This window comes from Amblyomma mixtum, chromosome 5 (assembly GCF_055824585.1).
Source record: "Amblyomma mixtum isolate Tamu chromosome 5, ASM5582458v1, whole genome shotgun sequence".
Taxonomy (NCBI): domain Eukaryota; kingdom Metazoa; phylum Arthropoda; class Arachnida; order Ixodida; family Ixodidae; genus Amblyomma; species Amblyomma mixtum.
In genome coordinates, this window is record NC_143016.1 from 49792186 (window position 1) to 49864274 (window position 72089).

Sequence of the window (72089 nt, forward strand, 5' to 3'; positions counted from 1 at the left end):
GCTTAGAGTAATAGTTTTCTTTCGCTTTTTTTTTTCTAAAAACGTTCTCAGAGTGGGGGGCTTGTAGCGCCCTTACATGGACTGGCGCTTGAAGAGAAGAGGAGGTCCTCCACGTGCGCACGATGGAGCGCTTAAGGCACTCGTGCACAGTAAGTGTTGTTCGCTCGCCCGCAGCCGCTCATCGGATCTCAAGACACCTGCATTAAATGCGGGCCCGCGACTACTGTTCACATAGCCATACCTGCAATTAAACATTTCTTTTAACGCCCGCGAGCCAGCTGTAATCATAACTCTGCTGAATAATACCAGCAGCGTATGTGGTGCCTCAAACTTCAAAGTCACGCCATTAATGTACGTTATTTACTTAGCAGGATGACCTCTGACACATACTAAGCAAACGAACCTCGTTGTAATAAAGACGAAGGGGCCTCGCGATTTCTTCGTTGCGGTCGTTGCTTCGTTACAGCCGTAGGTGGCTTTGGCATCAAATGTTGCATGTGAACTGGCTTACGTGCCACTGTGAAGACCAAATACAACCTAGGTTGCGTTTATTATGCCGCCAGACGTATTTATTGACAGAGCCGCGTACAGGTGGAGCGGGCGCCCCTGACGAGACCAAATTTATTTGGAAAACCAAACATGTCAGCCTGGTAAACGCGCATTTATTTGTTTTTTCCCGGCCCGCACAGGTTTGAAGGCCCAGAAACTGGTGTCATGAAAGAATGATATCCCAGCTGACAGGGCGGGGCCTATTGAAGATATTTAGCCCGTTTTCTAAGTGCTTAAGCTGATACGAGGTGCTGTGAAACTGGCAACTTGTTCCTGGCTGAGGTGTTTTTGTCATCCGCTTTTTGTGTATGTACATGTTCCAAATCAAATTAACTGAAATTGAAATTGAACTGATTTTACCGAAAATACGGGTTTTCATTGGCCTCGTAATAACGCTCGAACGCGGTGGCCATTGCATTTCACTGACAGGAGCGTCTTGTATAGAAAGCGCAAATCAGGCGGAACGTTAACATAATGCTATCAGAAAACGGCTCAGAGTTACTGAGCAAATTATGGATCTTTTTGTGTCCCTCCAACCAAAACGCGGTCGCCGCGGCCAGGATGGCACACGGGCAGCCATTACGCTTAATCTTCTGGAGTTGTTGAAGAAAAGCAATACTCCCAGGGGGCAACACTTACAATACTAATTTATCTTCTATATAAACTATTCAAAATCGCGCACTTGGAATATTAACCTTCAATCTGTATAATATCAATGAAACGCAGCTATTTAATCACAGTCATCTTTTTACCGTTTCAGACCTTGAAAAATAAAATCTTGGCATTTTCTGGCTAGGCTCATAAAAAATCGGATTCCTGTGGCTCTCATTTTTAATCAATTTCTCAACAATGCGAGCAGAACGAGATTTGGGACAAATCTGACCTAATATTAACAGAAGTACGACTAATTACTGAAAACAAATAGTTCATTCTCATCGTCTTCTTTATCGAAGTCGCAGGCACCTGCCTTTAAACAGCAGAATATACACAGGTTTAACTCAGATCTCACGAATTTTCTAATATCGAGGTATAATATCAGGTAATTATTCTTGAGTCTTCAATCTGCTGTTATTGTGAGTCAGGAATTCATGTTTCTTTACATTTCCGTCAGCTTGTTCTCGTTTTTAATGTTCCTTTTTTAAGTATCTTTTTGTGTGTACTGTCACGTCATCTGTTAGTGCAATCCTGCCGACTAGGCGTAAGAAATGTGGGGGATTGGTGCTTTCTGTACCAGGCATCTAAAATCCGTTGTGTTATTTGTTAACGTTTCATGAATGCTCCATTTTGTTTTGTACATGTTCTTGCTCATTATTAACGGGAGGCCAGATACAGTCTCGGACTACGGGATCTCCACCTGAATACTTGTTCTATGTATTCATGTTCACGGTCTAAGTAAAAACAAATCTGATTCTGAATGATTACACAAGTTCAATCCCGGTCACCGCGCAATAATTGAAGTCAATATTGCGGTGCTGTTAAACGAGTGTAACAAATAAAAAGTGCTTGCACGTTTCTAAAAGAAACCTTGCTCACTCCATGCAATTTTTGGTGATGTTAACATAATTATTGGTTCTAAATTCTTCCTCCTACGTTCCTTTTGCACATGAGTGAAAGGCGCTGAAAATTTGAATACTTTTCGTGTTCTTTTTTTATTTTTTACTTTTATACTTTTCTTGTTGTCTCTTATTATTGTTGCTTGTTACTTATTCTTCGCTTACATAATATGTTTGTACTATTTTGCACCTAATAGTATAGTAATGCGGGTCATTACCCTCAAATCAGAATTTTTTTAGGCTAGCTGTTTTTTTTTGTTTCTTTCTCCTAACATATTGATATTTCCTTCGTGTGATGCCAGCTATTGTCACAAGTGAAGGAAAAGAAACGCCGTCATTTTGCTGCACAGTGCCACTTTTTGCGACTGCCCCATCCCTATTCTAATGAAGAACAAAGATTGCATGGAATATGAAACAGTAAAAGGTGCCATCGAAATTCGAAACAACCAGACTGCCAGATTTTTTTTTTTTGCCATCGCCACGCAAATCAATCGTTTTAAGTGCTTAGAAGTACAAGCTGAGGGTCGTGCTCCAGTCACTGCAGCCATTAGGGAGCTGCAGTGTGGGAAGACAGCAATTTCCGGGACATACGCACCGTGAAGTTTGCGTGGTAACTCTACATGCGTCATGTGCCGAACATGAATTTCTTTCGGTCTTTCTCGGTCGAGCAATTTTGTGCTGAAATCAAAAAACGTTGTTTTCCTGCTCAGGTCGAAAAACTGGGCAGCGAAACGATTGCCAGTATACCCTGCGTAATAATCGCATCTGTATTAATATGCAAACATCACGAGCATCCTCTTCAAGAATAGCGTGTCGGATACTGCACATTGGTTTTCCGACATGTAAATATGTGCAGGGCTTTTAGAATACAATACGTACTCAAAGCTACAAGTCAAGTAAGTCTGCTTTCATGCAATTACTATGTTATATGTTATGCATTCCTATCTTATGCATTCCTATGTTATGCAATTCTTATATTATAAGATGGGAGTTTTTTTGCTGTGAATTGCATAGATTTACATAACCGTTAGATTTCTTTCCTTAGTCACTCTCCTAAGATACTTAAAAATTGCTTCTGGTTAAGAGAACGTTCTAAAGCGTCACAAGGGGTTAGAACACGGAGCGCAATCATCAGCCAGCAGCAAAGGCACTCTGTACTTCGTCGCCGTGTCTCAATCAGAGGTCTCGTAGAAATTATGGAGCTTGTTTTATTTCTGTTAATAGTGCATCAAATGTGCTAAACGCTTTTTTGCGGAAGCCATGCACGCTACTCAAGTGTGGCGTTACAAAACAACTTTGTACCTAATGCACAGTGAGGTTGTGAAAAAAAATTAGAGCGCTCAGCGCGGCTACGAGCAGAATATCGTGCAGTAAAACTTACCTGGTTTAGCGTAAGTTTGCATTGTTTGGCGTTGTTGGCATATGTAGGATGTGTCACATGACTTATCACGTGTGCATGCAAACGATTGTTGATTACGGTGAAGGTAAAGCCAAGGCCATGTTACGACACGTCAAAAAATGCCAAGACAAGCCAGTGTGTGTATATATGCGGAATTGGTAATTCTCTACATTCATAGATCCGTGGGAGTCGTCATACAACAGCTGCCACAGTGTTGCAGTAGTTAAGTGATTTGCCAGTGCACTGCGATGGAAGTTTCCAAACCCAAGTTGCTCTTCCGGAACAACCACTCGCGCCCAACAATTAATTGAATTGCCACCTGCCGCCTCATCGATGTTCAGGTAAGTATCTACGTATACCCGAAATCTGCGAATTGCTGCTAGCAGTGCTACTCCACTAAGACTATTACGGACGATCAATCCGACTTATGCGGCGGTATGCGTTAGCCTTACAGTCCGCCTGTCGTTTGCTTCTCCTGTGCCCAGCTTCGGTGCTAGACGACCTATTTCCGTCTTTCAGTTTGCTCACACCATGGGTTTATTGTATTGGGAGGCTTCTCGAGGTGTCTGTGTGGTTTGTGGGTGGAGTTTCGCAAGGGATATGCATTTTTACCGGAGGAGGCGCTGATTTTGTTGTAGAGTACATCGACTGCGCTATCCTGCTCTCCACTACAGTGACTGGTAGAGGAAAAATGATGATGGAGTGGTTTGAGGCCTTCTGGAGGGGCGGGCTGGTGGTTGCTGTTCTTGAAGCATCTGGAGGTTTAATGAGAATGGGTTGTTTGTGGCTGGGTGGCAGAATCTGGAGGGTGGAGATGGGTGGAGGACAAAAGTGCGTGGATATTGGGCGGAGGCCTCCTGAAGGGTATAGCGCATAACACAAAACACAGACACATTTTACTAACCTCAGGACAGTAATCCTAACTAAAAAGAAAAATTACCATGCACTTACCATAAAAGCATTCGGCATGTCGGGCTTCAGCTTCTGCTCAGCTTTGCAGAAGGCAGTCGGGAGAGCTAGCAGCAAACAGGAGGCCGTGAATAGCATAGCTGACAAAAACAAATTACGTGCCAACGTACTTATGATTAGTCCGCATTACTTTAAGGTTCATTGAAATCCTCACATTCTGATTTGATTGGAATTTTGATTTGGTTTCACCTTTCATGTTTCCCTCGCCGGGCTCATGCAGGCATACAGAACAAAATTTACCGCTTCACTTAAATGTTCGATAAGGTTCCCTACATGTTTATTCTGTTTCGCTTCTATATAGCCAGAGTTATGAAGCTGATATATGAAATTGGCTGCCGATCATTGACACTGTCAGAGGCTTTTTCTTTTGTAGTATTGTTGGTAATATATGCTTCGTTTGCATTTCCCATCTGTGTTGTTTTCTAGTGACAGATTTATAAAAAAAAATTCAGGGAAGGAAATTCTGCTTTCGGTGTAGTGTGTCGTAATTATAGACCCTACCAAAGAGATACTTAGTCAGGTGAGCACTAGCGACAAGGTACATCTGTGCAATAAAGCGGAAGGAGAGAGAGACGGCATACGCTGGGCGTGTGCACAGCAGTATAGCTGGAAACGACGTACCAGCAGTATTTTTTCTTGTTATTTTTTCTGTATACTCAGTAAAGGCCGCGCATTTTTAACATAAATATTCGTCGAAAAAAATTTTCACTCGTAAAAACTGGCTAGAACCTCATCCTTTTTATATATGAATTTCATTGACTTTGAATTTTGGAACTTTGAATTCTGAACTGATACGTCCAGTCACTTCTATGTTTTTAGGCCAGCAATACTCTGGTTCTTGATAAAATGTACCGCAGATGCATTTGATACACCGTCTTTATGTATGAACCGTACAGACTAAGGCATACAAGATGTGTCTGCTTCTACCTTAGGATAGATGTTGCCACTATATAGCGAAGTATTCTGGGCTATCTCTTCGGAATTATCATGAGCTGTACATGTGTTATCATCATGGGTGTATTTTGTTGTGCAGCTGCGTATCCCCGGTTGCCCTGATATTCCACACTCTAGAATTATATGTCTTTACTACCTTCTCTAAAAGTCGGGAATCTGGTTCCTCCTCCTGTTCCCTGTTCACAACCTCTGCCTTTTCAGCCTTCCCTTTAAACTTTTTTATTTCCCCATTCTGGCTGGGGCATATTTCCTTTTAGGTTTTTCTTCAGTGTGAGTTGGCGCTCTTTGTTTGCAATTATCAAATACCCAATCGGTGCATTGGTTTTCGTCGGTGGCCCTCAGATGTTCTTTAAACAATTTTGCACTCTGTGCTACCTGCGCTTCAGAAGATGTCCTGCCTACGTCTGCCCATACCATCTGAAGAATCCGATGCTATTCTCTATTTCTAGGTTAATTTCTGGCCTCGGTTGAACTTCTGATGTCAGGTACAGAACCGCATTCCCAAAAGGAAGCCCTGGAGGTTATTATTTGTTCTAAGATAACTCTAAATACTTCATTCTTAGAGTGCCACCCTAATATCGGTTCGCGGTTTTTCATATTTTGCGCTACTTTATCCATACTCCGAGATAAGCAAATTGCTCCGGGCGGCCACGAGATAGCGAATGGAAGCAGAGAGTCCGCGAAAACCCAGTTCATCGTGCAAGGCATTGTGAGGAAAAGTTAGTAATTTACGCGTCTCTGACATGCAGGAAAAGAAATATTAAGGCGTACAGTCAGCAGTGCGTCCCTCCGGAGCAGATGCAACCCACACCCGGCGGGAGATCTAACAGCGGGTTCCACGGCAGCCAGTGTACTAAAACCTAGGCGTGAATATGCAGCACTATATGCCACCTCTGCTGAAGCAATGAGGAGTTAGAGGCAGGAAAGCCGCAGGATCAATAAAAGCCTTCAAAAGGAAAATTAGAGAGTGCTCATTTACGTATAACTGCGCGACCGTAACAGTCCAGCAAGTTTTTTTCTTTCATAGTGAAGAAGAGTAAGACTTTGTGAGCTTATAGGACTTGGGACATTTTGATAATACGCAAAAGCTTCGTTTCTATTGACTGGGGTTTTTCCCCCTGAAGACGCTTAGAACGCACACAAAGTGCATAACTAGGATAGCAAACTGTTCGTGCTCTTCATGAAGTTCCCACCGGTACAAAGATGCGCGACCGTTGTGCGACTGGACAAGCCGTGCGTACGGACTCCTCCTTAACAACGTTGCAGTATATACTGAGGAACAGAGTAATATAACTACTTAAAGCCAGTAGTCGGTCAGTTCAGCCACCGCACTCAGAAACAACCTTACCTGCAGCGTCCTCTCCAGCAAAAACGTTACAATGGTCTTTGTCGACAGTTTGGGGCACGCAGTCGTATGGTCTGCTCTCGCGAGTAAAAAAAATACCACTGTGCCGTGTATCATGCTTTCACAACTCGAGCAGCCACCTGTTCCAAGTCGTGGCAGTGTCCACATTGACCTCATCGAGATTAACAACATTTCATTTGCTGTACAATGCAGTTGAAATATTTATTTCATTACGGCACATGATGTTAGCTGGACATATGGAAATTCATGCTGTCTAAAGTCAATGCACTTTTATGAGTACACGATTCCGCGGCGCGTGGCTTGCGATGGCACCGTGAAACACTCGTTCGCTTCTTTGGCCGCGTCCGAGGCAGTGCTTGGAAGAACGCACACGGAAAAATAAAGATGACGATTTGCGCTACTGTGCAGCGGATTCAAAGCGTCAACGCCCAGAGGATCACATTGAGAAAGGTCACGGTGTCAACAAGAAACAACGCCATCAAAATCAGACCTGCGCGCTCGTTAAGGCGAAAGTGCAGGCAGTAAGATTCGGCCGAAAAATAATGGTGTCTCTTAGGAGTGTTCTTTCAAAGTATGCCGGCTCGTCTTTTCAATGGCACTCGCTGAAAAAAATTCAGCCATGCCTGTACACCTAACCTTCTCCTTCAACAGTATCATCGTTGGGAGGGGGATTTAATTGGCCCAGGTAGACTTGAAAATCCCAGTATCATTGATGGTCGTCTGAAGACGTTTTGTTGCAAGGGAATGGTACCGATGCATTGTAAGCATGCTTTCGAACGGAAAACATTGGCAAAAGAAAACGTGTAAGCCGACATCATCCGTAGTGCCTGAGCAGCTATGGCGTTCGGCAGTGGGGCAAGAGGTCATAAATTGGATCCTGGACGCGGCAGCCACACTTTGATAGTGGCGAAATTCCGGAAGCAGTATTGCACTAAATCTCTGCCTCGCATTAAAAGTAGCGAGGCGCAAGATAATATTCTTGAAGAATTTTCTGCAACATCCGTCAGACCCTCGTGCAGCTTTAGGAGGCACAAACTTGATTTCATTGAAAATTCCCGGGAATCAGACAGTCCTGGTGTCAGACCAGTCGTAATACTCCACATTACAAGTTCCTGCAATGCAGAACACGCTACAGACGTACCTTTTGATGCGATGTATAAAGCTAGGAACCTCTATATTTCTACAGAGTTCATAAACTTGACACCTTAGCGTTCGATGTAGCCGATTTTTTGCTTCAGCGAGGCCATTTCTGACCACGATGGCTTCTTGCCTTAATGTATACAATGTGACACGTCTGAGCGAACACTACCAGGCCCGTCGTGCTCGATGAAGCACGTGAGCAGATATGCTGGCAGGCTCGAAATCACCTTTGTACACAAGCAGACACTGAGCCAGTTGTTGCACGAGTCGATTGCAGGTAGAACGTTTGCTAATAGATTTAACCCTAAAGCCTCGGATTAGCTGCATCTCTAAAATTCTGCCTGTACGAAAACTTACAACTTCCTTTGCGAACATGCCGGATATGTGAACATAATGGACATATAAAGGATATGTTTTCTTTTATCTTATTGGATGCAGACATCATCGATCCGACTACTTCACTATTTCCCACAGACACTCATCAGTAAACAGGCAGTTGTATATGCACTCATATAAAAAAAAACTGCAGCGGCTCATGACCTTTGCCAATGTCGACATCCACCTGTCTTTTATGCAACACTCAGTGCAATCTTTGAACCGCACGTCCTGTAGCCAGCTTTCGTTGTCATGCTTATATTGCTCCATACGCAGACACTATTATGCTCTTTGCTGCAACTCCGCAACACGGCAAGTATCTTCTGTTATTGAAACCTGGATAATGCCTCCATTCGTAAATGTTGGCCTTTAAGACAATGCATTCAAACAGCAGTTTCTTTTGTACGAGATAACTAGTTCTGCAAAGAGCCAAAGGCGGCATCGTTCTGTGACTGTTAGTTCCCAGCCTGATGCGCGCTATTCTTAAAAATATACAGTCTAATAGTTTCGTTCCTAAGCTGCGTATAGACGGCTCTCAGTTTTTCTTCCGACACACCTTGTACGCAGACAATTATAGAGGTAAAAGCACTCATTTTACATGAAAGTGATTTTTTTGAGTTCCTAGTTCCTGAAACAACAAAAATATTCTGAAGGTAAAGAGCACAACCAAGAGACAATGTTTTTTGACGGCTGGCAATGCTGATAGTCTTATAAAATTAGAGTTCACAACATTAAAATTCGCTGTGGCTTAGCTTGGTGAAGCCCGGTAATTGCGAAAGCAATATCCGTACCTACGCCATGGTTCAGCTGGTAGTGTAGCTGGTAGTGGTGCTTGTGGTTAGACTTGTGGGGATGCATCGGTTATACAATCCAATCCAATTCAATCTAATCTGTTCATGTGCACCGCCGTCGCACACGGACGGCGCGAGATGGTCGCCCAGCTCTTCGGCGTGACGTCACAGCACCTGTGGCGCTCCTGGCGGAGAGAGCGGGAGTTGGGCCGCCGTTCATGTGCACCGCCGTCGCACACGGACGGCGCGAGATGGTCGCCCAGCTCTTCGGCGTGACGTCACACAGAGGTCATGCGCAAGGTCATTTCATGTGCACCGCCGTCGCACCGCAAAGGGTTGAAAGTGAAAGTAGTATTGCTTTCGAAATAATAATATTCTAGGGCGGAAAAGAGCTTGCACGAGGGCCTGAAGAAATACGGAAAAGAGCCAGCGCGAGGGCCTCAAAGAATAGAAAAGCGCATACTGATGGGCAAGTTGGTGTTGCATTGCAGACCACGTACGAGCGCGCACGAACAATGACAGGAGTGACGCGGACAACACAAGAGCTCTTTTCTCTTTCTTTTTTTTCCCTCCAGCTGATGGTTTATTGATACAAAAGGATATATACCCCTTGCTTCGTGATTTCATCGTTCTGAAAATGCCGACGTCAGATGGCCGCACTTAGAAATTGTGATTTTTCTTGAAACATTCAGGGAAATTGATGTCGCGCTGACACACGATGCGCCCGCTTTTTTAACCAAATCTGCTGCAATGATACCTCACTTCCTGGCTCTTATGCATAGCTATTATCATGCACGATTCAAACAAAGGTTTACAGAAGTGCAACCCTTCCTTCGGTGAAATCATTCAGGATTCTATGTCCGCAGACATAATATTCTGGTGTCTTCAGACGAAATTTTATCCAGTCCGCAGCGAGAGCGTTGTAGAATACAAACAGGTCACGTGGGCTTGTCTTAAGAGCATTGTTGATCTTGTGCTTCAGTTGGCGTTTCGCTTTGGAGGATACAGTTGGGAGAGATCTACCAAGACGTAGCACAAGTGGCTAGCATGAGTGGAAGAAACCGTGCCCGTGCCATCATATTTCTGGTCGGAAAATCTACTGCTATTTCTGCGCCTTGCAAACTCGCAGTTAGGCAGAATGCGGTATGTGCCGACTATATCTGTATATCTTGCATGTTTAGAAAACGACTGGCATTTTTGTGCGGTTGACGCTACCCATTTCTGCTTGTTTTGAGTGCCCAGCTCATCAGTAGGTGTATACCAGGTAATCACGCACCATTTTGACATCCGATAAGGTGCCCCTTAAATTTCTTCTGTTTGCTTGTCATGAATTCAAATTGTTAAAGAGGATATTAAGAGGATGGTTAAGAGCATGTCAAAGAGGTTGCAAGCACTAGCAGGCTCTTTAGACATTTTGAAAATAAAAAAAACGGCCATCTACTTTCAAACATACTGATGGGCCGGGAATGATGAGCGGATAACGGAGAAAATTTCGCTTTTCAAATATTAGTTTCATGAAGCGCACATGAGTACGTGAAGAAAAGTCTATTATAAGGCAAGGGAAAACATACATACTGTAAACGTACCGCAGCGGTGGCCTAGTGTTCTGAGCATCCACCTCGCATGCGGGGGTTGTGGGGTTCGATCCCCAGTGCCGCCACTGATAGATTGAGTACAAGCTTTCCCTTGGTCTGGTGCTCGGCTTAGTTAGGGTGAAATGCTTGGGAAATGGGTCTTTGACCCCACCTTGCGCAGACGCAAATATCTTGTACCGTGGAGCTCTTTGGCCACAGATGCCCTTGCGCCGTAAAAATCCATAATCATCATCATCAAATTGCGAATGTCATACTTATACAGAGCATAGTTCACACCTTTTTATTGGAGCCCACAATATTTCCTGGATTTTATTCTTATTTTCCTTCTCGCGTTTCTACATCTTCACATTCTACTCTACTGTTCGCGCAAGGTGTTCTTATTTTTTGGACTGTTGCTTAAATTTGGCTAGTATTTTCTCTTTGGCTATTCTAGGAGACATAGTTACAACTTTATTTTCACCTGACAAGCTCTTTCTTACCTTAGCGCTGAAATCATAGAAGAAGGAAATATTGGACATCATTCTTACTTCTCTGGTTACTGCTTTGGCACCTTAGTGAAACACTGCACCCTAACTAAGCCGAGCACCAGACCAAGGGAAAGCTTGTACACCAATGTATCAGTGGCGGCACTGGCGATCAAACCCCACACCCCCCGCATGCGAGGCGGATGCTCAGAACACTAGGCCACCGCTGCGGTACGTTTGCAGTATGTATGCTTTCCCTTGCCTTATAATAGACTTTTCTTTACGTACTCATGTGTGCTTCATGAAACTAATATTTGAAAAGCGAAATTTTCTCCGTTATCCGCTCATCATTCCCGGCGCATCAGTATGTTTGAAAGTAGATGGCCGTTTTTTTTTATTTTAAGAATGTCTAAAGTCCTGCTAGTGCTTGCAACCTCTTCGACATCCTCTTAAGCATCCTCTTAATATCCTCTTTATGAATTTGAACTCATGACAAGCAAACAGAAGAAATTTAAGGGGCACCCTATCGGATGTCGAAATGGTGCGTGATTACCTGGTATACACCTACTGTTGAGCTGGGCACTGCAAACAAGCAGAAATGGGTAGCGTCAACCGCACAAAAACGCCAGTCGTTTACTAAACATGCAATATATACAGACATAGTCGGTACATACCGCATTCTGCCTAACTGCGAGTTTGCAAGGCGCAGAAATAGCAGTAGATTTTCTGACCAGAAATATGATGACACGGGCACGGTTTCTTCCACTGCAAAGGTTTCGTCATTTTCGCCTAATGCGCTTGCGTCGTCTTCTAGTAGCTTATAATTGCACATTTTGGTTGAGTCTTATTAAGAATGTTCGAGCCATTTTGTATGCTTGAGAAATTTGATGCTTCCTAACACTCGAGTAAGGAACAAGTGTCCTAATACATTGTTACGTATTTATCTCTCCCTCTTGTAAGCTATTACCGGTTGTTCAACGCTGTTTGTGCCCCATCATTCCTCTTATAGGAGTGCAGGCACGAAACTTCAGTTGCATGCTTTCTATGTTGTCAATGATACGTATACATGAATCACAGCGTTACATTTGCTTGACCTTTTTTTTCAGTATCTACGTAGTCGCAGAGACCGCATGGCACATTATCTTAGAACAGCAGTATATTAACACAGCTCACGAAAATAATTTAGAACTGGCGAGCTAATAACGCTACTGGTGATTAGAATACTGAGACAAGAACCACCCTGTCACAGTTTTGGAACGTTCCGCCACCTCTTGGGCATGCAGATGCTGTTATAAAAAAAACTGAAAGTAAAAAGGACGAATTTCCAAACCACATCCAATAAATGAAAGCAATTTTTATTTTCTCTCTGACGGTCAAGCTGGCGCCGTAATTTTATATAAACGTCGCCGCTTTGGTCCCGTTTCTACACAACCAGGCCTTCGCAGGTATCTTTGTCGTAAACCTTCACTCCATCTTCGCAGTTCAGTTGGAACTGGTCGACGCAGGATTGAGGGACATCGTCTTTTACGGTACCCGCCACAAACAACACGCATTCTGCGGATACATAGAAAAGTTACTTCAAGCGACAAGGAGGATATATTCAAATGCGTTTTTGTCTACAGATTACGGCATTCTAAAGAAAAGAATTGATGCTTTGTTGAAATAGGGATTTAATAATCTTCGAAACAGGAACAACTAAAAGCAGTGTTCGCCGTCAGGGGCCGCTATCGCAACAAACCTATAGCCAGCATTGACAATATGATTTGGGCGCGAATCACAACAAAAAAGCAGCACAGCCGTTCACTTCACAATATTCACTTTATGGTTTCGCGAGTTTCGTTAAGTCGTCTACAGGGAGTTATGAAGCAACCGATCGTTTTTTCGTTGCGGCATATCTCCTACGGGGTCGTTCTTTCCAGCATTTAAAGAATGGGCACGAAATTCGAGAAAATCTACAGGCGATAAATCGGCTTTGTGTGGATGAAATCTTATACCATCCTTTTTTCACTCGCCAATCTATACCACTTCTGATTATATCCCAATTCTGAGTTCACTGCTTTTCACGCCGCAGTCCATTCCAGTTCTGAGTCTGGTCTCATTCCGGCTACGCAGCTACGGAAAATGTGTCGCACTGCTAATCACAGCGAGTCCTCACAAGACTACCGGCGCAGTGGCGCAGCATTTAAGCGACGTGCCGCTGCACTAGTAGGTGGCTGTTTTAAAAGCATAGCCAGCGATGGGGCTTGTGAGGGCCATGTTGCTCTTCCCAAGCAACGCGAGATCAAATAGCTCCCGCATTCTTCACTTTTGCGCAGACATTTCTTCAGGAGCTGTGTGTTTTGCATGTAGGCCTGTTGTTGTTGGAGTCATTTTCTCCACAGTAACAGATCGTTGGGTGGGTTGATGCATGGTGCAAGAGAACAGCGACTAAACAGGCACAGCGCAAGAACGAACAAGACATATGCTCTGTTTTGTGTGTTAGCTGCGCCGCGGATGCAGTTATTTGCTTCTTAGTCATTTTTATTTTTACTGAGTCATTCTTCTTGTGCTTTTTCTATCCTCTCCCCCACTGAAAGAGAGGGGGACGGCTGAGAGGTGGAAAATGGAGGGAGGCAAAGCTCTCTGAAAGCTTCCACCTTGCAGGTGGAAGCTTTAAGCAGACACCGATGCCACCGGACAGTTTTCGTATTCATGGCCCTCCAAATGCTATTTGCTTGAAAAAAAAAAAAAAACTACAGGATTGTGCTCTGACAGTGACGTATTGTAGCGGTGATAAATGCGTTCTGAATGAACCGAGCGTGCGCGCTACACGGTTCTAGGTGAGCGGCCGATACCGCCCTCTGCATAATCTTGAAAGTGCGTCGCCACACTCTTCTTCCGCAACACGGAAAGCGTGCGCCTTGATTTGCGTCAAGTGATAGCCAGGCCACTGATAGCGAATTCAGACGGAGCTTTGATTGTGACACAGTAGAGAAAAGAAAAAAGAAAAAAGGAAGGGAAAGCAGTTCAGTCGCGCATTCTGAGATAGTGTGTGTGTTATTTTTCGTATTAATTTTCTGGCCACAGAACTGAGCGGCAGCCACTCACATGGGGCACGGTCAGCATGCAAGTTTATTTCGTTCAAAGCATGCTTGGGAGCGCTCGATTAAGGTAGTGCATGAACACACTCATGTGAGATTTTCATATTTCGCGATCTATATTTAATTGCCGGAAAAAAGGACCACGTAAAGGATACATTGCCATAAAAAAAAACCTAGATCAATTGTTTCTTAACGTGCTCTCCAACTTAACGAAACGCACGTAATTTTGAAGGGGATGTTAAAAAATTTACCTAAAAACATAGCGTGCTGCCCAATTAAGCGGTATTTTGAAATATTCGGCGGATCACCACAAGACGGGAAGCAATATGTCGTTTAAAGTCACGCTACTCGGGTACGCCACTTTTTATACTTCTTGGTTAAAGTTAAGCAGTTAAGTAACACACCCTGTGTATGGGGCACAATGTAAAACTTTGTCCCACTGATGAGTTCCCCATATTCTGTTTGTCTCGCAGTGCAAAAATAGGCTCCAGCCTCGTTCTGTCCGCTCTCTGCAATCCACTCGAACATTGCTCACCTTGGCGGTCATCGATGGGAAACTCTAGAACGGCGCAGTTCTGGTAGTCTGAGTAAACGTAATGGTTTACTTTTGGGTGGTCATAATCTGTAAATAATTCAAAAAAGAGAGCGAATTGCAATGCTTGTGTAACCACGACGATGATCTGTGTGCATGGCAGCCGCAGTGTTTTCACCGAGCGCGCACTGCTGTCTGGTTTGAGAACGACTTCTGGCTTTTGATGAACGCTGTTTAGTGCTTCGTACTTAAGGCCTATAAATCACGCCTCAAGTGGTGAAGGTGCTATCTCACCCCATATTGGCACTGTCATCTCCAAAATTCTGAATCCCTCCCCCTAGGCGTGACAGCCGCCGCCTATATCCGCTCCGTGTGTGTCGTTTCCTTTCTTTGTGTTCTTCTTTTGCGCTGAGCCAAGTTTCAACTATGTCCAACCAACTAGCCCAGCAAGAAATTTTGTTACTGTATCCTTTAACTGCGCAAGCACGCCTCGACATCAGAAACCAGCCGTCTTGAGTGGGACGGCGACTCTGACGTCGAGGCCTCGCTGGCTTCGTACGAGCGTGTCAGTGCACACAACCAATGGTTAGACAATATCAAACGCAACATAGTCATTTCCCACCTCACCGACGTGGCGAACTTACGGTTCCGCTGCCATGAAGTGAATATCGCCACCTGGGATACGCTAAAAATCAACTTCCTGGTGTCCTGCTGTACGCATATACTGCTCGCTGAGCAGCACTTCAGCATGTGATGCGTACTTGCAAAGTTCAATGGGAAGGAAACGACGAAAGCACGTGCACACACGCGAGCTCTGTTTCACAACTCATTTCTTTATTAATAAGGCCACAAACTCTCTAGGCTGAAAACGGGAAAAAAAACCTGATGACATACTGGACTAGGGAAAACCAGCTTTAAAAACATAACCATACATAAGCTTTCAAGGATGATTACTTCACCTCTGGTTGAAGAAAAGCAATCCCTCTTGACACTACGCCCTATTTCATCAGCTTGCGCCATAGCTACCAGGAACGCCGTACGAATTCAGTCCTCACTCCCCTAACTGTTAGCCACGCTGCGGAGCTATCCGCTGACTCCGTGGCCGCCAATAGCCACAGTTCATGCAGGAGATAAAACTTTATCCGTGCGGAGGTAGCTGGTCAAATGGCTTTCGGGCATGCAGCTCAGGACCCACCATCACCGCTGGCTCTTGCCCTTTAGCAGAAGATCCCTGCCCAATTCGCCAATACCCTGCAGATTGCGGATGCTTTTCTAACCGTGCATCAGAAAGCTGTGGATAACCTCGTTACGTACATTGACCTTCTCACAGGAACGATATTCCACCCTCTGGGTCCTTTTCGTGACGCCACTCAAGCTCCGCCAGCTTCTGCTTTGCGGCCTTTTCAACATTTGGTCTTCTCTGACTGGTCGCTGAGAGATACCCGCGGGTTTCAATCGCCTGTGCAAAGCGACCAGACTATGGGGGGATTGGCGACCAGATCTCACCATTGGCTACCATTGACTGCGATATGCAGTCAATGGTAGCGACTGGTGAGCTGCATCGCACAGCGCTCTCAACAGCAGGCGCAGGATCATTCCAGGACGATTGGCTGCAATATGCAACCAATGGTGAGTCCGGTCGCCATCCACTTCCCCCAGGTTGCTTTCCCCAGACGCTTGAAAGCCGCAGGTATATCTCAGTGACCCATGACAGAGGACCAAATGAAGAATCGTCAGCTAGCTTATAAAATACGGTCTCAAGTCACCTTATATGACACCTTTCGACTGCTTTTTGTGCGGTTACGTCAACGACAGGTATATACGGCACCAACTTCCACACCGCAACGCCTGAAAGATAAAATAAGGGTAGTCTGCTTCAGCATGCCTTAGGCGGTGATAAGAATTGTGCAATCTATATGCGAAATGTTCCCCCATAATACCTTCCGGTAACAAGAGATTTGGTGACGAGTTTTCAACGATGCGTTCTTATCGATTCGATCGGGCAGTACACGTGAAGTAAGTGTACTCGACCATCTCTCTTTTACTAAGACTGGTTGGCGCAAAACAAGCAACATGCTAAAGGCAGACAATTCAAAATAGACCGGGAACAAAAAAAAATGATAAGCTTGCAACCGCCTGAGAACTACAGTATTAAATTGGACAGATGACTTCTTACCGGTCTCTGCTTGCAATGTTTTTATTCTTAGTATACTTATTTCGTATTTGTTATTGCACTTCCTATTTCTAAAGTAACTTGCACGATTAACGGCGGTGCCGTCATGACTTCTCTGCTAGACAACTTGTTTCGGAGCTGTTGTTTCTGTCAAACTTATGGCAGTTTTTACCCACAATTAAGGAGATTCTCTGCACGATATGCAGCTATAGCATAAACTTACTTACCATTGTTGATTACAACCAAATTGCGATCAGGCGTTGGTCCAGGTCTCATGTAGTATGTGTAGTTTCGGCTGGAATGAAAACAAAAGGTAGGCTGTCAGGCACAGCGGTCGCATGCAACAAGAAAGAAAACTTTCAATACAGGATCTAATCTGCCAGTCTTAATATTTTGATAATTAATGAACAACTTATCGCAGTGTGGCGGTCTACGATGACCATGGCTGACGACCATTCGACCATGACTACAATGACGACCATTCGGTAGACTTTTGAAGAGGTATGGTCACAAATTCAAACTTCAACGCAGGATATACAGGTCGATCGCAGAGTCACACAATCGTAAACTCTTCATTATTAATAAAGTACAGTGAGTAGCGAAATGCACTTTTCACAAAAGTACAACGTATGACATAGGATTTTTCTTACTAGAGAAAAATTTATTTTCCACCTTTTTCTCCATAAAGTGACGGTGCTGCCCCACTGTGCAAACTACTGACAGATCTGAGAGGCTAGACAGCCATTTTTCGCCTTCAATTTTAACTATTCGGACGATAAAATTTTCGTTATTGAAAATACTTTCCACATCTTTCTGGGCATTTCTGTGGAAAACCGAGTCACGTTATTGTTCCAGCCTTTAAAAGTAATGTTTTAAATTTCTATCGGAAGTTTGGAACACTTTGTAATCCGACCATTTAGCATTTTTTGTTCGCAAAGCCTCATTTCATTTCCGCCGTGCCACACTAAAAGCATGAGAGAGCCATGACTTAAGCCAATCAAATGATGCAACAACACTTCATCGTATCCGTACCCTTAGCTTCTTGATATCCATGGTTTTGAATTGCTTCAACATCGGCCGAAGAAATATCTACTCTCGTACTCAAAGCGATTTTAAGTAAGGATGTTTCGATAGTGATAAATTGCCGCCGCGGTGGCTCAGCGGTTATGGTGCACGGCTGCTGACCCGAAAGACGCGGGTTCGATCCCGGCCGCGGCGGTTGAATTTCTTTAGAGGAGAAATTCCAGAGGCCTGTGTACTGTGCAATGTCAGTGCACGGTAAAGAACCCCAGGTGGTCGAAATTTTCGGAGCCCTCCACTACGGCGTCTCTCATAGCCTTAGTCGCTTTGGGACGTTAAACCCCATAAACCAAACCAAACCAATAGTGCTAAATTATTAGTTCTAATTCTAGGTACCAAAGGCATTTTCTGTTATATCAGACTTTTTCGCCACCACATTCCCTGATGATTCTGTATCCTTTTCTTAATTGTATTATTATGTGATGTGCATACTTTTCTTCTGTTTTTATCTTTTTATTTCTATCATACTGCATATTCTTTCTGACTAATAGAATATTTTCCACTGATGCCTGCATTTAATGGGGAAAACAATTTGAAATTCTATGCAGTTTAAGGGAGCCACAAAGGAAGATGCAGTAGAAGGCATCGAGAGGAACTTCCGGATGTATGATCCTTAATCATGGGTGACGGGCAGCATCGGCTTGAAATCGACATCGAGCGACGTACATTGCGCACAGAACACATATTGTGATGTTTGTGTGTTTCTTAGTGAAATATGCGTACTACCAGGTCGTCGCAAGCGGATGTAAACATAAAATGCATTGCAGAACAGGCGTTCCGCATTCTAGGAAGGTTTACAGATGGTGGCAACCCCACTCTAGTCTTGGAGGATCTGTCATCAGCCACTTTTCTTTTTTTTGGTTTTCATAGACACACCAAGCGCACGGATAACTGCGCCGCTTCAGGTGCGCGGGGACTCGCGCCGCGACTGCGGCTGGTGTCCGAAGGTGAGATGGCGTGCGCTACAGACCATTGTATGCTCCACCTTTCATTCCTGAAAAGCTCCCCATACATTTTCCACCTGTATGTAAGACCAGATTTTGGTAAACATTTTAATAGTTTAAAGTTCTACCAGAACAGCATTATCTAAAAAAATAATTTGAAAATTTTTTCTTTCTGCCATTATTGCCGCAAATCAAAGAGGTCTGTATTTTGTCGATCGCGTTCAACAGCAGCCTTGAAAATGACATGAATAATGCAGACTAATGGCAAAACATATGCTCGAGAAGCTGACTTTTATTCTCAGGTCTCAATGAGGGAATGACTTTTCTATCTAACTGCAACAAGCGCATTCTCGGGTGCTATCATATACCACTGACCTGCATTTCTTAATCTGATTTGACCCTCCCTGTTCTTCTTAAGAACGTGAGGCACAACAATGTCATTCGAGCGGATCACGTAAGGTCAAGGTTTATGCCTGCAGAATATTCAAGTAAACTAGGAACCAATATGTTTACCTTATCTGAAGGATATTACGGCTGCACAGAAGACGGACAAAAACAGAACTGCCAAGGCATCACGGCTCGAAGGCTATGGCGCTATCCCGATTCTTATATCAACGATCTTGATTTAGAGCAGATTAGTTTAACAAATACCTGTGGTTACATAGTACGGGTTACATAGTTCCACAAAAATAATTGGGAAGAATTAGGAAGAAAGGAAAGTTTAGCTACTGAGTACACGACTGGTTAGCAAAAACAGCACCGATCCAGCCACTTCTTGTGTCCTTTTTCTCTTCGCTCGTTCTTTTGCTGACAAGCAATTAAGAAATCAAGCTAATTTGCATCATGAAAACATGCGCGAAAAGCCTCAGTTTAAACATACGCAATCTTTCCTCTCAGACCCTTCAGAGATAAAATGTAAGTTGCGCTTAGAGGGTTCCGGTTGAACTCCGTCCGTATCGCCGTCAAGCAGTCGAGGTCTCCATCCTTGTCAATGTCGTAGATAGCTACGGCATATGGATAATTTTCAAGTATCTGCAACAAAAAAAAAATACCCGCTAAATTCATTATGTCACCTCCAAAAGCTGTATTCTAGGACTAACTTCTCAGCATTCTTTTCGCGCAGCATCATGCAGAATACTTTTATACCAAGCACAATCTTAAGCTTCTTGAATAAAATCCAGTGACTGCTTCCTCAATGGCTGTTCATTTCAAAACGGGAAAAAAATTGTCATGAAAAAGAACATGTCTTCTGATACCAAAGATGAAAATTTTCAGCAGGTGTAATGAAAAGTGTTCTCAATAGTCAGGTTACCGTCCATCCAATCCTTCAGGTGCCTCACGTAGAAGTGCTCGACATTTCCGAAAGCGAACCCAAGTCCAGTTTTCCTATTGTTGCGTGTGGAGAATTTAAAGCAGCTACATCATTATGATTTTCAGATGTGTTATCGGGCTGTGGTACCTCTTTTCATCATGTGCTGTAGTTTGTCCGGCTAATCAGCACACAAGTTGCTTCCATCTGATTTGCCACCAAGTGTGACAACCAAGCCCGTGTTTCCCAAATACCAAATTTAATTCGTGGTGCTCCCATACACTGGAAAGTTAAGAATATTTTCAACCTTTGCAGCGTAGGATGATGATGACGTTACTGAATTTCGATTGGATTTACACATTCGGTAATATTATTCGTAGTTTAGACGCACAATGCATGGTTTACGTTACGCCAACCTGATCCACTTGGAGCGCGATGCTATTTTTACAGGAAACCTGTCAGTTCATCCCCACGCACTTGCTTCCATTCTGATATCTGGTCGTAGACTCCGGCACGGCCCATGGTACAAGAACTAGATGAATTGTTACTACTCCGAGAGCCTCGACTCACTACGCTCTCGGCTGCATAGCACAAGAGTTTACTGCACAAAGCTTTCGCCCCTAGTAACCGCATTTGGCTAACGACCACCTCCTGTTGTTAGTATATGTTCCGCTGCCTTATCCCGCTTCTACCTTTCGGAGGGTTCGCTCGGCTTGACTCGTTTTTTTTTTCTTAGGGGGGGGGGGGGGGGGGGGGGGGGGGGGGGTAGACCTTACGTTGCGCTGCCTTCTGCCGCTTTCTCTTTTTTAATGCCGAGAAGTACGCTCAGAGTTCCTTGCCGCCTTTTCTGATTGACGCCACAAAGCACTCTCCTGTTCTTCTTACTCTGTGCTGCCTTCTCGCCTTCATGACCACCCCATAATTGAAAAATCTCATTCGAGAGCTACTTCTCTGGATTCAGCGTGAAGGCATGACCACCCACAAGGTCGCTACTCTACGCATGCCCATGCTCAATATCGCCCATATGATGCGTCGTCTCGCTGGAAATCCCAAGGGCAAGCCATAGGACGACACTATCCGCCTAGTCACGGCCCTTGCCATGAGTCGAATTCAATATGGTCTCCCATACCACAATACTGATCGCACTGCCAAAAGAAGGAACAATAATCTTATCCGTACCCTCTTTAAAACAGCTCTGGGTCTCCCCATGTGTACACCTACAACAGTCCTTGCTCTCGGGGTTCACAACATGTTTTCGGAAATCCAGGATGCTGTTCTTAAAACCCAACGGACTGGTCTCCTCACCACCTCGGCGGGTGGTGAGGAATAGGCGACCTGCATGCCACCAAGACCCTGGCCCTGACCGGAATTCTCCCCGTCATTATCCGCTCCCGCCTTCACATGGACCCTGTCCTTCGTCACATGAACCTCGGGTCACAGGCTCCCCACCATCAGGCCCGTCTTCACAGCCTCCGTAGGCAATGCGACCAAGACACCATGGCCATGTACGTGGTTATGCCACGTACCCATATACGCCCATATATAGCTATGCCTACTCCGCTGACGATCACGCCAACACCCCCTATATTGGAGCGTCTTTCACGGCACCGGACCAGGCGGCCGCAGTAGCCATCCCTATAGGCAACACCATCAAAATGAGCGAAACACAAATACACGGCTGCCATATTTTTACAGACTTCAAGCCGCCAAGAACGTATAAAAGTGGTCTTGTCCCGCGCACGGCTCTCCGCGGTCAGGGCGGCCACCTCCTATATGATCATGTGACCACCAGGGTCCCAGGATATGCAGGTCTCGATGGCATTATTAGGGCTGACGCACTAGCTCGCGATTATACCTACCGAGCGGGGCACACTCTACTCTCTACCCCCTATAAACTTATTTTTCCACCTGACTAGAGATCCACCGCATAAATAGGCGTCTCTACCCCCTACTACATAGGCAACTTTCCTAGGCGGACTCTTACCACCTGAGACACATCCAAACACTCACTTTCCCCAGTCTCCTTCACCTACACCTCATTCACGCAACATCATAAGCTGACACATGCCGCTTGTGTGGTGATATTCTCATATTCACAGACATTACAAGGACCTGCACAGCTAAAGCCAACCACTTAAACCCGCACAATGCGGCGCTGGAGCAGTAGGAGGGGACGCTAGTCAGCGGCACCCCGGGAGGCCAGGAAGCTCTACTCGCTACTGCCAAAGCGAAGGCGTTAGCTATTATAGTTCTGGACTGATGACCCTACCCACAGTCTGCTCCGGTCTCTTTTTACGCAATCATTGTTTATTCTCTCTCTCACCTCTGCATGCGCAGTGCTGAGACAGGTTGCAGTCGGTTCTGCATCTTGGTTACTACGCACTACAGCATTGTAACGCTACTGAAGGAAGCAGAAAACAGACTTGCACTAACAAAGCGCGACCTCACAACGGTTTTCTAGACACTCATTTCATATGTGGTACTCATTTTACAACAAATGTCTTGCCCGGTTTCATTATTTTATGTTTTAAAACTTTATCCCGCTTTTCACCAGGTCTATATTAGTTTATGTCAATGCAATGGAAAGACCGCTGAGAAAGATTTCAGACATGTGTTCGAAAATTGCCCATTGGTCGGCAATCTCACTTTCTGTTTCTTCATTGCCATATCCTCTTGTACCGGTGATGCCAAACTCTGGACGGCTCTCGTGTCTAGAAATGCGTTGGCAGATTCCCTGAGTGCACAGGCTGTCCAAAATTTCTCGAATGTTCACTTATCTTGTAGTCGTGCGTTTTCCTTATTGTCCAACGTAATACCAGCCTTATGAGATAGCAATTTTTATCAATGAGGTATCTATCGCATTCTATATATTCCTTCTTGTGCGCAAAGTTCACGGCTCTATGTACCCGCGTACGGCTAGATAAGGCTGACGTCAGCGGCATGGGTGTGCTTAATTTCTTATCCCATAATTCATCGAGGTCCCCTGCACGGCCGCTAATTTAATTTTATTACCATCTACAATTTTTAACACACAACCAATAGGTGAAGAAGCAGACGACGATGTGACTGCTGCCATGTGCTGTATCGTAAACGGAACATGCATTAACGATGGACGACTTCTGCTTGTTAACGAAACGTCTGCAATATTTTCTTTTCCTCTTGCGTTGATGGAAATACTCAATCTCTGGAAGGGCGGTGTGATGAACGACTTGCCAAGCACATATTAGACCAAATCGTTTCCCAGAGCTGTCCCCTTGGGGCGGAGTTTATATGCGGCGCACGAACATTCAGTCTGGATACCCATTCTTGAAGGACGTGTTTGCCAAAAAGAATTTTGATGCGCTTTTTCGCGCAAAGTTCGGGTGGGGACGGTATGGTATAATGCAACCCAGTTATATAAGGAATGAACCAGCTTCGAGAAACAGTAGTGTTAAATGCAATGAATAAAAATAAACTGAGACGATCGTAATATGCTCAATGTATTGGGTGAAAGAAGTGGCTGTGTTTGTGCCCTAATTCGTTCAAATCCCGCTTTGTGATGATGTGGAGAGTAGTGTTCTGTTGGATGTCACTGCGGCGAAAAATTTAGCAGAGGTTCTCCTTCATTTTAGGCTGCAGTTTCAGCGTCAGTTTCGAGTATGTCTCCAGGTCAACGTTTCCTTTTTAGGCCGAGAAGGGCAGCCATACTTATCATATGCACAAAAAGTCATGACTAAACGATGCCATTGAGCACTATGCTTATGCTCACAAGCATTGCACAAGTTGCTTTGTGGCAAACGAAAAGCTGAATACAAGAGTGCTAGAAATCCTAGAACTTAAGGAATAATTTCGGAACAGTGCCATTATTCATGTTTTGTCGATTCTTCAGAAACTGTGCCACAGAAAAAAGAGACATGTTTACTTTCGTTGTAATAACATTGCATTTCATCAAACATTCATCCCATTATCCGACCGTCAATCATGCAGCAAAGCACTCATCAAGCCTGATAACTAAATCTAGTGGAAAACCCAGCCACATTTGTAGGTCCGTAAAGACTCATCGTGTTTGAAAAAAAAATGGATTAAGAAAGCAAAACACTCCATAAAATGTTAATTTTGGAAGGAGAAGAAGCCAAAATTATATTTTTAAATTAATTCGCCTCTGCTATCCAACCTCTTCTTTGCTAGAGGCACGTGCAAATATACCCACGTAAATGTCTGTGACGGGGGCAGGTCATTTTTTCCTGCATGCCACATCGAGGAATGTGTAAGCTAGCTGTTCCTGATGGCATATCAGTTAGGCCATGAGCGCACTTCGAAAACACCGCTCAGCTGTGCAATTATGGCCGCCTTTCAAACAATCTGTCCGACGTGCGCGCGGCATGCAACTTGAGACTGTCTCTGTGTGGTGGTAAAGCTGCTGTATGACATCACAAAAAGATGTCCGGGGTTGGCAGACCATACATACATTACAGGAGAATGCACACAACGGCGACAGTCCAACCAATATAATTTTATTCCGTTGAAAAAAAAAAACGCTCCGAAATAGCAGGGTGCGCACGCGCTCATGCATACACCACAGTGCACTACATGGCAGGGAGACACAATCTCGTCAATGCTATTCACAGCTTGTACACAGGAGGTATTTCGGGACTTGAAATTAGAACAGTTGGGGATAAGAATTAACGGAGAATACCTAAGTAATCCGCGTTTAGCTGATGACATTGCTTTGCTAAGTCACTCAGGACATGAACTGCAAAGCGTCATCAATAAGTTAGACAGGTAGAGCGCAACAGTGGGGCTAAAAATTAACATGCAGAAGTCCAAAATAATAATCAACAGTCTAGCAAGGGAACAGCAGTTCTCATTTGATGGCAAAGTGCTGAAGGTAGTAAGAGAATATGTCTATTTAGGGCAGGTAGTGACTGCTTATCCGGATCATGAGAGGGACTAGAAAAATAAGAATGGGGTGGAACGCATATGGTAGGTTCTCTCACATCATGAATGACAGTTACCAATATCTCTCAATAGGAAAGCATACAACAGATGTATCTTGCCGGTACTCACCTATGGGGAAGAAACATGGAGGCTAACAAAGAGGGTCCAGCTAAAGGTAAGGACAACGCAGCGAGCAATGGAAAGAAAAATGATAGGTTTAAGGTTAACAGATTGAAAGCGGGCGGAGTGGGTGAGGGAATCAACGCGGGTTAATGATATCCTAGCCGAAAACAAGAGGAACAAATGGGCTTGGGCAAGGCAAGTAATGCGAAGGCAAGATAACCACTGGTCCTTAAGGGTCACGGAGTAGATTTCAAGAGAAGGCAATTATAGCAGGGGGCGGCAGAAAGTTAGGTGGGTGGATGAGATTAAGTAGTTTGCGGGGATGCGGTGGCCGCAGCCAGCAAAGGACAGGGTTAACTGGAGAGATATGGGAGAGGCTTTTGCCCTGCAGTGAGCATAGGCAGGCTGATGATGATGATGACCTAAATAACTGCAGGTATCATTGCACTTATGGTTGGATATCCTCTTCCAATAACAGCAGTTCTTTCACTGGAATCACAAGGGAGCTGTCTCTAAGGTACCCGACTTATTTTTTCTTGATTACAAAGGTCTTGATTACACAGAAGCTTGATTGACCACGAGCACTTGTTGTGGCGCTTCCATAGGTTCGGTTCTGTTTTCTGCACCTTTTTTGAGATTGTGCAGAAGGGCTTTTCGTTCTGAAATATCTGATTTGCGGCGATTCTTAGCCGTTCACTGAGCAGACTGCATCAGCCACTCTGGCCCATGTAGGCCCTACCACTGGTGAAGGAAAAGAAGTAAACAACCCCGTTGTACAATTGGTACGCTTCCTTTGGTGGTTGGCGTTGGAAACCTGTTTAGTGCACTTTTTAACGGCAACCAGGGCACATAGTGAGGAAAGCCTCATTGATGCTGAATAGACACCATTTATTTCGCGGCTCATGTCAATATCTTTTGGCTTTCAAGCGAGACTTGGCAGATAGACTTGGTTCATAGAAACAAGAAACACTCCTATACAGAACACTGGTACAACATTTTTGGAAAGTAATATCCCGGCAAATGTGTCTGCTATTATATTCCCGTTATTTTCGTGTCAAAGGTCGCGCCAGATAAGTTCATAAACCGAAACTTGCACAAGGGTTCTGAAACATACAGGCAATTTATTGCCTCCGTTGGCTTATTCTGCCATTGCTTCGAATATATGCTTTCGTCATATATTTAGTGATACAGGCGCACACCACAGCTGCATCCGTGAAAGGAAGAAATAGGGCGGTGTTTTTCCTGTTCAGTGAATTTAGTGCTATGAATTGCTGTCCAGAATCTAGCGGGCCATTTTTGTGACTCCAATCCTCCGTGTTCTAGAGCGGATTAAATTAAGTGAATACAGGTGGCACAAGTTCAGATCCGGTATGGATGCTGTTGGAAGAAAGCGTGGCGTTAGCACCATCGCGCTTTCGATCTCCTCCAATCAAGCTGTAATAAAGGGGCAATAAACGTCATTTTGAAGCCGCAGCTTTACCACGTATCGAACATGATGAAATTCTGCTTTGTTATAATACATACCTACCTTCAAACTGTACAAAATTCTGCAGATGGATGCACCAGTTGTTGAAAAATACAGTGGATCTAGGAATCCTTCCAGGTAGTACAGTATGACTAGTTCTAAATTGCCAGCATTCCAAACTTCTAGATGATGATTCCTCGTATCGTTCCCACACGTGAGCAGGTTAGGCGCGCTCGCTACAGCTGCTTCAAGACCACTAAACACCGCGTTTCTACATCACTGCCCTCTCTAGGTGTTCGTATTTTCCAGTCACGCCAACGCCGGGTTTTTACACTTATTGAGACCTTTAACGTTATCGCGTTAAAAGCGCGAAGCTGTGCGTTTTATTGATTTAAGCCCGTGATGTGCAGGCGCGCAATAACGAAATTAAGCAAAAACTTTTTCCTCGATTCATTGCTTGTTCTTGTTCTTGATCCCGGTTGACTATATCATATTTTTTTCTTTTGTGAAAGAAGTTGTACGGAGCCCATCCTGGTCTATTCTTTTACCGCGACCTGTGTAATTTGTCAGGTGTCAGGAGGTGCACCCTTTCAAAGGTGCTCCAGCTCCGGCACCGTTTGGGCCAGGAAGTTGCCTTATCCGTAGCACCCTCCGGTGGGTTCACTTGCAGGTACCCTCCGGGACCGGTATCTGCCCCGACACGCGGTGGTTGGGCGCACAAGTACGCACGGGTGCACACAGATCACGGATTATTCCGCGAAGGGGGTGGGTCCCCAGCTGCCACCTCTTAGGATGATCTTGCTAAGAATACCACCAGCAGCAGTAGAGTAAAAAAAGCCTAAGCGCTAAGCAACCGCTGCTTCGGTGTCAGATTTGGCACCAATTACTGCTTGCTCGCTGCAGATCTTTTAACTAAGCCTTAGCCTAGCTTGTGGGATGGTTATTTTTTTCCTGTTAAGAGAAGGCATCTACCATTCCATGTCATTTAGACTCGTAATCTGAACTAGCCACAACAGCGTAATAAATTTTATAAAACTGCACATAAACCAGTTAAGGCCATCGTGATTTCTCAGATAAATTATTCACAGTGTTATTCTCGCCACCTTCGCATCTTGATAGCTTTAAAACCTTCAAAACAAACACAGACACGCCTTCAGGAACCTTTAATTTTTTCTGTCGCCGAATTCCTTCTTAGTTCGCAACAAGCTGGGTAGAGAGCATGGTTACAGCGTACATACCTTGAAGGAATCCACCGTAGCATGCCCCAGGTTGTCCTTCGCTTTACAAGATGGAAATTGAAAAGCAAGCACGAAAATACAGGCTGTAGGCAGGGCTGCTGCAAAAATGCATGACATCGTATACCGCTGGGCAAGTAACCACCTCTAACATCAGGACGTACGGCCTTGTATTAGAAGAGCCGGCATGCGCAGACCATGCCCATATAGCAGTCAGGCGCCTGAAAAGTATGACACCTGCGCTCTTTCACTCGTTCTACACGTCTAATTCCTCTGTCCTGCTTATCTTGACTCGACTGCTGGCAATTATAGCAACAGAAATAGTACGTTAACTAAGGAAACAATTAATATAAAAAACGACCTAACCGACCATGAGTGTGTCGAATAAAACGTCCTCGCTGATACAATCCTGTGACGCCGCATTGGCTTTGAACTCCGGCACACGATGCTCGGCGCCTTTTCTTGTTTCTCAAGAAAACAGTGCGAATGTTACAGATCACTGTTACCAGTAAACGTTCTATAGCAGAGAAAAAATTCACAGGGAACTTTGGCTCTCTAAAGTGCTGAAAGGCGAAATCCTTTCGTGGCGCACTGTTTGGCATTGACTGCGAGACTGTTTGTGCTGTACAATGCTTTATTTGACTACACACTTTGATTACAAATTACCACTACACACTTTGACTGGCGAGTTTGGTTCTTTAGCACGACTCTCTCTCTTCTTCGATGGGTTCGGTTGAATCCATGGATCTGCTCGCAGTAAAGAGGTATGCAATATGCTCACCCACGGACGCCTTACGCCCCCTGTCGGAACGGACGACAACTATTTTACTAGTTGTCATCTGCTTCAAAAGGGGGCGTTAGGCATCCGTGGGTGAGCTCATTGTTTCAAATCCGCTCACTCTGACGTCATAACCATTTCGACCAACCGAAAAGCGTGATACCTCCGCCGACAACCTTCTGTCGAGAACAATGAGGCTATAAAGGCTTTCGCCTTAAAATATAAGTAGGAGTCACTGCAACGCGGCCGTCGTTGTCAAGGCAAAAACGAAGCAACCGCGCTCGCCTGCTTGTATATGGCGCCGTTTTAGAAGAGAAGACACAACGATGCCAACACCTTGTTCACTTACTTTCAACTTGTGCACAGTGTTTTTACTTCGCAAGCTCAGGTAAAACAACCGCTTAGTGCAAGATCTATGGGCTCTGTACAGCGAGTCCAGAAGAGTTAATTGCCCAGCGGAAATAGATAGCAACGGGATCGGTGCAAACACAACTACCGCAATGCAAGAATGCACGCATTCTGCTTAACGATTTTATTTCATATACCGCGTGTTTCACCTGGGACATTACATAATTTTTAAAATAATCTTTTTAAGTTCGAAAAGCGCTTTTTTCAGCATACAATTATCAGCGGTGTAATGCATCAAAATGCCGCTAAGCCGCGCTAACTAGCAGGATGGTTAACTAAAATGTAGTAGTTAGCTTTCTAACTTTAGCGGTTAGGCTCCTTAATTTCTCGGAGGCCTAGCGTCCATCATAATTTGTAACCATGTAAGGTTTTAGATTTTCGAATAAGCGGCTGCCCTGAGTGCTGTAGCCCAACAAATTTTGGCTATTTCCACGAGTTATGTGCACTGGTGAGGTTGCTTTGCCTGCAAGCTTTTCGAAAGCGCATGCATTTTGGCGCGATGTAGCCAGAATATGTTGGGCCGCAGCGCCGAGGGGAACCACGGTTTCGAAGTTCTAAAGATTTATGCCGATATTACTAACGGTGAGCAACACGCCCCTCAATGATTGTATAGTTAATACTTAAATATTTAAAAACTTCACTACTGCGTATTAGACAACCAACCTGTTGGTTAGCAAGTATTAGCTGTATTGTGATGTACTACACCGCTGACAATGATATGCCGGAAAAAGCGCTGTTCCTACTCAAAAAGCCTATTTTTTAAATTTGTGTAATGTATCAGGTGAAATCCCCTGTATATGAACAACAAGCGAAATGAAGGTTGTGACTAAAGAAACATTTATGCACTGCTTTCGTTACATCACTTGTAGGCACCCAGCGTTCATATAATATCTACGGTATGTCAGCTTAACAATCATCGCCATTTATCGGCGTCTGTCGGCCCAAGCATTCATTTTTCATTTCATTTACTTTTCAGTGGTGCAATGCGTTCCAGGTGAGGTCAGCCTGGCGGATGCAAGGAATGAAGATGCTAGAGTTGCCTTAAGTACATTTATAGGCACTGTGGCTTATGAGGAACGCCGTAGTGGAGGGCTCCGGATAATTTCGACCACTTGGGGTTAATTGACATGCACTGAGATCTCACAGTAAAGGGGCTTCTAGCATTTCGCATCCACCGAAATATGACCGCCGAGGCCGGGAAGGAACCCACGTCTTTGAGATCAACAGCGGAGCACTATAATCACTGAGCCACCGGGGCGGCTATGTACTCGTACTATTGGATAGGCCGTGACACACTGGGATAACCTGCTGGACGGATAGATGTGAGCACAAAATATAAAAAATAGATAATCCAGCTGCCATCAGCCACTACTCAGTCTATAAGACGTTTCCTACAAAGTGCTTTGTGGCTTTTTCTGAACGAGTGCAGGCGCTATGCAATCGTAAAAATGCGGAATTCCCAAACGATAAATTACGACGCCAGAAGCGTTTAATGCGAACGAATTTTATTCCCTCTTCGTCTCGCCCTATGTCGCAGTCCCTGTCTCATAACCTCTTGGTCGATGCAGTCTGGCTTCTACTGAAGCAGCGGTGCACAGGACTCTTGGTCATAGGACATCATTCCATCACCGCAGTGGTCTTGGTACTGTTCGACGCAGCTTTCAGGCACTTCGTCTATTGCTTCTCCTGAGACCCACAATATGCATTCTGCAAAAACCATCAGAATGTTACTAAAATAGGACGAGAGAAACCAGCGCGCTACAACGATTAATCGTCTACAAGCTAGTGAGTGTTAATAGAGTGCCTCTATCTTATATATTATTCGTACAGAATAAGATGTTCGCAGAAGGCAGTGAACTCCTACTCAAAGACGAGAGTTTGTAGAAAATTTCGGCTTCCAGGCCATTGGCAGCGGAAAATTTGCCTTTAGACAAAGAGACGCAGGTGATGCGATTTTTGTCGTACCGAAAGCAAAGCACCACCTCGACTGACACGCGCCGCGCGCTCCGAGGAACGCGCCTCAGCCGGCGCGGGTCTGCGCATGCGCCCGGCGCGAGACGCGAGCAGCACGAACTCCAACGCTCCGACCTATCTTTCCCGCATGATATTCAGCGCTGGCGCAACACGCGCCCAGCGCGTCGGGAGTGGGGGCTGGTTTGCAAAAATCGGAGGGCCGCGGGGATCTCGGTGACCCTTTTCTTCGAGGCTTGAAGTGCTCTCAGGTTCCCCCAACTTCCCTTGGAACCCTTTCAGCTCCTCAACCTCTTTTGTTCACTGCTTGACATTCTTTCAGTCCACTCGAGAAGGGGTGCGCGCCCGAACTAGGATTACGGAGAAGCATACCTATTTTCGACGATCGTCGTGACGCGGTGCTGGGCGCTCCACGCGTACGCCTAGGGAGTGGTCATTGAGCTGCCGCTTAAGGCTACTCCCACTTGCACTTATCACCACAATCAGGAATTTTCACCTAGTTCACGCCTATATTTTTGAACAGCGTTCTCTCCGACGGATCATGACAGTCGCTCCGTTTTCATAGTTGCAGTCCGCTCAATCTGACGTTTCTATGCCACGTTGTTTAATGTATAAAAGGAAGGCATGTTCTTCATTATTTCCGTGGACAACAAACATACGCGTTAAAAACTTCTCGAGAAGCTTTCAGAACATTTTTTGTCCGCATCGGGGGTGTGTGCGAGAGTAAGAGAAAGATATCGTTAATTCTTTCATCCATACATACGCTTCTTTCCTTGCTCACCTTGGCCACTGACGAAAGGAAGCTCCATGACAATGCAAGTCTCGTCCGTGTATATGTAATGAGCTGTCATCACATTATCCTCATCTGAAAACAGTTGGAGAAGCAGATTATATCTGTCTAATAAATTTTAATATCTCCAAGCTACTGCGTTCGTTTAGATGATGAAATTTAATGCTGAAAGGGCCGCTTGGCTGAAGAGCTTCATGGCACCCAGTGTTTTGCTGAACTCAAAGTGAGGTGCAAGACAAATATTACAACTATTTCAACCTGGAGAAGCCGAGTACCAAGTCAAGGAAAAGATTGTACCAACTGTATCAACAGGTGTCACAGTGTGGCACTGGGAATCGAACCCCGCACGTCCCGCTTACGTGTGCGTTTTGAAAATAATGCAATTTCAAATTATAGATTATCTCCCCACAAAATCAACAGTTTTCTTTAATCAGGGGCCATAAACGAATGATGACTCAATCAGGGTGCTGGCATGTAAGAACTACCACTCATCCTTGGTCTTTTCAATGCATTTCGCAGAGAGCGTCCTACCGCAACATTCTGCGATAAGCTCTTCGAGAAAAGGGCAAGGAACAGGGACACTGCTATACCATAAATCCTGCGAATATCTCATTCCTGCTTTAGGTCTATCACAGTTATACCTGCTGCTTGCTGCCCTTAACCAAAAGGGTACGACTGCTTATCTTTCTTCTGGCAGAAAGCCACTTACGGCCTTCCTTTAAGCATCAAGATTCGCTTGTACAATCTTTAGAGACGACAAAGTGAGCCGCACTATAGGCGCCACGGAGTTGGTGAAAATCGGTATTAGGTATTGCTGTAGCTTGGCTTAATGCCCAGATATTGGGTGAATCCCCAGATATACGGAGTTGGAAATTATGTATTTTAAATTATTAGACCAGTGGTAGTCCTTATACCACTGCTGGCGCAGTGGTGCAGCGGTTAATCGATGCACCGCTGCGCTGAGATGGCAGATGATGCCAGCGGTGCGCTTGTCACACCCAGGTTGCTCTTCCCGAGCAACCCGCTTCGCCATACAGACAGTGGTGAAATCATTCATCGTTCATAAACAATTTTCCTCGACAGCTATAGACCATTCCACTGCCACCGCAGCCTCTCGCGCTGTGCTTTAAATACCTCATCTTAACCAGCTTTCGCCCGTTTGCTCTGCACTGAGAATGATTTTGGTATCCGCCAAGGAAAAGGCGAATGGCATAGCTGCTGAAAATAGCAAAATTGATGCGCCGGATACACCGAGAGACGCTGAATGCGGTGCCCGAAAGGAAAAAGCGAAGCGCCTGAATACGGCAGCATTTAAACCTCTTGTATGGTCTTGCGTGTCCAGTGCTCGCCATGTGCCGAAAAAAAGGAGGTGGTGACTATACGAGCTCATTGCAGTTGCTTCGACGAAGATGTCGATGGAGTGGCGGTGCCGTCCTCCTGCCAACGTTAAGGTAACAGCTTTCCGTCTAGCGTGTGCAAGCGCTATCTCCTCTCCTGCGCCACATGACCGACTTTGTTCCGTTGGGTCGCGGCACATCAAAAGTTGGAAAAGATACGAGCCAAGCCAGCAGTTTAGCTCAGGAATGTGGGTCATGACAAAGGTTCCTAAAAACTCGAGTGCCACCGCGACCTCCATTAATTCCCGCGGGCAGACAACTTAGTAGCCGAGCACCATAGGCTCCCGAACCACCGCAGTGGTCGCCCCAATAGTTTCTGTCATTTCGCAACAGGTGACGCTGAGAACGCAGCTCTCATTTCTGGGCACATATCAGCAGCCTTTCAATTTTTGCTTAGCAAGCACATTCAGTTGACATTATGCCATTTTAAAACGACTGTATTTACCGCCTTCAGCCGTAAACCGAGTAATATCAGGCTTTGGTCCAGGCAGTACATGGTGAGTGATGTTCCGCCTGCAATAAGAACCCGAAAGTTGTAACAAAGTGCTAGCAAGTTGTTTCAAGCATCAAGATGGCGTTAGCCGTTCTTTTATGTTAAGCGTGCCGCTTTCACTGAGATAGCAAACATTTAGAATTTGGCTCTTTTGAGCTGTAATGTCTGGCGTAAAATAATATTGTTTCTGGAGTGGTTCTGTATGGGTTGTAGGACTGGTACAAAAGAGCAAGAATAGGCAGATTTTACTGGTTACCTGGGACGCTGCTACTGCAATGGGTGCAGCTGGCGGTGGAAAACATGAGAAGGATTGCAGCAAGTGCAGCTGAAAGGTCCCCGCTCAATTTAACTGCAGTCTTCCTCTCTTTTCAGTGTCAATATATTCCTTACGTAATACATGCATCTTCCTATAGAGCTGGCGACCAGCAGAAAGATAGGGAGCCTGCAGTGGCCAGGCGGCGCTGCTGTTGTTCCACTGCGCGCCTAATAACTGCTGCCATCTGCCGCTTGGGTGGCGTCTGGATGGCTTAAGGGGCACGTTTGGCTGATAACATTTCTGGCTTCGGTGCTCCTGACGTAGCTGACTTAGGTGAGGACCTCACGGCTGCCTTCGAGAGAGCGTGAAAGCTGACGCCTGTAACTGCAGGCAGATAGCGGGGAGAAGTACTACGACTACGCATGTAAAATGCTCCCTAGCAGCACAGAAATGAGCCCAATACCGGAAACGTATTGGCAAAGGCTGATCCTACAGACGACCTGAGTGAAACCGTCTATTGGACTGATTGCCTGTGCAATATTGGACTGATTACCTGTGCTGCTTGGGTCCTCTCGCTGGGCTGTGCGTAACGGAACTGCTATCGACACGGTAACTATCGAAGGTTCTCTATATACAGACGACAGCTCTGAAGACAATCGGTCTCTTGGCATGAAGTGATGCCCATAATGAAGTTAAAAATGTGTCTGTAGTGGCGATACCACCGCCCACACTGTGGAGTCATCCCGATCAGACTGGCTGCCGCTGTAAAAGGCGCTCAGAGCTGGGGAAGAAAGCGCCGTTGGCGCAGCGACGCCGCTCCGCCTACGCGTTGCGCGGACCGTAGAGCCTCTGTTCTGAGCTAGACTGGCACAAGCTAGACTAGGTGGAGAAAGTTTGATCACATGTCGATTTGTAAGAAGACCACCGCGGCCTGGACTGACCTAACCTTGCATGCGGGCGAAGTGAAGGCCGAGCTTAGAAAGCGTTGAGTACGAACACAGATTCATGCATGACTCATAGCCTCGTTGTGCAATAAGGGATGCCCCTTTCACTTGTTCGCCTATGATACGATCCAGACTTCTACCCAGCTTGAGACTGTGACTGTTTCTGGGCGTTTCACAGGCTTTTTTGGGAGCCTTACAGACGACTGCCTGAAGACTGCCCGTTTGGCCACCTCATAGGGGACTGGCCGGTACACCGTATCACAGCTGCCAGCCCGGTTGAGCATCTCACAGGACCATTTTGGCGCCTTTCAGGCGACTGCCCGGTGGGCCGTCTGCTGTAGCCTAATTTTAAACAAAATTAAGCCTAAGCTTGGCTTAGCCGGCCTTTTCATTGAATACACTTGGGCCTTTCTTTCTGGCGTAAAGGGAGGGGCCGTTCAGATCCTCACGAAAGAGGACTGCAGTTACCTTGATGGAGGAAAGTGCTTCTGTCAAAACTTAGGGTAAGGACTGAAGCCTCCCCGTTTAGCTCCCAGTGTTGAAGCTTGTGCTTAAAGCAGCACCTTCCGCCACATATTACATACACCCTGAGCTGCGGCACGAGTGACCCTCACGGCAATGAACCCCACCCCACATACGTTTTAAAAATGGATTGGTCTTTAAAGGTAATTAGCATTAACTATGATGGAAGGAAATTTAGCGGCCATTGCCAGTGACAATTTGAGTTAGCTATTCGCAATAGAAGAAAAGTGCACCTGGAATAAGTATTGTTTTGTTCTTGCAAGAACAAAACTCTCCCGAAAATGCACAATTGCTAGCAGCATACAGAACGCTGCAGTACTGCTGTGGCCAGATGGGTTCCCATTGCTGCGATTGAAGTCTGCACTACCAAGGAAGAAGGCTGTTAGTAGGATACTGATAACGAATAAAGATCTTCAAGCTGGTTTTATAGAAAAAAGTGACAAGTTGCACAATATCAACAGAATAGCATTGCAAGAAATTAGATATACTGATTTTTCATATTTCAGCGCCACTAACAAACTTTAGGCATTGTCTCATTGAATGTAAGTAGATTAACTACACTAATATGTAGGTTATGACTTTGTTTAATTTTCTAATTATTTCAGCATTAAGTGGGGTTATTACACGGTTAAAAAAACGTGAAACGAATAAGGTGAAACATACGCTTCATGCCCATTAAGGCCCTTGAGAGAAAATACGTAAGTTGCACTTGGGGGATTCAAGCTGAATTCCGTCCGTACCGCGCTCAGGCAGTCGAGGTCTCCATCCTTGTCGTAGTCGTACAGTGCCACAGCGTATGGAAAGTGCTCGAGAGCCTGCACCACCACAGAGAATTAGGGCGATGTCTCCCTGCCCAAAACTATTTTCTTCATATGGCTCGGCCACCAACAAAACACACTCATTAGCATGGATTACAGTCATATCGAACACCTTTGTCAGGGCTTCGAATGCAAGTATGGTCGCGGCTTCCTCGAGGGCGCTTCTAATTCAAACAAGGAAGCAAAATGCCAAAAGAAAAGTAAAACGATGCCTACCGGTACCTCCGGAATCAAATACTGAAGGAAAGTGCACTCTTCATATCCGTTTTTCTTGTCTACAAGGAAAAGCAAAATTTTTGCGCTTTCCCTCCGCATTTTATACATGGGCATATAGCAGAAACTCATTTTTATGCTTGAAAACAAATGTACCCAACTCAATAACCGGTTTGACTTCGTAGATTCTGTTCGCACGAAAAAAGTAAAACGCTCTTAAGCGATCCTCGGTGGATCGCTTGAATGCGCTAGCGGCCAAACGTTCATTGCATCCGACGTTCACACACTAACGTTAGTGACAAATAATGTGGCACAGCCAATTTTTTATAACCACTAACAACACCCTAAGTACGTTATGTCCGTGGTCCTGACATAAAATTCCGTAATATCCAAGCTAACACTGGAAATTTCGTTACATTCGCGGTGCACAACTTAGGTTCGGTATATCCGAAGTTAACACACGAATGTTCGTTATGTTCTAGGTAGCTTAATAAGGTTCGCTATATCCAAGGTTAACATAACAAAGGTTGTTATATCCGAGGTGACACACTGCTTCGTCCCATGGTGGGCAGGTTTCAACCTGCCCATCGGGTTGTGGGCAGCCTGCCTTCCATTGACTACTGACAGGCAGCTGTCGCTATTTCCGCTTGCTTATGCCCTTCTAGCGCTTACGCATTAATGAACTGATAGCGGTTACGATGTATCACCAACTTTTTCTGATGCTTTCGCCGCCTTCCGTCGAAAGGAAGCTTGTTAAGCCTGCCTTTTGGTTAAGCTGCCTACTCCTACAAGAAGGAAAATGTCACGAATCTTTCCTTTTGAACAGCAGTTCATCACAAGCGGCGGAATATAATCAAGACGTTCGTGTAGGTGCAGGGCACTTTCGCGAGAAAGGCGCTCTCGGCACTTTACCCAGGGTAAGTGCCCTTTCATTCAGTTCTGCATGTCAGGGGCGGATGCGCATTTTCGCAAGCAAATATAGAACCTTCGTGACGAGTCCAGTAGTAGTTACTCATGTCTGCTAGAATTGTTTCGTCTTGCTACGAGAACGCTTCGAAAATTCAACGTGCTTAGAGCGCATAGCGCAAGAGAGCATAGGCGTCATACTCTAGTTTGATAAAAAATGATTAGAAAGCAGATACATGATAAATATAGCTGTTGTTCTTTGCTGTAGGTTCTGCTGAAATTTGGTCTGACAGATTAATTTCGCCCAAGCATTCATCACTGTAGTATATAACATCCCCAGAGGTGTAATATGGCAAGGTTAATAAGTTAGCCGTTTTTACGTGACGGGCTGAATTTTTTTACTCCAAAGGGAGTCGATCAGCAAACAGCTACAGTGAACTTACCTTGAATGCATCTGGGATTTCATGCTTTAGCTGGTGTATCGCTTCGCAGCAGACAAGTGGGAAGGCTAGGAGCAAGCTACAGAGGGTCGCTCGCATCGCTTGAAAAAAGCATACCATCGTACCTATCGACAAACCACTTACTGTAACCTCCGCAACTTGCGAACTTACTAAGCCGGGAACCGCCATCCACCTTCCATGTCGACCCACGCAGCTTTTAGGTTTATGAAACACCTGGCGTTTCAATCGTATGACGCTCCCCGTTTGTTCTTCTTTTTCGTAACCGGCACGTCCAGACCGCGTATAAACGTCCAATGAGGTCCCCTGTATATTTTTTCTATTTTACTTTCATTAAGCTGAATCATGAAACAAAGTAACATTTTAGTCTGGACCCTGACACTCTCGTACTTTTCCCCCAATTTTTGTTGCTGAAATTTGCTTCCTTGACTTTAGCCACCTGTACTGTTTTACCACACATGTGATCATGCCCGCTATATGTTTTACTCTGGCTTCCCCATGCTGGCGACACTGCACGTGGAGTGCACGTGAAGTTCTCTGTGTGCCATGTAGTTTCCTGAACCGCGAATACAAAGCATGTTTAAGTATCTATGTAGCAGGTGTTTTCGATCTGGTGTATTCAGGTACCGCTTAGGCAATTTACTCGCAGATGTTTGAGTGCTGTCAAGTCACGAGCAAACGTCAGCCTTGCGGCCGATTGAATATCAACTGTCACTGGCTGTTACGTGCACAGAACAGCTTGCTTAGCCTGCAAGACTTCAGGAAGCGCAAATGTTTCGGCACGATGTAAGCAAAGTTTGTTTGGCCACAGCGCCGACAGTAACTACGTTTTTGTGTGAAAGCACTATTCCACTAGCAATCCTGACAAAGGTGAGGTGTGTCTGAAGCCGCTCAGATACCGGCCGAAAGGAAGTGAAGATTATCGCGACTGGGTGTCGAACCAGCGGCGGCGCGAACAAATAAGCTATTCGACAAAGTATTTACCTGCCAAGAATACCCTGACGTACCAAGAATAAACAAACTCGCGACTCAGCAGTCAGAGGACATGCTGTACGGCTGTGACCTGCGGCACACACTTACTAATATTGCTTGAATTACGTCGTGAGCTGACATTCGCAACGCCAAACTTTTCCCTTCACTCCATCTAAAAAATTCTTCCACCTAAACGAAAACGAGGGGATGGATTCCACAAATATATGTCGTTCTTCCTCGCTCTTCAGACAGCGACCCACTTGTGGAAGCTGTCGCCGCACGCTCGCAGCCTCTCACTCTGCTGCACAAAACTCTGAGGTGAAGTGTTCAAACCGGGAGCTATGTTATTAAATTTTTGAAGAGTTATTTTTCGTTCCAAACAGACACCATCTGACGATGGTCGATTCCCAGTCTGAAGGCGGGCGATGAGGCAGGTCTGTGTGAACACTCTCGGGCGCATCGCAATCAGATAACGACGTTACCCGAAGTTTTGTGATGTGCTCGACTTAGTACTCCTGTACTATCAGCAATGAACGACAGGCGAAAAAGAAAACTGAGGTGACATCACAAAAACACCATCATATTAGCTCCTGGAGAGGAAATGCAAGGGAGGTTGATTAACACTTCTGAAGAAGAGCTTTCGTGCCTTCGAAGTTAAAAGAACCTGAGCTGGTATTGAGTTTGCTCTGGCTAAAATATTATTATTTTACATTTCGTGACTCAGTTGTCGTGTTCGTGTAAGAATCCTTGCTGATAGTACAAACAAGCATTCAGCCAAATGTCCCAATAGCTTATCGAAGATAACGTGTTCGCCAACTAGTTTGGCAGCACCGGCCCCAAGCATGGTTCTTTTTATTTTCGGGCCTGTAAAAAACATATATATATCTTTTATTTTTCTTGTAAATAGCTTACATGCGCCATGTATTCGACTGCATGCTTCGCTGTCTAAGACAGATATTTGCTGGCGTGGGAACTCAAAATGAAAATAAATATTGTTGCGAAAACAACACTACCCTAGTCGCCGAGCCATTTCGCAGAGCCGAGGAAATGCCATACTGCGCATGCGCGAGGAGCAGTGACGTCACACGGCGCACAGCTGGCGCGCCGCCGCCGTCGCTGCGTGGGTGACTCAGAGGTGCCACCGCCGCGCTCGCCAGTTGCGCATGCTCAGTAGCGGCGCATAGCTAGCGGGCCGGGGACGCCACCGCTGCCGCGCGCTCTCCATCGCCTCTCTCTCTCTCCTCGTTGCTTTCGCAATCCTCCAGATTTAACCAGAGCTAAACTACTGCCAATTTTATTTTTATCGCCAGCTAGCAGCGCTATAGGATAGATATTTATTAGGATTGCAATAGCACAGAAATTGAAAGTAATATCGCGTGCCCTCAATAAGCACGAACAAAATAGAAGCATGTATCGCAGAAAAAAAAAAGCAATCCACAGGCTCGGTAAACCTGTCTGTCAAAATCCAGCTGCTATTAAGGCAACATTCATTTCGGCCTTTCTAGTTCTTAATCCGTAACTCTTAGCCATTTCTTTCAAATGCTGCATATGCTTGGGCAAATCAAACTTTTACTGCTTATATGCAGTAGTGAGGTCAAAACGAAAGCATTAAAAGAAGAAACTAGCTTAGCTCAACTTTACTTTTCAGAAAAATAAGTGTGTACACATACGTGTATACTGGTAGTACGTGGTCAGTCCTTTTAAAACTGGCCAAAACAATCTGGAGGCATTCGTCTTCATCAGTATGAAGGTACACTCTGCATTTCTTGCATTTCAGCCTTGTTCTCTGTTGCAAGTTGGTATCTTGCAACGGTATGGGAAAGATTGTGATGAGGCGCTTTGACTGTAATGTGGTTTTCACTATAGTACCTTATCGCATCGAAATGATCGGCGCTTTGTTCGACAACTTAAAGGCAGATATTCGCCTTGACTCTTTACCTTCCCTGGCATTTTTTGCCCAGAGGAGACCAGAGGCGATCTGCATGTTGAACTTCTGAAGCGGAATTTCTGATCTTTGCTTGATAACAACGTGCCAATTTTGACAACAAAAGTAACCTCACAGTCCTAACACAAAGTACTTATACGGACCGACAATCACTCCCCTAAAAAATTCTCGCTGGCAATAATCCAACACAATTGTATATGAGCAAACCCAGGTATACCTGTAGAGAGAATAGAGAAAAATAACGAAAGAACAGCAGATTTGGAAAGCAGTCATTGGTAAGTGCAGAAACTTACTACGCGCAACGACTTCTGGAGAACGCAGTGTTTTATGCTCCGCTGCTGCTATTGTCGTACGTAGCACCTGCTACCGCATAGAGAAGCTTTTATGAAACTTCCATCTTTTGCGATTATTTGCGTATAGTTTGGAAGGATCACATCAGACAAAAAATTTGGAAGCTCGCTTAACGTTGTGGTTCCTTATGTGGCCGCTGGGAACAACACTTTAAATGTAAAGTGCATATTCTTTTCCTTGAAATAGGTTTCTTTTCGACAGATAATATCAATGAAACGTTTTCAGCTTCAGCGAAAAAATAACAGTATTTATTCACGCAAACCTTGAAACCCATATTTCCACGGGTACTTGGCCTCATCAACCATTATGTTGCAAGCCACGTACTACGCTTTGTGATGCAGCCATTTATTTTATTTTAACGTACAAACATTTCCGTTATTTTTACAGATTTGTTTTACCTCGGGTGTTATGTGTGATTGACATCCCCTGTTATCTGCTTATCTGTACCCTAATTTATCTCTTAAAAACGTCTTGACTTTCCGAAACAGAAATCATGTGGAAGACCTGATTTTTCCTTCTTAGTTGAGACGAATACTATATTTGAGAAAACGTAAAAGTTTCAGTTTTGCTAACGAGAGTTGTTGGTATTGATAATTTGTCGAGCCTGCGCTGAAAGCGTGATAAGTTTTTAAAAATTTGCCACCTATCCTTGAGCTACCTTCAAAACATGCACACCTTCGGCCATAACCCGGCGTGAGCACACCGCGCCTTTCTCCCCTGACAATGGGACAAGAGCACAATGGGACATAATTCACCAGCGTAAAAAATTCTGGCGAAGTCAGGCACCACGTTTGGAAAAAATCTCGGACACGACACAATATCCTGCAATAGCAGTCGGGAGCCGCAAAGTCCTTCAGCGCGTAAATGCAGGTTGAGGAAGGCAGAGTGTTGTGCATTCCTTTCTTATTGCTGGAACGGAGACCTGTTGCATGTCATGACAGATGCTCCATTGGCTTTGCCGAACGGGATCGATTGACACTTAGTTTTGCTGTTGGAGCCATTTTATACTGTTGGCCACAATTACAACGCTAGCTATTGGTGGAATGTACGACCGATGCACGTGGTCAAAAGTCATGCTCTTTTAATAGTTTCAGGCTATGGTGAAGCGTGCCTTGTCAAAGCGCAGTGACTCTGCCTCTTGCTGCCGAAGCAAAGGAGGAGGTCACCCGGTGCACTATTCGCAAATACAACCTCCTGAACGTCGCTGCGAAGGCGAGTGCTAGCGACGACTGAATGAAGATTCGCAATTCGCCCAAAGTAAGTGAAGTTGAAGTTGAGGCAAAAAAGTAGGCCCTATAGAGCATCAAAACATGGGACGCCAAAGACAGACTGACAGAAAAAACATACACAACTTCTAACAGTTTACTTAGAATATGCGCATTTGTGTTTAATGCTCTGCTGTAGCAATATAAAATGATTTGCTATAATTTTAGAGGTATAGGAAGTAGGCAAGCTCCATGTAAGGTAGGTAGACCGATGGAGAGGGGACAAAACCGCTCCCTAGGCCAGGCATTTTTTCAGCATCGGTGATCTCTCTTGACACCTGCCTGTCTTTGTTCCTTTCGTTTAGAAAGCGCTTCTGGCAGGAAGGCTTACATTGAGGTTTGCATGTGAAGAAATGTAGTACAAGCACCCCGTCTTGTTCGTTCCGTCTTCTTTGCGTTTGTGTTCTCGAAGGAAATCATTAATGCAGCGACCAATGTAGCCTACACACCATTCTCAGCATGACACGGGGAGCTCGTATACATCACCTTTGCATTAAACCAACTGATCTTTACGGTCCTTTTGCATCCATTAGACACGCACTAGGCTTACAGCATACGCAGGGTTGATGAAGGCAAGCTTCAGAACAAACTTTCGTTCTCACAATAAGATACAGCTGGGTGCTGTACGTCATTCGATCACAGGATAATACAACTGGGCGCCATACGACTCAAGTTGATCTATTACATTTCCTTTCGTCTAACGAAAAAGCCACAATAATGCATTCCTTTTAATTGTATTACAGACAAAACCCGTTATAACGAAGCGGTTTCCAAGAAAATAATGGATATAACGAAGTAATGACAATTCCCATTAGAATATCGGTAAACTAGGGCTAAAACGAAGTTACGACTATAAGTAAATAATCGGGACCCCCTCGACTTCGTCACTAAGAGGTTCGACTGTAAATGAACTCGGGAATGTTCACCCACCGCGTCCAGAAGGCATTGAAATCATACCGCTTTGTAGCATAGAATCTCACATATAAATAACTTAGCCCTGCGAGAAAAGTTTAGTTCTTAAATCCGACATGGTATGCTGCTACCTCCCGCCCGCACACAAGTGGTTGCGTTAAACTGTGCGAAGTTCACAAACCTTCACCGTCGTTTGCTAGCTACAGCGCGCCCTTTCTTGTAGTGTGATAGATTGAAATTAATGCTCGCAGTCATTCTTAAAAGCGCTTTGTCAGAAGTCGTTCCAGGCAAAGAATACAAAGTTATGCTTTTTTCTCTCAAATGATTGATAGAATTGTATTGCCTGCAGTATGACACACGGTGTGCCTGTTATGGGTGTACTGTGAGAAATTAAAGCTTTGGGATATTATGTTGAAGCTCACAAATGGTTTATGTTTGGGGCATAGTTTTATCGTAAACAACAACAACAAACTGCCATAGCGGCAAATAAGCATTGTGTGGCAGGCTTGCCATTTGCGATGAAAATTTTAATAAATAGAGGAAGCCAGGATAGCCTGCGTGCAAATAAACTGCTGCCTTCGGAAGTGGAGACCAGCTATGTCAGAAAAAAATGCGCCCAAAATTCGACACGTTACTGTGAAAGAGCCTACTCGGGTCTGCATCCAACATCGCGATACATTGAAAAAACTTAGTAAGAGCCTTGCTGAACTACAGCCTAAGCTGCTCGAGGTAGTATAGCGGAGAAACGTCTTTCGTATTCTTTAATTTCGCTACCGGGTTATCACATATATAGCAAAACGCCGTACAGCACATCGCTACCAAAAAGACGTCCTTGTTCGGCGTTCGAGAAGAGCTAATTTATTGAAATGTGGCCTGAGCCTGGCCTGAAAGGAACTTCCAACTCTCCCAAGTTTATAATTTTTCTTGCTTTACAAGATACACTTCTTCTTTCTGCGTCACAGTATGTTAACCGCTCATGTACAGGGTGCGTTACCCTTGAGAATAGCAATCGAGCAGTGTGAAAAGTCCAACAAAAACGGAGATCCGAAAGCAGTCTATGGTTTGCGGGCCTCCTGCTTGCATCCACTTTGCTGGCTGGTCTGTGCGGCTGTATTTCAGAACAAGCGATGCCTCTAAACGTTGGAAGCTGCGATGAGGATTCTAATTTTAGGCAGGAAAGGGCGTCGCCGCTGGAGCGCTGTCAACAAGAATTACGCAAGCAGTGCAGGGCTAGAGGGTTGTGCCATCTATTTCGTTGAGTTCGGATGAACGTTTCAAGAGGGCACTTTCCCCAAGTAAGGCAATAAGGCTCGCACACACGGACCAACGGGAGAAACAACACACACAAGTACCACTTCCAATTTCTTCTCAGAGGATAACTTTCAAGTATAAACTGGAGCGTTGTGCATGCTGCATATGCCGCGAATATTAGCGGGACCTGTTGCCTGATATGTTGTGTTAAAATATGTTTTGTTGACCGATTAGAGGTATTAACCGTAATATCCTGGAGATATTAAGATATTAACACGCGCAGAGTCAACCATTCTCAGAGCATTATTTTCTGACGAGGCTCCTCGCTATATTCTTTTACCTCTCCTCAACGAGCCATAGTGAAGGACTTACGTAATCACCTTTATAAATTTTAGTTCAGTTAAATTAATTTCAGTTGACGCCAATACCAAGACGTCGAAATCAGTCTCACCACTTCGTTTATTCGTGGTAATTCCGCAGAGTGAGATATCAATCAAAAGTCATCCACGTGGCCCCGTAGACTTGCAAGGCATATTCACTTTCTATATTTCACCGCAGCTGTCCTTGTCGTAAGCTAGGACTCCGAAGTCACAGATCTCCTGGAACTTGTCTGTGCACCTCTGTGGCACGTCATCCTTGACTTGGGGTGTCACCCACAGCGCGCACTCTGTTGTGAAAGAAAAGAATATTATGGTGATGGTGTTTGCACACATCGGTGGACATACACAGAGCTTTGTTTTTTTAAATTTAATTGTGCGTGTCACTACTTTGCCCTGGCAAACCTTAAGTCTAACCATTAAACACAGTTAACCTACGGTTTTCACTTCATTTCATTGTTTACAACGATTTGGTGCTTTGTTACGTCCCTGCAAACCTTATGTCTCTTTAACCAGCTCTGCTACTGCGTTATGGCTTTCTGCATTCATGTGAATCTCCAAATAAAGTAAAATAACTCACACGGGAGCACGCGCACCCTAATTTTCATTCATAGCATGCCTGTTCATAAGCGGCAACATAAAGTTTTATGAGAGGATAACTGAGCCGTAAGCAAAATTGAGCGCGCTACTACGGTCATGACAGTAGAGAACATGGCGATACGTGTCAAATGTTGAGCGTTGTACAATTTCAGTGTCGTCACTTACGTTCTGTGTCCTTGTACGGCATATCAACCACGACGCATTCTTTGTAATCCGAGTAAAGGAAATTGACAGTCCTCCAGGGGCCATCAGCTGTAGGTGGTTGAAAATAAGAGCGCTCTTAAATCCATCCTGAGGATCAGTTGCATTCCCTCTCACTGATCTGGCCGTCGAAACAGGCCTTATTATAGCGACTTTGAACGTAGTGCCTAATGCTTAAGCTCATCGACCATCAGAGTAAAGGAATTTTTCGTAGCCTGGCTGAGATATGCTACCTTAATGTAATCTCTATAAAGGCTGGTGCTTCCTGAAATAATGTGTTCGGTAAATATATTGTTATGGACGCAAAGCCTTTACTCAAGGTTGTTTGACGTCAGGCGCAACAGGCGTAACAAGGCAGCTCCTGAGAGCGTCCCCCGAGCCCTACTTCCACCTGTTTTTCACTTCTACTCTCTTGTATTCACTCGTCCGTGACATTTTCCCCCTGCGCAGCCGAAGCCCGCTGGGCGTGTTACGTTATGTGCCGAGAGTGGCACGGCTGCAGATGTGCGACACGAGACAGTTCAGTTTTCGCGGAACGGCGACCATTTGCGGTGATTTGCGCAATCTGATATGCGATGTCACTAATCCTGACCAAAGACACGTAAAAGCCATCGTAATGGGCCAGTAGCTTTTGGTGCAAGCCGCGGCGCCTGTCTGGGTGTAAAAGCCAGACCATATCACCAGGAGCTGTTGTGTTTCTACCCCCCCCCCCCCCCCCCTAACTATCTCTGTGTGTTTCCGACACACCTGTATCCACCTAGGCCATTCCCAGAGGCAGTGTGTGGTTCTGCGAAAGTGGTCTTTCTTCATGCACGCGCTCCCATGCAACCTCCTGACAGCTGGAACCGAACACGAGGGACGCATTCGACTCCTGGATTCCACGTACCACCACTTCTGCCTAAATGCCACGACGTGTTTTCCGGAGTTCCCCTTAAATGGCACACAACGCAGCAGTATTGACCCTGCGACTTTGTGTGTACATCTGTCAGGGTGACATGTCTCAACGCCTGCTGCCACCTGCGGAGACGAGCGTCTGCCATTCAACCGCGCCTCGCTCTTTTGTCAACAGCGGGGTGACGACGCTGCAGGTGTTCGCCTTTGGGGCATTTCCTTGGAACAAGATATGGAATCCACCTGGCCAGAAACGACTAGCCCGACAACACGCCCTTCTGGTCATTTCAGAGTATCCAAGGGCCTCAGCGTATGAAGCGAGGTGACGACGCTGCAGGTGTTCTCCCTTGGCGTTTCCTTGAAACAAGATATGTGCGCTTCTGCAACAGCGACAAGAACCGACCCAGGGAAACCGGCGGTCTCAAGCCTAGCCAATTGTTTCCCGAAACTACAAGACACGGATTCCACCTGGCCTGACGGGCCACTTCCGAGTATCCAGGGGCCTCAGCCGAGGAAGACGACGAAGCGGTGAACGGTGAACCTTGGAGCACCCGGACGAAGTCCCTACGATTGGACGGAAAAGGCGGGAAGGTCTCGGGAGGGTCTATTTAAAAGCGCTCGACACGTTCATCGAGGAGCAATTCCCGGAGCGACTCCCTGAGCGATTCCCTCAACGTTTCCCTGAGACTTCTCAGCTTTTACCATGTTTGTCTCTTTTTGTAAATAATCGTGTAAATATGTAAATACAGTTTTTCCTTCATTTCCCCTACTCCCCGTCTCCGGCCCACGTTCCTTCCTCCTTCGGCACTGCGGCGGTGCTCCTGGACCCGATGCCTGGTGGAACACGCTACTAGCCCGGCAAAACATATCAACTGGTGGCAGCGGTGGGGTTCTGCTACCTCGAAACGTATCAACTGGTTGGCAGCGGCGGGATCTTCCAAGCTTGGTCCTGGCTTCAGCAGTGGTGAGCGCTTGACTTTCTTTAAGAATCTGCCAGGCTGATATCTCTGGAAATTTTTCACTACCTGTAGATTGATTTTTTGCACGTGCTCGCTTAAGCATTTCACGTAGCAGCTTATTTTTGAAAGTCCTCGTTCGAGAATTGCCATGGATTTGAGCAAGCTAAAGAAGCCAGAGTTGATTTTGCTGTGTGAAGAGCTGGGTATTGAGGCCAGGAAAAGTCACCGAATACCGCAGCTGATTGAGGCTATTAAGGAATGTGGGGCTGAGGGTGACGGAATTTTGGAGACCTGGGAGATCATTCAAGAGAGGATCAGGAATGCTAAGGAGGAGGTCGAGAGGGTTGAAAAAGAACGCAACGAGGAGGCCGTCAGGGTTGAAAAAGAACGCCTTTACCGCAAGGAAGCCGTTAAGGAGGAGGCCGACAGGGTTGGAAAAGAGCGCAAGGAGGAGGCCGAAAGGGTTGAAAAAGAACGCTTTTACCGCAAGGAAGCCGCTAAGGAGGAGGCTGACAGGATAGAAAAAGAACGCCTTTACCTCAAGGAAGCCGCTAAGAAGGAGGCTGACAGGTCAGAAAAAGAACTTGCTCTAAAGCGTTTGGAGTTGCAACAAATTTTAGAGGCGAAGCGCGCCGAGAGGAATTCGACATTAAATCAGGAGGTTTCGGCGCGAAAAGAAATTAAAATCGGGAATGAAAACTGCGTGTCTTTGCCCATTGCCCGCGTCGCGATCTAGAGCCCGCTCGGGGTGCGTCTGACCGAGGCAGCCGTCTCCCAAAACCTGCCTAAGCAGCATCCCTCGATTTTCTCAAATCGCTTGGATATGCTGCCCAAAGAAAAGGGCCTTAGTTTTGGAGATAACGCTGCGCAGGTCCTTACCATTTCGAAGGCTCGTGAATTCGCAGCGCCAGCAGAGCACGTAGTTGAAGAGGGCAAACCCGAATCTATAAGCCCGAAGCCTGTAAATTCTCACGGTGATGAGCCAGAGCAAGCTCTAGTAAAAACTGACGATGAGACGAACGCCGGCGACTTAACCCGTGACGGCTCCGCGATACCTAATGAAGAACCAGCCCAAGACTTACTTCTAGCACAGGGGTAAAGAGTACCGATAGTAGTGAAGGCTATAGTGAGTCTTCCGAAGCAGGCGCCAGTGATGAGCTAGGGCTAGGTGAGGAATTGAATACGAATCTAGTGTTGCCCAACTCAGATGGCTTTCTCGAACTCCTTCGTGTGGACAGAGAAACGTTCACCGCTGAGCAAGAGAAAGAGCAATCTCTACGCAACTTGAGTCACCAAAGTGACATAGGTGTGTCACAGAAGAACATACCTTTCCAGCTCCGTTCTGGCCGCCTATACCGCCAGTATAAGGATAGGAAAGGTATCCAACACGACCAACTTACTGCCCGCGTCGCGATCGAAAGCCCGCTCGGGGTGCGTCTGACCGAAGCAGCCGTCTCCCAAAACCTGCCTAAGCAGCAGCCCTCGATTTTCTCAAATCGCTCGGATATGCTGCCCAAAGAAAAGGGCCTTAGTTTTGCAGATAATGCTGCGCAGGTCCTCACCATTCCGAAAGCTCCAGAATTCGCAGCGCTAGCAGAGCACGTAGTTGACGAGGGCAAACATGACCCAGTAAGCCTGATAAATTCTCAGGGTTGTGAGCTAGAGCAGGCACTTTTAGAAACTGATGATGAGGCGAACGCCAGCGACTTTACCTGTGACGGTTCCGCGATTCCTAGTGACGCGCCACGCAAACCAAAAGCCAGGGTTTCCAGAGAGCGGCAGCGTATAGAGGTGGCCAAACGGGGAATGTTAATGAAGGGGAAAGTGCGGCTCATGTTGAGTACTGCACGAAAAACCGAACAGCCGTTTAACCGCCCCAATTTGGCACCTCAGCGCTCAAGACTTCGCACGCGCCGCATGAAGGGAACACAAGCTAAGGGGATGCAACGCGCGAACCCAATCCGAGAGAGACGGATACGCTGGTACGGCATTCGCACTCGTTCGTTCCCGTCTCGCGTTCTGCTTTCTAAGCGCCAGAGAAACTTCAGAACCGCGATACTTGGACGAGGAACAGCGCAGGGTCCCAAGCTAAAGTTCCTAGCTTTGTGTCATTTTGCGCCTGCTAGAGCAGCTATCGGACCGCGGCCGCGCAGGGGGCGGCTGAAGAACAGGAATCAGTACATTCCTTGAGTCAGAACGCTGTTTGTAGGCGGATTTGAGAAATAATCCCGTCTTGAGTTGAATGCTTGTTTCTTTTGTTCATTTAACTCTCCTGTACAGAAATGCAAGCTGAAATTCCTAGCATTATGTAATGTATAATCTGCTAAAGCAGCTGTCGGACCGCGGCCGCGCAAGGGGCGGATACGAGGCATAATCTCATATTGAGTTTAATGTTGTCTTTTGTTCATTACACTCTCCTATGCGACATGAGAGCGAAATTTCGGAGCTTGGCGTTGCGGGAACATTCAGCTCACATGCGTTGCTGAATAGGGCGAGAAAATGGCAACGCTGATGGCCTCAGCCGAAGCTTTCCCGTGTAGTGCCCTTTCCTGACTCCACAGACGTTAATCCGCTAGGCAAAATTTGTATATTTTTTTTTGCTTTAGCGGGAATCATTTTTTTGTCTGTTTGTATGTGTGTTCAGCATCTCCACCTTCTCTTTATGCTCTCACGGGAGGTGGCTTTCTGTGACATAAACCGTGCTACGTCACCCCCCCCCCCCAAAAAAAAAAAAAAAAACTTAGGAAATTTTTCTCTTTTGGCTAAACAGGCTCTGTGTATTCTGGTTTGGTCAAACTTGGAAACTTTCGGAGGAGGACGTAAATTTCACGCGGCAGCTCATTTACTCGACAGAGGCTTTGTTGACCGAAGACAGCTTGGCAGGTCTTGAAGTCGGTTTGGCGCTTTCTGCTTGTTGGGCTTTGTACCTTGCTGGTTGAGACGGTTACAGTTATCAACAAAGCAAGAAGAACCTTTGGGCCGAGCTGTGACCAAAAGCCGAACGGACACAACTCCAGGTCTCTGCGCGCAGCAGCGCTGGCTGCGACCACTGCGAGACCTCTTCGGGCGGACGACGTGCTGTTGTCTTTCTACCCCCCCCCCCCCCCTAACTCTCTTTGTGTGTTCCCGACACACCTGTATCCACCTAGGCTACTCCTAGAGGCAGTGTGTGGTTCTGCGAAAGTGGTCTTTCTTCATGCACGCGCTCCCATGCAACCTCCTGACAGGTGGAACCGAACACGAGGGACGCATTCGACTCCTGGATTCCACGTACCACCACTTCTGCCTAAATGCCACGACGTGTTTTCCGGAGTTCCCCTTAAACGGCACACAACGCAGCAGTATTGACCCTGCGACTTTGTGCGTGCATCTGTCAGGGTGACATGTCTCAACGCCTGCTGCCACCTGCGGAGACGAGCGTCTGCCATTCAACCGCGCCTCGCTCTTTTGTCAACAGCGGGGTGACGACGCTGTAGCTGTTCGACTTTGGGGCATTTCCTTGAAACAAGATATGGAATCCAGCTGGCCAGAAACGACTAGCCCGACAACACGCCCTTCTGGACACTTCAGAGTGTCCAAGGGCCTCAGCGGATGAAGCGAGGTGACGACGCTGCAGGTGTTCGCCCTTCGCGTTTCCTCGAAACAAGATATGGGCGCTTTTGCAACAGCGACAAGCACCGACCCAGGGAAACCGGCGGTCTCAAGCCTAGCCAATTGTTTCCCGAAACTACAATATACGGAATCCACCTGGCCTGACGGGCCACTTCCGAGTATCCAGGGGCCTCAGCCCAGGAAGACGACGAAGCGGTGAACGACCTTGGAGCACCCGGACGAAGTCCCTACGATTGGTCGGAAAAGGCGGGAAGATCTCGGGAGGGTCTATTTAAAAGCGCTCGACACGTTGATCGAGGAGCAATTCCCGGAGCGACTCCCTGAGCGATTCCCTCAACGTTTCCCTGAGACTTCTCAGCTTTTACCGTGTTTGTCTCTTTTTGTAAATAATCATGTAAATATGTAAATACAGTTTTTCCTTCATTTCCCCTACTCCCCGTCTCCGGCCCACGTTCCTTCCTCCTTCGGCACTGCGGCGGTGGTCCTGCACCCGATGCCTGGTGGAACAGGCTACTAGCCCGGCAAAACATATCAACTGGTGGCAGCGGTGAGATTCTGCTACCTCGAAACGTATCAGAGCGTAGATAACACGCCGATGGTGGCTATCGTAGCGGTTCTTGAAACGCTTTTGTGAAGCAATAGTTCACAGGCGCGCAATCCGACAAGCTTTTTCAGCCAAAGACAGGATCTAGGTGATACAAAGTTTGTCACTGGTAGAAATTGTAGAATGGTGTCCAGGGTGTAGCCTGGTGGGCGAGCGTACCAGAGGTAGAATGGACTGTATCCAGTCGTTTCATGAGAGGCGGCTATTCATGAAGGGCTGTATGGTGTCCCAGTTCTTATTGTCAAAGTATATATACATGGCAGTAACGTTGGTGTCTTCTGTTTCTGCGCTCCATCGAACTGTTTGTCTGTGCGTGATATGAATTTGAGCGCCTCTAGGCAACCATGCGCAAACGTAGCAGCCCTTGAACGATGCAGGGCGTGAATTTGCGGCCTTGGTCACTGATTACCATTAGCGTTTGTCCATGTAGTAAGAAGACACAGTTCAAAAGGAATTGCGAGCCTTGATGCGCGGTAAGCGATGGTAGAGCAGCCGTTTCACAATAACGGGTCAGGTAGTCCACACAGACCACGATACAGCGATTGCCATGCGGAGATTTGGGAAAAGGTCCAAGCAGAACAATTCCAACTTGCTCGCGTGGAGTGCTCGGAGGCGTCACAGGGTGAAGTAGGCCAGGTGGAGTGGAGGTAGGGTGTTTGTGGAACCTGCACTGCGTGCCACTGGCCACATATCGCTCTGCCGTGGAGCGTATTTTCGGCAAGTAAAACCACGCTTGAGCTCGATGGAGCAAACGAGCTGATATCAAATGTCCGGAGGCGGAACTGTCGTTCGTGACACGAAAAATGCAGGAGCACAGAGCCGTTGAAACAACGAGCAGGTATCGTAGGCCCACAGGGCACTAGCTCAAAAACGTGCTACATCTGTACGCTATTAAAAAAAATCACTGCTTAAGCGAAGCCTGCAATTTGTACGAACATGGCATGCCGATCGGCCAGTTGTGCTACATGCTTGATTAGAATAAGGCACGACATAAAAGAGAAAAAAAAATGACATGAGGAGTTACGGTTTGCCATTTGGTTGTTCAGGTCGTCTATGTTGCGCCTTATTTTGTTTAAGCATGTGGCATATTTTTAGCCATCGCCCACCGATACCCTGCAAAAGTTGAAGATCGAGTGCACACTCTCTTTAAAAGTGGGTGGTTCAAACTTAGTGCTTACAGTCGTTCAAAAGGTAGTCGGCCTTATCCGGCGTAGCACCAGGCTTCAAATGATAAGTAATGTTGGTCCTGAAACGACAGTACAAATTGCAATCAGAGCAAAAATATAATTGCCTAGAGCGTACTACATGGTACAGTATTTCGCATATACTTCTGGAATGTGTGTAAATAAAACTTGTTCACCGCATTACTTCGTGACGTGACTTCAAAGGTAGTCTTTTCCCTTCAGTGAAAGGAAATATGAATAGGCAACGAAAACGTTTGTCAGCTTTGCACCTACGCGCCATTGATATTGAAGAGAAAAAGCGAGGTTACAGAATATAGCGAGAAATCATCGCCACCAATTTGGAGACGTGACAAATGGAAATGCGCACGCCTATATGATAGAGGATTATGAAGGTGCCTGACGTCCTACCGATACTTTGAAAGAGGCTGCACAAGCCTTCAGAAACACAACATCTGCAACTTATTACTTGTAGACGTTGTTCAGACATCACAGCTAAAAAACACACCGTTCAGGAAGGAAACTTTTCAACTTCTCCCAGTTTCGTTGGAGTCTAGTGAGTAGTGGAAAAGGCAGGAACCGATGTATGTCGAGGAGTCCTCGAGAAAAATTTTTATGGGAGTATTGTAACGTATTGCTACGGAAATCTTGAAGCTAATAGTTTATTCTACCGCTTCATATCAAAAGCTTTTTTTTTAAGTTCTTCCATCACTCGCATCGAATAGTCACGACTGCCAAAGAAAAAACAAACAGGAAGTCGGGCTTATAACTTAAACCACATTCCTCGGATATTGTGTTACATATTTGCAGCAAAGACTCTCTTTCTGCAACGCACGTCAAGTTTGAAATTCTGTACTTGCATTCATGAAAGGAGCACTTTTTTGAACAATAGCTATTTAAACTGTAATGGGTGTAGTAGCATATCCCTATCACAGCTTTATCCCTATCATCTGACACTCACCCTGGTTGTCCATTCTGCCCTTTGAGCACCCACACATAGGTCGCTTTTTTGGACTCCTTGTCGAAGTCTGTCCGAACGGATTTTACGCAGTCGAGATCTCCGTCCATATCTTCGTCGAAAATGGCGATCACCAGAGGAAACGCATCAAATGCCTGCGTCATCAACGAAAGGTAACCAATAGAAGGGCTTGCATAACAACTGTAACCAGTGTGCTGACATGTCTGTAACTATTTTAAAGATTAGACAATGATTACTGCAATATTTTTAGTAGGAAAGGAAGAGCGCAGGATTGCCAAACTTATATGAGATTCTTTTAGCTCTAAGGCTGTTATATTCCTTTTCAGCTGTATAAACTACTTTACGGCCTGACAAAAATATTCTGGTACTGGGTTAAAGCAACTCAGGGCCGGGTAACTTATACTCTTTTTGTGAAGGATGGGCTGCACGTGAAATAAGTCTCTGATCATTGTTGATCGCTGTTTGAGAAAAAAAAAACATACAGTAAAATTGCTTGAGATGCTTCTCTCCCTCGGAATCTCCAGCGCTCGCTCTTTGTTGTGAAGGTTGGCTCGCCGCTCTGCTTCGCAAGCAACGGTGGGTTACGTCACTCGAATGGTCAATGTCAGATATAACCTTTCAATCTATCCTTTTCAACTGCTCTAGTTTATGTTGCTGCGAATTTCATTTCGATTGCCGTATTGCTTGAAAACCAGAGTTGAAGATGGGCTATAGCCAGAGAAATAGTTTGCTGAGAATTTACGCGATCAGAAATTGTTGGAATTTTTCTCCGCTGCCAAAAAAACACACCTTTTCTCGCTGTGAGCGCGGAACACTTTGTCAAGCCCAGGTTCATCGTAGCAAATACAGAAAAGAGAAGAAACAGAAGCTCCACCTTGAGCGAATGACGTGATAGTGTCAATGGGTTAATGGCTCTATGACGTAACTGGCCATTCCTTACAAAAAATTTGTGGGTTTATGTACCGGGTGCGATGGAAGAATAACACCGACATGTGTCAAGCCGCGAACAAAACTGCCGTGCACTAGCATCAGCCTGCCGCAGTCTTTGTGCACCTCTTCTACTTGCGGCTGTGCTTTGGCCGCGCGATTGGTCGCAGACAAAGAAAAGCGCTTCATGTTCATACATACATCTCTGGAAGTTATCATGCCACTCCTGCCGCAGCGGCGCAAAGCTAAACAGCGGTAGCAGTTGTTGCCGCTAGTGGGGCTTGTGAGACCAAGGGTGCCCTTCCTGAGCAAGTGTCGCCACCGATCATTCATTTCAGTGCCACTTGCCTCACTGGGCAGTTTGCCTACAACTGGATGGGTAGGAGCTTGTAATGAAGCCACAAGATCACGTCACCTAGTTGAATCACCCGTCACATGGGTTGCATCTCTGGAGACTTTCCCTGGAATCTTCAGTGAGAACGAAGGGCATCGATGAAAATGGCGGCTTTTCTGCGACACGTGGCCGTTAACGCTATCGCTTTGGAATGGAAAGAATTCTTTACCGCAAGCTGAGAATGGGATCGTCTCAAGACGCATCCCTTGTACGAATTGGCTGTTTCCACTCCCGTGCATAAAATTGCTGTGCTTCAGCCTGTGTATTGCTATATTTCATATCTCTGAGTGACCAGGTAAAAAGCTTCTGAGACTCGTAGAGTCGCAGCCTAGAGGCTGGCTCCTGTCTTTGCCGCATGGCCTCCTTAAAGCTGGTAGGTATTCGCGGCATTCCAGGTTTCTCCAGTGCCATTTAAGACTCATATCAAATAATTTAGCATTTTATCGTTTCTGTTTTCTTCTCTGCGGCTACTCTATCATTATGAAGAGAGGATGCAAGGCGTTCTGGTATATGTTCTACACAACAGTGTATTTGCGTACAGACTCAATTTTTGCACTTGTTTTTTAACTTGCACATTAAACAACCCCAGGTGGGCGAAAAATTCCGGAGTCCTGAAAAAATGCGTCCCTCTTAGCCTGAGTAGGTTTGGGACGTAAAACCAAATTAAACAAACCAAACTGAGCGTGCTTGTGAGCATCGATACCCCTTGCATGCTTTCCATTTTCTGAGCAGCACGAGTGGAGCTTTAAGAACCGTGTAAAGAGTTCGATGCCAGTCGACCGGTTTTTCCGCTTCCTACGCCTGCATCCCCATTTTCGCTAGCGCCCTGCAATATCTGGTTAACATGCTTGATAATCAAAGTGCTCTCGTTGCATGTCACTGCTCTAGCAGAGTTCCCGTGCTTTACAACGAGGTTGGGCAGAAACAGCGCCTGCCCTTTAACGTTGCACCGGTCCGCACTTACCTCGAAAGCATCTGGGAGTTCACTCGGTGTCTTGTGCTTCGCTTCGGTAGGCAGCAGAAGGACCCAAAGGCCTAGAGCACACAGGGTGCATAGGAACAACTGAGAGGGCATGATTTACACTGGAGTCCTGCTCCTGAGTCTTGACTGCCCACCCTCGTCGCCTTTATACAAAGTCTGACTTGAACATTGTGCTGTACTGTCAAAACGTCCAAATATTGTGACATCAAGGATTTCGTGTCCCACATTCGCATTTGTGTTAAACCGATGTCAGTTTCAAAGGACGCAATTCCAGCCACTTGTCTGATTTTTTTTATTGTATCTTTTGAATCTCTCTGATCCTGATTTTCTCTGACTGCCAGCAATATACGCGGCTAGGACACACACCTTATAGAGCTTAATTGCAATAAGTCATACGCCTAGGTAGAAGCGAAATTGCAATACGCCATTACAGCGCACCCTTCTATCATTCCACATTATCTTTTTTATTGCACTGAACGAGGTAAATGTAGCAGACCGTCCGTTTAGTCTGACTGTACTCGCTCGGTAATTGTTCCCTCAATCTCCTCTGAACTCTTAGCGATAATTAAACTTGCTTTTTTTTCAGCGCTCGACGTGTTTTTGGCATGCCTTCTTTAGTTGAATACTTTGTATCCTTACTTTAAATATAACATTAACTTAGCTTTTTATTACATGGACGCTTTCACATCGAATCCCTAACCGTGACCGCACCTCAGATTTAACCACAGAGAAGTCACCACAAGCTGCCTTTAAATTTTGGCACCGAGGACAACTCGAGCAGTCTTTATTGCCACTTGCAGCAGACGCGTTATCGTCAATATTTCGATGCCGAAAATAAAAAAAAAGCAGTGCTGCCTTAGCTGCGACCTCTGCTTTAAAATAAATTGAAGTATTTCTGTCAGGTGTCTCGCCACATATTTTAAATTTGCCGGGGTGGCTCATATATAGAAAAAAAGTTGAAATGCTAAAGAATTTGATAACTTCATTAAATATTACCCCTTAGTTGAATTAATATTCCATTCGTCAAAATACTCGCAATCAATAATTGTACAATTTATTGCTAACAGTTGCAATCTGGCATCATCTTATTTTGTTTATCAGAACCTTGCCTAGTTAACATCCCTGCCTTTCCGTTCATCATTCTCTCCCTTGGATCCACATCACTGCCTTGCTCTTCGCGCATGATTTGGGTATCGAAGCAGTGATAGCTGATTTCGCTATGTGCTTTAGAACGGCAAAATGTCGTTGCCCCAGATCAATGCCGATTTTATTTTTTTATTTTTTTACTGCAAAAGCCATGCGGGCCTACTTCGGGTATAACAAACGGTCTGAACAAGATTATATCTTGTGTAGTCCGCACCCATTGATAGTCCGGACCGCGTGAAATATCAGCATTGAAACGCCTATATTCCGCGGAGCATGTTTCTATCGGTGTATGTTTACATCGGTGTATTTCAGAATATCAAAAAGACCTTCGACATCGTAGAACGGGATTCGCGCATTATTATTATCCCGGCCGTGGTGGTCGTATTTCGATGGAGATGAAATTCCAGAAGCCCGTGCACTGTGCGATGTCAGTGCACGTTAAACAACAAAGAACCACAGGTGGTCGAAATCACTACGGCGTCCCTCATAGCCTGAGTTGAGTACCTTTGGGACGTTAAACTCCCATAAACCATTCGTTATATCTGATTTCTACAAACGTATCTCAATGGGCCGAGGCGGCGTAGTATGGCGAAAGAGCACTGATCAAGTTCGCCTTCAATATTTGTGTCTTTTCCACACAGAGCAGTGGTTGCGGTCCTCATGCATATTCGCTGTATATCACTCTATCACACATTATTTAAACAGCCTACATAACATCCTAATACCCGCGCCATTATGTACGGCGACAAAAATTTAATGACGTTAACCGCAGGGTACTTTGAAGCTGCCACTCAAGTTTTAAACGTTTAACATGAGCATGTTAGTAAACACTTTTCTATAAACAAACTAATCCATAATTTAATCTAGGTAAAGTTATGGTATCGCTATTCCTCTAAAAAAAAGTTTTGGATGAGCTTTCTGCAACGTCAATAGCAAGCGATGGGTCAAACCCACATGCTGATCGGATGTGGATGCAACACGTTGAGAAACTAAGCAAGAAATACTCTTGTGAATGTTTTGCAGGGATTAAAGAACAATGCCATTTAAAATTGCCCGCGCTAAATCCTTTTTTTTTTCAAGTTTTGAGTACGAGTTATTTGATTGCACTAAGTCCCAAAGGATCACACGGAGGGCTTTCAATTAACCGGTTTTAGCGCTGCAGCAACGCTCATTGAGAATAGTGAATTCCACTGTCTCGAGCACAACCTCTTTTCTGGCCTTACATACAAAGCAAACAGTGCCGGCATAAATACGGCAAAGGTTTTCAACGCTTCGTTTTTTTATCCATAATGCTCAAATTTTGCTAGGAGACTTTTGTTTTTTCTCAATCGCTCTTGTATGGTAATAAATTTTTAGTTACTTTTCTACTATTTCAATTTGTCAGTTAAATTTAATAATAGTTCATTTTATTGTGCCGCTTAATTTCACGTAAAAAGCTTGTCCTGTACCATGCCTTTACTCTTTGCGCATGGATGCAGACAGGCCTTTCGCAAGTTGGTATTCATAACTCAATTGAGCGTTTTACATGTCCATGGCATGAAAATGAGACCTCAAGCTTAGAAGTCGCGCATCTGGGAAAGAAGGCATTCTATCTAGAACCCATGCGTTTACCGATGGGCAGACATGGAAACCTTAAAATTAATCATTGTCCTCTCACTGCCGGAAAAAATACCCCTGGGCTCATCGAAACGCCTAGAGTTCAGTGGTTCAGCAACATCTGAATTTCGTCCCCGGCTGCTCGAAAACTACTAAGTAGAAGCAGGTATAATGAACAGGGAATTTTTACGCATTTATCATGGAGAGCCAGTTTTCTTTTTAACGTTTAGATGTAACTTATAGCCATGTTATGGTGTACTAGAATAATCCCTCAGGTTTCATGGTTCACACTGTGGCTTACAGCGAACTGTCTTTTTGTTTCCAATGGTCATTCTGTGAGGCAGAACCTTCCCACACACGCAAGGAGAGAAAAGAGAGGACCCGAGGTTTTAAGGCGGAAGCCTTTAATGCCTCATCGTTGTAAGCAGTTGTCGACAGAAATGTCACGTGTTTCAATTGGTCGAAATGCTCGAGACGTCACACTGCGCGAATTTCAAACTGTGCCAATTGTACTTTGATTAGTAACCGTGCAACCAATTAAAGGGATGGTATACTGATGCTCCAAGTAAGTTGGACTGAGTTTAGTTTATTGGTTAATTAACCAGTTGGCCTAATTAACCTTTCTAGTCTGACCAGATAAACAAAACCGAGTAGGAAATTTGTCGAGTTGGGGAATCGAACCAGGGTCTCCGGAGTGCGAGACGAGCACAGTAACCACTCCGCCATGCCAGCGCGATGGTTTGGAATGAACAAAGGCGCGTCCAGTAAGTACGGTGTCTTCGTTCACTCCCATCTTCCTACCTTCCCTTGCTGCGAAGTTCAGGTGTCCACCGAGATATGCGAGACAGATACATTTCCTTTCCTCAAAAACCAATTTACCGACGAGCAAGGCGTAGGGCTGAACTGGCGATGGCGTTCTGTGGACTCCCTGGCAGCGTTGCAAGACGCTGTCGGGTTCCACTCTTAGAGGCGAAGCTTAACATCTGAACCACACGTCAGTGACACAAGCAGCAACACCGCGCTTAAGGCTTTCGCCTCACCGCACTTTAGGTCAAGAAAGTGCCCCCCCCCCCCCCCCACTGAATTTTTTGACGCTGACTTTGCGCGAAACAGAAATGAAAAGCTATCTCTTTTAAAGAGCATGCTCTACACAACTTACAATTGCGGACATAAGCAGTTGCTTTTCCTCTGAACGGAAGTGACGTTTGGTTTAGAGAATTAGGACAGGGTACAACTTAAAATGTCTCCATCGGTCCTCACGCATGCTGTTGTAAGTGGCGAAGCAAGGTAACCGTTCCCTCGGACATTGACAATCTACCTTTGTCGGTGCAATGACTATCGCTTAAAACTGAAGAAATATTGTGGTTCAGATTCTTTCTCTGTCCTGTCATTTTTGTTCTTTGCCAGCGAAACAGAAGAATGACAGTGTGGGTGACGTGAGGCGAGCCCTGTTTCTTTATACGATTGGTATTAGAATGGGTCATAAGGTATGGTGCCTCTTTAGACTTTGCATGCTGTCAAGCTGAACTCAGAAATAGTTCATGACCTAGCAGAAACAATAAATTCCCTTCGTCAAACAGATATCATATACCCTGACTTTGCGAAAGCATTCAGTAATGTATCGCACCAAACATTGTGCTGTGTTCAAAAATCAGACCCTCACAAAATGGTTTCTCTCGTATATATCTTCTCATGCGCAATATGTAAAAAAGGTTGTCAGCTTAAAATTCTGCCCGTCTCTTCTAGGCTGCCGCAAGGTAGTGTCTTAATACCACTCTTCTTTTTATTTGATTATTAATCTGCAAAATATGGTTTGGTTTTTGAGGTTTAACGTCCCAAAGCAACTCAGGCTATGAGGGACGCCATAGTGAAGGGCTCCAGAAATTTCGACCACCTGGGGTTCTTTAACACCCGCTGACTTCGCACAGCACACGGGCCTCTAGAATTTCGCCTTCATCGAAATTCCGCCGCCGCCGCCTCCACCGCCGGGATCGAACCCGCGTCTTTCGTGTCAGCAGCCGAGCTCCGTAACCACTTAGCCACCGCGGCGGGGCTAATCTGCAAAATAAAATTAATATTCCATTAAGACTTTTTGCCTACGGCTGCCCGTTATACAGTTAAATAAATATAAGCGGTGTTAAGAATAAATTAAATTCCAACCTCCAAACAATAGCAAAATAATGGGGCGACTGGGTAGATGGAGTGTAAATTTAAACAGTCTGTGTTTATGTCGGCAACTAGAAAGAATAATTTTCTTCAACTTAGTCAGCAGATTAATGGGTAGGTAATTGAATGAGTTCACCAATACAAATACCTAAGTATGACATATACACCACTCTGAAAACCCACATTGAACACGCTTTGTCCAAAGCTTCCAAACAGTATAGTACCTGAGACACACTATGCAGAATGCAACTCATTATGTAAAGTGCCTTGTATACAAAACAATTGTTAGACCGGTAATTCAATGCGCCAACACACTAAGGGATCCTCAAACTCAAAACTTTTCTTAAACTTGATAGGATACAATGATTTGCTGCACAGTTTAAATATAATAAATTTCTCCCCAATAATTCTTCAACACGACTCTGTCAAAAAAAACCTCAATTAGTGACACTAGAAACCATACGCAAGTATGAAAGATTGAAAACCTTTTACCTCATTATTGAAAATTGTCTCAAAATAAACAACTCAGATTACTTTGAAATTAAAACCAATGAAACACAAGGCCTCGCCAAAGTAAGTTCATGCCATTACTGACCATACGAAATGATTGGTTTAAGTTGAGTTGCTTTCTGCGAAGTTGCAATGACTGGAACTCTCTTGCCGACTCTGTTGTTTTGTGTACACTAACCGATTACCTGCAGCGGTTAGATAAGCTTGTGTATGGCACTAACTAGGAGAGGTGGGGTTATTTTTTGAGGTCAAGGGCTATCCTGGTTTTTGAACTGATGCAATTTTGTTTCATGTGTCTGTCTAAAGGCATTTTTTCTATTAGCTGTTGTGTACTAGTGTTTCCCAACTCGTGTCCGTTTGTGCGCCACCAATTTTGCTGTTTTTTTCCAATTCTGTCAAAGCCTTTTTGGGGCTGACAGTATTAACAAATGAAAAATGAAAACGAAAAGAAGCGCAGCGATACCGCACTGCTGGCCAAGAGCGAAAAGTAATCCCCGTCATCTGCCACTCCACTTTCCTGTCAGACGGAGCGTCATATGTTACAGCTGCGTAACACCAGGAAGGACCTTTATGCCTGTTGCTACGGTCCCGTATGAGTAATTAGACGGATTCGGATGAAATTTCAGACTCGCAGAGCTCAGGACACATGCGCGTTACTAAAATTCTACAAACGAAGTGCCCCCCCCAATTTCAAAGTTTTTAATTAAAACGTGTGCTAACAGCAGTGAATAAAAAAATTAGTCCGTTCAGCTCATTGCTGACATTACGATGACAGTTATCCCCAAAGTTTTCTTCTGCCTGGCTGCTATCCTATGTAGGAAAAGAATTCTTGTGTCCTGTTTTTTGTACTTATTTTTAAATCTTGAATGTCTAACTTCGAACACCCTGTACATCAGCGTGCAGTATCAGGTGAAAAGTACTTAGCACGAACACAAATAGCGAAGGAAGGAGAGCCGTACTACAGAGGCGCTATGAACTAAGCATTTATTGGATGCCTCGGAGAAGGCACGAATTTGCTCCCAAGAGCCGCCTACTCTACGCTCCTAGAAACCTGGAGCAGCGCCACTACGAAACAGAAGAAATAATACGATTGCCAGGAGATACGAGACTCGTTCGTATCGAGTTTGAAAAAATTACATAGCAAATGCATGGGCTAAGGCGGAGGCAAGTGTGATGCCTTCAAAGGAGAGAACTTCGCACCAAAAGAGGAATACCGAAGACAGGATTACAGTTCCTGATAACCCGACGGCGGCGGCTGCGTTTCGATGGAGACGAAAAGCAAGAGGCGCCTGTGTGCTGTGCGATGTCAGTGCACGTTAAAAGATCCGCAGGTGGTCGAAATTATTCCGGAGACCTCCACTACGGCACCTCTTTCTCTCTTGCTTCTTTCATTCCTACCTTCCTCCCTTCCTTATGGCGCGTATTAGGTGTCTACCGAAGTATGCGAGACCGACACTGTGCCATTTCCTTTCCTCAAAAAACAATTTACCAACTTATTCGGCTCCAAGCTATACTCAACTGATTAAAATGAAGGTTGGTTGGTTGGTTTATGGGGCTTAACGTCCCAAAGCACGTTGATGGACTCTCCTTTCGAGCCCCGAATTCAATGCGGGCCGAGGAAGTAGCGATAGCGCTTGCTGCCGCCCACGCCAATTCGAGAATAATCATCACGGACTCCCGAAAAGCATGTGAACATTACTTGGCAGGGGAGATCTCCCCCTTAGCTGCTTGTATTCTACGACGGACTGCCACTGATCCAACACCCAAACGAATCATTTGGGCTCCTGGAAACCAGGGCTTACGAGGTAATGAGGCCGCTGACGCGGCTGCCCGAGCGCTTACTCACCGGGCTCCTCATCCCAGCTCTTCTGGCTCGGAGACTAACCAGCCGCTGCTGCGATTCAGGGAAATATTAACACATTATAGCGACAACCACCGCCTTTTCCCGGCCCCTGCAAAAGGGCTGAGTAAGACGGAGGAGCGAACTTTAAGGCGCCTGCAGACAGGTACTCTACTCTGTCCTGCAATAATAAAACATTACGATCCTAACACGGATGGGCGATGCCCACACTGTGGGGAGACCTGTGATATCTTCCACATGGTGTGGGCATGTACTCAAAATCCCCACCTCCCCCCTTCCCCTACCCCTTCCAGAGAGGCATGGGAGACTGCCCTCCTCAACTGCTCCTCGCTTGAGTCCCAAAGGGCTCTGGTGAAACGGGCAAGAGACGGGGCCTCGTCGTGCGGTGTCCCGGACTAGGGACGCCGACCATGTAGCGGGGCCACTCTGTGGCTCCCAAACTCTTTTTCAGAAAATAAAAGTTTTCACCACCACCACCACCAAAGCGACTAAGGCTATGAGAGACGCCGTAGTGGAGGGCTACGGAAATTTCGACCACCTGGGGTTCTTTAACGCGCACTGACATCGCACAGTACACGGGCCTCTAGAATTTCTCCTCCAAACAAATTCAACCACCGCGGCCGGGATTGAACCCGCGTCTTTCGGGTCAGCAGCCGAGCACCATAACCACTGAGCCACCGCGGCGGCTTGATTAAAATTAAACGTTTCAGCATTTTGTGTGCGGACGCTGCACTTATGCGTATACTATGATGCATAAGGCTTCTCGCAAAGCTAAGAGGTTGGCAAGCAATAGTAGTGTGTCGATAAGACCTTCGATACTTGTGCTGTGGGAGGTTTTCAAACATACAAATTAGTTTCAGGAAAAGATAGTGGTTCAGATGCAGTTGTGTGGGAATTATGTCAATTCTCTTCGTTGTTTTCATTTTTTTTTCGGCCGGCTCAATAAAACACATGACATATTACTGACAGTTAAGACGTTCGCACTCTGTAAATAGCTAAAGATGACCTGTCTTACCAGCAGTTTGCTAATCCCATGGGAACATATGAAGTGGCCGTTCAATTAAAGCACCCGTTCATGGCCCGAGGATGGTCCACGTACCGCTGCTTACAGGCTCAAGCCCGGCCCAGGTCCACCCCCAAAATTTGGCACTCAAGATTGGCCAGGTTTCCCTGTCCACCCTGAAAATTTCAGCAGTTGGCCCATCGGACGCGCATTTGCAGGGTGCATTATAGTGGCACGGCTTTGTAGGTGGTGGACTTGAAGTTTTGGCGCAAGACGGTGGCGTCCTGTGATAATAGCGGTAAAATCCGCTTTGAATTGGTTGTTGGAGGGAAACAACGTTGCATATGCCAATGTACGGCGCCGAGCGTCCGTCTGCCGGGAGCTCAAGGATAGGAAGGCCGCATATTGACGTCTCTCTGAAATTGTTCCTGTTTTTTGTGTGTCTACATAAAGTGCTGGCAACGAACTCTACAGATTAAATCCTTGAACGATATTCGAAATAAAAGTAGACGCAAAACCCAACACCTTAATGCTTTCGCTTCTATTTTCTTCGCTTTTTTTTTTTCGGGATCGTAGTGAGGCCTCCCCCAGCCCGAACTTTTATTTCTTTGGACGTGAAAAACGGGCGCGCGGAAAAATTCAGGGCATGGTGAAATCCTGTATATACGGCAGTACCTTGCTGAAAAAAATTCAGTCGCCATTTTTGGTGATCATACATAACTTAACCAATAAATAGCATTAATATATAGCACAAATAAATAAATAGCGTTAATAGCATAAATAAGCATTAATAAATAAGCATTAACACTGTATTTCAGACACCTACTCTAAATAAAGAATTCATCAATTAGACTAAACTGATTCAATAAGTTTTCAGGATAGAAAAATGCTGCTCACAAAGTCATGTGGCTCTAAAATGCACTCAGATTGCTTCACTCTTCTAAGTAGTAGTAAAAACATTTATTGTCACAAAAGGAATAGTTAGGGAGTAGGGGGTTGGGGATATAGATAGATGTGGGGCTTCAGTGGTCGGTCTTCCCTAGTCCAGGATCCCGTTGGCCTCCGCCGCTGCCTTGGCCCTCGTCACCAGCATAAGCTGTGTGCTCGGGTTGGAGTCAGCCAGGAGGGCCTCCCACTGCTCTTGACTAGGGCTATTTACCTTTGGTAGTAAAGGGCTTTTTTCACAGCCCCAGGTGGCGTGGTACGTTGTGGCGTAGCCCCCACACCACACGCACTCTTTCGGGTACCCGTTCGGTCACATTTTATGATACATGGCTCTGCTTGGGCAGGTGTCTTCTAAGGCACTCCGCCTTTACAAAGTCTTTGTTACTTTTAGCTGGGGACACCCGTTATAAGAAGGCGGCGGCGTAGCGAGCAGTGAGAAGGCCCCACTGTGGCTAATTTTTGTTCATTTATGGGGACCATCCTGATTTATAAGTTCAACTATACGTGTAGGATTAGAGACGTATTTGTCATATTTTATAACCGACATAAAGTGTTATTTTATAACGTACCTCGACAATAAAGCATATAATCATTCGTTTTTCGAGATATTTAAAACGGCTAACAATTTCAGGAGATGCGGCTTGAAGTATTTCTTTCAATACCTTGCCCCTTGCATTTGATAGTCCGTATCTCCTGCCTCATCGCTCGTGCACGCAGCTGCTTTCGCCAACGCCTTACAGCGCCCCCTCTTGATTTTTTTTGTAGAGTAGTTTTTATGCGAGTTTAGTTTTATGTTAATCGTCTCCGTGTTAACCGTCTGCACGATCGGGCTCATCTACAGCGTGTGACACCTAGAGTGTGTAGGTCTTGTAAGAATTAATGCAAAGCCAGACCTCGCCCCTTGCCAGACGAATCCCTAGAATAGCATACTGAAACACGGCAGAACCTCTTTTATTAGGCGCGCGTTAGTTTGATATGCTGGTTTATAGAGAAGATGGATATCAAAGGTACCGACTGCATACACAACAAGACAGAAGAGTATCGCTTTCAATTTTCGCAAAATTTCCTCACGACGTTTGAGAATTTATACAACCTGCTTAAGTAGCAATACCAAAACGCTTGAATTAAAATAATGGAAACATTATAGTGCAGTCGGTATATAATTCCAATTAGTGTGTTAAGGCGCTTTCGAATTTGTCTACTTTTCTATTAAGCATGCCCATTACGTGCAAAACAGAAGGAGTGAAATAAAAATTTCTCGCGCTGACTCAAACCACGCCGATATGGAGAACATTGAAACTATGACGTTCATATTCAAAAATTATCAACTGATTTTGGGGACGTCGACCTCCACGCTGAGCCGAACAATTTGCGGCGTCTGTAGAAGGTTCGGCTATCCGCGGGTATTAATTGCCTCAAGCTGCGACAATTCTCGGCATGATTGATCAATCCCTTTAAAAAAAACTTAAATAATCATAGCGTACAAAATACGTTTCGCTAACTAAAATTCAAACTCCGGGCCTTATGCCTGACTGTTTCGCGCTGGTGATTGCTTTCCCGAACGAGTGAGAGAATTTCCTCAGCTTCCGTTGCGCTGTGATCCGAAACTACCGGACCGTTGGAAGTCACCGGGACACGCGCGACCGGAAGGCACGAACGCCGTGCCGGCTAATTTCCAATGGTCTCCGCTTGCCTACCGCTGCTCATCCAAATTGCAATTCGGTGGTTTCGTGGCTGTTCCTTTTAGCTGCCCACACACCGCGACGCCGTCCGGAAGTAGGTACGTTAAACCGGAGCCACCTCAAGCAAACACTCCAAAGCATAATTCGCCTCAGACGAATACTTCGTAATTTCGAATTCCAGTCAGATTAGATGCATGTGCAATACTTTTCCTACCCGACAGAGCATTCCCAATTACTGAATTTGGTCCGAGTCCAATAGTAAAGGTTAAATGTAAACTAGTCATAACAGAAACATGATCACAATCACTAGAAACGTTTTCGTGTGCCAAAACTGAATTCAAACACAAAGAACTATCTACACATGGTGACTAGCAAAACCATCTTGTTCTCGTCAGACAGACGCCTGTGGTAAAACAGCCTTCCCTGCACGCGCAGGCGTCATCGCCACTCTGGCACCAAGAACAGTAACTCGATGACCATGCACGCCTATCCGGCTCTCCGACAATAGTTTCATCCTCTTCCTCAGCTGAAATCAGTGCAGGCGTGTACACATCCTATGTGATGAACATGGGGTCAGAGGCCCCACCCACTATTTAATTGTCAAACACACGTAACTTGACAGAAGTAGTAACGGTGGGGCTTCATGGGCTTCAACGTATAGATACCCGACCAAACAAGTTCCGAGGCAGTCCGGAGGTCGAGGAGTGGGACAACTCCAATGATCGTGCCATGCTAATGTTTGTGCACAAACATATCGCCTTTGCGCTCATTCTACAATCCTCTTTGTCTCTCGACCATCGTGTGGGTGTTTTAATGATCATAGGACTTTTCAAAGCAGTCGGTCGTGCCAACTCTGGGATCAAGCATAATACAACAAGCAGGCAAATCCCCAGCTAAGAACCTTGCTTCGTGCAGTCATCAGCATGGTACCTGCATCTGCTTCGTGCACTCGCTACTAGCAGAGAACTGCCCCGTCTATTCGCTAGCTGGGTTCCTTCGTATAAAATACCTATCCGTGGCTTGGAAGTGATATGGATCGTCGGGGACATTGTGCTGAAGCTGGCCAGCACTCAGGTGAAAGCAGTGATTCTTACCTTGCCGCCATGCCTCTCTCCATTCACAAGACCACGTTGCTACTGCTCTTTCCTGGAGAACTGCTCGCTGTTGTACTGGTCGATTATGCCCATGCTGTCCTGGCTCTACTATTCCTCGCAGTCATACACTGGTAAGAGCAAGATGTTCAGCATGATCCTCTCCGGGGTATAGCTGCTCTACATGTACGCAGATGTCTCCGAGACAAGAGCTTAGAAAAGGGGACTGGTGAATCTTTTTTAAATTGTGAATTAAAGAAACTCAATAAATGCTACAGAAACAAAGGCATTGGTGACACCGGCCTCTAATATCAAGATTATTACAAGCGACCCATCATGCACGCATGCAATTACGCCTTCTGTGAAGAGTGGGCCTCAGTGTGGTTCGACAGGGAGCTAGCGAACTTGCCCCATGTGACGAACCCAAATTGCAGAGGAGTCGATATGCTGTGACAGGTCTACAACTATCCTCATTGCAGTTTTTTGAACTGAGAACTAAATAATGCGCTGTTCTTCTTTAGTGCATGACTTCATTACTATAAAAGCCTCATTCAATAGCCATTTCCGATACGAACACGGCCGCTAAGCGTTCCTTTTTTTCTGCTTCTCTGCAGCATTAAACCTCACTGAGTGACTGAAAAACTAGGGAATTGCACAATCTTTTTTACCACACAGATTTTAAATCCTGTTCTCTAAATTGGGAAATATTTTGAAATTCTACTACATGCATTTAGATATGGGCCTGTTTGGTATCACAAGCAGAATTTCTACCTTAGACCCCCGCGAGTTTGGCAGAAAGCAGGTCTGCATTAAATGTGCCTTGATTGTCATCAGGATAGCATGCTTTAAGTGGTGTTTTGCTTGCTGCGGAGCACGCAAGAGGGAAAGCTGGCGTCAAGTTACAAAGGATTCGTAGAAGCGGTGAAAAGAAAAACAATGACATCTATTACCACTAGACATCGATTGGACTGAAATGCCAGTACCGTGCCAACATGATGCTTAAGGTTATAATTATAAAACACCACAGGCGCACGCAGCTTCTACGTCGCATGTCGGTTCATCGAAAGCTTGACGTTCTCATTTCTCTCGCGTTGTCTATTTGTCTGCAGACGTACCAACAAGCAATTAGAGTGCCACTAAAATTTTTGAAATGGAACTTTGTACTACACTTGATTTTCTTCGTTATGAAATGCAATTTCCCCAGAAGTAAACAGTACTGTCAAAATGAAGGATACCGCTTGATTTGTGGACAGCGACACCGCCCGACACAGTGTGGTCAGTGTTGCTGCTGAATCCGGTTTTCTTCATACTTTCTATCTCTGCTGCATTGCAGTATTAACACTCATTTTTCTGAGACTGAGCCCTTCGCTTTTGGCGTCGCCTGTAGTAATTGAGAACTCATGTGCTACAGCTCACTGGAAGTTGGCCTGAGGCATTTGTTCTTGCGGATGAACCCTGCGGCCCTGGTGGCATCTATGGTCCCGTGATCGAGGTAAGTGTGCAAAAAGGTTAAGGGGCGGAGGGCCATCATTGTTTTTCCTCAGGCAGCGTAGCCTTTCCAGCTCTTGTTTTAAGCCCCTTCACGTACGCATGCTGTTAATGTTGTTGGTTTAGACATTAAGAGATGTTTGCAGCATTAATTTTTCAATGAGACATAATAAAAAAATGGCTGAGGCTTAGCTTAGGTTAAGCCTAGTCAGATGCGAAGCATATTGTCGCCGAGTTGCATATCAAGCACGCCGCTTGGCTAGACGTTCTTCACGCTCTTCATCTGTCTCTGTAGCACGCCGCAACTTTTGCTTCTCATTCCAACGAGCAGCCCTGTCTCCATGAGGCATCTCTATCCCTTGTACGCCTAGCAGAGGCAGGCGCACCCCCTTGTATACCGCCGCTCCAGCATCACGTGTTCACTACAGCGCACCTAGCGGCAGAAGCAGGAAACAAATTGGTCGCGACGCCTCGCGCGACGGCGCGAGCTGGGGCCCCGTTTCTCCTATGTCGTTACGTCACGCATCACGTGGTCCTCCTTGGTCGCGACGCCTCGCGCGACGGCGCGAGCTGGGCCCCTTCTCTCCTATGTCGTTACGTCACGCATCACGTGGTCCTCCTTGGTCGCGACGCCTCGCGCGACGGCGCGAGTTGGGTCCCCGTTTTTCATCTGCTTTGACGTCACGCGTCACGTGGTATGACATGGGGGTCACGAAAGGTCAATGGTAACGACACCGCCGCGCTCGAGGAGCTGGGTTGGGCTATTTTAGTATGCTTCGCATAAAAACAGCGGTCAAAAACAGCGGTCAAAAGCAATCATGGTTAACGCGCAAAAAGACGAAGACGAAAAGAAGGCCAGTAGATTGGGCGAGTTGGTGTTCCATGGCGAAAGTACATATAAACAGCGCTAAACGACAGGACTAGAAGAGGCGCCGTGTTTGTCTACTCCTCTTCTAGTCCTGTCGTTTAGCGCTGTTTATATGTACTTTCGCCATGAAAAGAAGGCGATAGCACGACACAAGCGCCCTCTCGCCAATGAAGGTTTATTGGGAAGAAAAAAATCTCTGCCTCTCCCGTAACCGAGACCCAAGCAGCACATGACAGTGGTCCAATGTAGGAATTGAGTTAGGAAACAACGGTCCTATGAAGGCCCCACGTTGCCAATGTTCTCCCCGCCTTGGCTCAGCCATTTTCAAAAGTTGGCAGTATTGGACCAGGTTCTCGTGCGTTTTCCCCGCCTTGGCTCAGCCATTTTTAGAAGTTGGCAGTATTGGACCAGTTTCTCGGGCGTTTTCCCCGCTTTGGCTAAGCCATTTCTAGAAGTTGGCAGTATTGGACCAGTACCTCGGACGTTTTCCCTGCGTTGGCTCAGCCATATTTCGAAGCTGGCAGTATCCCACCAGTTCTAAAATCGCTTCCTGCAATAGGCAGCTCGACCTCGTGTCGTAGGCAGCCCGACGCTGCCTACGACATTGAGAGCAGTCTAGGAGCGGAAAAAAGGGTGGGTTAGATAAACAAAAATGAAAAGTCTTGATCCCCGTTCCCAAGTCGCGAAGCTATGTTGGAAAACTTTTTCTGAAATATGGAGATTAATCGGGCATTATCCCTCCTGTAGCTTGAAGAAGAATTAGTTGGGCGAGAACGAAAGGCTCTCTAAGAAGAGCTCCGCGTTTACATAAATACCGCAGTAGCGCATCGTAATTCCCAGTGGCGGAGCTAGTTGGTGATTTTCTTTTCCCGAAATTTCCTCGCGGAGGGGAGACGCCATGCTCGCATGTAAGAATACGCCGCGCGGAAGTAGGGGGGGGGGCAGCCGGTGACAACTTGAGCATGGTCTGCTTTGTTTTCCTTCCGAGAGGGTATTGTGTAGGCGCCCAGGGCGGAAGAGGGGGCCCCGAAACTAGGGTGTCTCGATGTGTGTGGGAGGGGAGAGCGGAGAGAAGCGCACGCACATCTAGGCGCCCTACGAGCGCCTGTTTCTATTCACCCCAGCACAGGACTTGCACTTGCCGATCTGCGCCCTGCCTGTGGGATTAATGCATTTTCCTGGCGCATTTTCCCTGTTTACATGAGTGGGATGCACGAGAAAGTTGACATGATGCGCTGCTCTCGCGTTTATGTAAACGGAGCTTATCAGCCGTCCTAGTGTTATGCGCTTTTCTTACAGTTGCACTGTAAAAACTAGCCGTCACTTTGACGGTCACCCTTTGGTCAATTTCGACGGGTCCTCG

At 45.7% G+C, this 72089-nt stretch overlaps 2 protein-coding genes across 3 annotated transcripts; both read right to left on the reverse strand.

Annotated features, from left to right (window-relative positions):
* Positions 1-12578: 12578 nt before the first annotated feature.
* LOC149342094 (uncharacterized) lies at positions 12579-38156 on the reverse strand. 2 transcript variants are annotated; one of them, XM_089544381.1, is made up of 5 exons: positions 37953-38156; positions 36236-36387; positions 17168-17235; positions 14771-14857; positions 12579-12709 (listed from the first exon to the last, which is right to left on the reverse strand). In XM_089544381.1, exons 1-5 carry the CDS (start codon positions 38136-38138, stop codon positions 12579-12581), a joined length of 624 nt encoding a protein of 207 aa, XP_089400507.1. In that variant the 5' UTR covers positions 38139-38156. The 2 variants fall into 2 exon arrangements, with proteins under 2 accessions (XP_089400507.1, XP_089400506.1); XM_089544380.1 differs by lacking the exons at positions 12579-12709; positions 14771-14857; positions 17168-17235 and adding exons at positions 30720-30906; positions 31952-32035; positions 33803-33870.
* A 7049-nt stretch (positions 38157-45205) lies between these two features.
* On the reverse strand, positions 45206-56463 carry LOC149342095 (uncharacterized). Its single transcript, XM_089542089.1, has 5 exons — positions 56353-56463; positions 54050-54201; positions 53086-53153; positions 45806-45892; positions 45206-45330 (listed from the first exon to the last, which is right to left on the reverse strand). Exons 1-5 carry the CDS (start codon positions 56461-56463, stop codon positions 45206-45208), a joined length of 543 nt encoding a protein of 180 aa, XP_089398215.1.
* Between the last annotated feature and the right edge of the window lie 15626 nt (positions 56464-72089).

Excerpts from the sequence above, each read along its gene's own strand:
- LOC149342095 (XM_089542089.1), bottom strand. The coding sequence starts at position 56,463 with ATGCCCTCTCAGTTGTTCCTATGCACCCTGTGTGCTCTAGGCCTTTGG. Across the intron at positions 54,202-56,352 it reads AACTCCCAGATGCTTTCGAG|GCATTTGATGCGTTTCCTCT; the intron begins GTAAGTGCGGAC and ends TTGATGACGCAG. Across the intron at positions 45,331-45,805 it reads GCCGTACAAGGACACAGAAC|AGTGCGCGCTGTGGGTGACA; the intron begins GTAAGTGACGAC and ends CTTTCACAACAG.
- LOC149342094 (XM_089544381.1), bottom strand. The coding sequence starts at position 38,138 with ATGGCGGTTCCCGGCTTAGTAAGTTCGCAAGTTGCGGAGGTTACAGTA. Across the intron at positions 17,236-36,235 it reads GGCCTTAATGGGCATGAAGC|CCGAAACTACACATACTACA; the intron begins GTATGTTTCACC and ends TTTTCATTCCAG. Across the intron at positions 12,710-14,770 it reads TCCCATCGATGACCGCCAAG|AATGCGTGTTGTTTGTGGCG; the intron begins GTGAGCAATGTT and ends ATGTATCCGCAG.